At 32.7% G+C, this 72,089-nt stretch overlaps 5 protein-coding genes and 2 long non-coding RNA genes across 7 annotated transcripts; 4 read left to right on the top strand and 3 right to left on the bottom strand.

The window, feature by feature from the left end:
- Positions 1 to 7,587: 7,587 nt before the first annotated feature.
- LOC115716284 (geraniol 8-hydroxylase) lies at positions 7,588 to 9,821 on the top strand. The gene is made up of 2 exons (XM_030645045.2): positions 7,588 to 8,665; positions 8,965 to 9,821. Exons 1-2 carry the CDS (start codon positions 7,697 to 7,699, stop codon positions 9,586 to 9,588), a joined length of 1,593 nt encoding a protein of 530 aa, XP_030500905.2. The 5' UTR covers positions 7,588 to 7,696; the 3' UTR covers positions 9,589 to 9,821.
- An 8,258-nt stretch (positions 9,822 to 18,079) lies between these two features.
- LOC115713661 (uncharacterized) lies at positions 18,080 to 18,690 on the bottom strand. Its single transcript, XR_009687951.1, has 4 exons — positions 18,565 to 18,690; positions 18,357 to 18,463; positions 18,180 to 18,240; positions 18,080 to 18,096 (listed from the first exon to the last, which is right to left on the bottom strand). It is a non-coding gene; the product is annotated as an uncharacterized LOC115713661 (long non-coding RNA).
- Positions 18,691 to 26,569: 7,879 nt separating this feature from the next.
- On the bottom strand, positions 26,570 to 28,625 carry LOC115702307 (uncharacterized). The gene is made up of 2 exons (XR_004008843.2): positions 26,985 to 28,625; positions 26,570 to 26,866 (listed from the first exon to the last, which is right to left on the bottom strand). It is a non-coding gene; the product is annotated as an uncharacterized LOC115702307 (long non-coding RNA).
- An 8,442-nt stretch (positions 28,626 to 37,067) lies between these two features.
- On the top strand, positions 37,068 to 38,453 carry LOC115700094 (protein FAR1-RELATED SEQUENCE 5-like). Its single transcript, XM_061116599.1, has one exon. The coding sequence runs from the start codon at positions 37,068 to 37,070 to the stop codon at positions 38,451 to 38,453; it is 1,386 nt and encodes a 461-aa protein (XP_060972582.1).
- A 25-nt stretch (positions 38,454 to 38,478) lies between these two features.
- LOC115699060 (protein FAR1-RELATED SEQUENCE 9-like) lies at positions 38,479 to 39,335 on the top strand. The gene is made up of 2 exons (XM_061116598.1): positions 38,479 to 38,915; positions 38,999 to 39,335. The coding sequence occupies exons 1-2, from the start codon at positions 38,479 to 38,481 to the stop codon at positions 39,333 to 39,335; spliced, it is 774 nt and encodes a 257-aa protein (XP_060972581.1).
- Positions 39,336 to 42,921: 3,586 nt separating this feature from the next.
- Positions 42,922 to 45,118, top strand: LOC115716285 (flavonoid 3'-monooxygenase CYP75B137). Its single transcript, XM_030645046.2, has 2 exons — positions 42,922 to 44,118; positions 44,201 to 45,118. Exons 1-2 carry the CDS (start codon positions 43,189 to 43,191, stop codon positions 44,825 to 44,827), a joined length of 1,557 nt encoding a protein of 518 aa, XP_030500906.2. The 5' UTR covers positions 42,922 to 43,188; the 3' UTR covers positions 44,828 to 45,118.
- A 2,074-nt stretch (positions 45,119 to 47,192) lies between these two features.
- Positions 47,193 to 47,705, bottom strand: LOC133038439 (uncharacterized). The gene has a single exon (XM_061116597.1). It carries the CDS (start codon positions 47,703 to 47,705, stop codon positions 47,193 to 47,195), a length of 513 nt encoding a protein of 170 aa, XP_060972580.1.
- Between the last annotated feature and the right edge of the window lie 24,384 nt (positions 47,706 to 72,089).

Here is a 72,089-nt window from a genome sequence, read left to right as displayed (position 1 = left end):
AGTCTTCCAATCTATGATTGAGTTACTGCTTGCTGTGTGTGGGCACTCACTCTTTTACTAGGGTCGAAATTGATGAAGGGAAAAGAGAAGAGAGGGTTTCGGCCAGGTATAGAAAGTGGGGAAGGCTCAGTTTTTCTGAAGAGAGAAATTTCTGTCAGAAAGGCTTGTGAAAACTTGTGATTTGACTGAGCCATCACTTTCTATTTATAGGCAACTACTAGGTTTAGGTTAGGAATTATTTGGCATTAAAATAATGAAAAAAAAAATCAATTTGAAACTCCACAATAAGTGGCCGGCCAAGGTGTAGTAGTGGGCCCCACTTGATTTTGCAGTTTTATCAAATTTTATTTCTATTTTCTCAAAAACGCTAATTTTCTAATTCTAACCTTTTAAATGCCAAAACTAATTATTTAATAACTAAAATAGATTATTAAATAATATTGTCATTTAATTTATTTATTAATTAGACATATAAAGTCCATTAATAAATAAATAAACCTAGAAACTCTTTTCTTTACAATTTCACCCCTGCTTAGTGAAAATTCATAAAATTAGACATAGTCTAACTTTAGAATTATAATTGATCAATCACGAATCAATTAATGAGTCTTACAAGCAGAATGTTCTCAAATAGAATGGGGACCATGGATCTATATGTTGAGCTTCCAATAAGTGAACCAAATTTACCAAGTAAATTCCTACTTATTAATTCTTCGTTGAATCCACTCTTAGAACTTAGAATTGCACTCTCAGACTTATATAGAGCATAATGTATGTTCCACGATATCAATATGCTATCTCATTTAACCATTGTTATAATCTTATTATGATTTAAAGATCCTCTATATAGATGATCTACATCGAGATGGGATTTCTTTACCGTTCTCACCCCTCAATGTATTTTGCCCCTTAAAACACTTAGCTACCTGTAAATGGTGTTTAGTGATCTAATGATTAGTCAGTTAAACAAGAGCTCATCCATTTACTTCTATTTGCTAAGCTCGAAGGGAATCATCACTTGACTTCTATACACCAGTAGAAGCTATAGATTTCATATTTATGTTCACCACTCCCACTCAATCATACTATCATGTTCCCAAAATATACGTATCACCCTGACCTAAAAGTAGGCTTAACTAATAATTCAAAGAACATGAATAGCACTCCTGAGTTGAGCCTAAGCATATCAGGATTTAGATTCTTTTAATCTTAAGATCAACTACTGATATTGACTTGGAAAGATATATATAACGGTAAGTTTGTAATATCTTAACTTAGTTACAATATCGGTCCAGTCCAATGTATACTCCATACATTCGAAACTAGTATACTTTACTAATATCCTGGAAAGAACATAACACTTACTCCAAGTGTAAGTACACATCATCGCTGATTATCACATTAGTGTAAATCCAATAACACTGATGAAATAGGGACTTATTCTTTTGAGTCATATGATCACAATCACATTCCACTGTGTTGACGATACTGTAATTGTGAATAAACATATGATCTGGATTTAACTGATTCTGTGTGTAAATATAATAAACATATTTAAACCATTAGCATTTATAATTCATGCAAACATCAATCACTTCAAATTTCTTATATTCATAACTAATCAGATTGTAAAGAGTTTTATTTAGGGCATAAAACCCAACAAAGTCTCCTTATACCCTAGAGGTAGAGTCTTGGAAACATCTCCATGAAGATCACCATGGAGAAATGCATTGTTCACATCAAGTTGTGTAAGAACCAACCATGGATTGCAGCCAAGGCAATGATAAGTTTGATTGTTACCATTTTTGCAACAAGTGCAAATGTATCAAAATAATCTACACCTTTTTGTTGATTGTAACCTTTAGCCACCAACCTAGCCTTGAACCTTTCAATGCTAACATTAGCATTAAGCTTGATCTTGTAAGCCCACTTACAACCAATAACATGTTGATGAGGGGGTAGGCTCACAATGATCCAAGTATTATTCTTTTCAAGGCCTGCAATTTTAGTATCCATTGCATTATCGCACTCAAAAAAATTGAGCAACTCAGTAGCTGGATATGGAGAGTATGAGGGCACGAAATCTAGGTGACAATTTGGTGTAATTGTTAGGCTAAAATTAGTCTAAGTTCCGGGTCATATTTTCGGTTAGTTTTCACTCTTTGTTTCTAGTTTTAGGGCTATATTATGCTTGATTCTTTGGTTTCAGGTCCTCGGGCATTTAAAGAAAGTATGTACAAGAATTGAGGAAAAATGGTGAAAGAATCGAGAAGAAAAACCAAGATTGGTGTCGCTACCTGTTCCAGTCGCGACGGGGAATTTGCCAGTCGCGACGGGAACTGGCAGAAAGTTTTCAAGAAGTCGAAGTATAACTCCCGTCGCGACGGGGGCTTTGCCAGTCGCGACGGGGACCCAGAGACGGGATTTTTGGGCAGTTTCGTAATTTCACGAATTTGAAAGATGAGACTTGGTTTAAATAGAGAGAGTTCGTGAAAATTAGGGTTCATTCAGATTTAGAGCCCTAGAAACAAAGGAGGAGGCTAGAAGAGCAGCTTGTGGCGACCCAGATCAATTGCTTCAACTAGTTCTTTCTCTTCTCTTTAATTTTTCTATGCTATTTTCTGTTTCAATGTTAATTATGGATTTGATTATGGATGTTTTGAACTAAACTCCTATTTAGGGAGAATAATGAATGTTGTTTAAGTTTTTCCTAGTTAATGAATAATTGTCATTCCTCCATCTTGATTGTGAACACTATTCATATTTGTGTTTAATTTTCATGTGCAAGATTGATCACCTTTTACATGTTTTATGATCTCAATTCGAAATCTGAAAAGTGAGAATTGAGAATGCTAAAATTGGATAGTCTAGGTTTTGATGTGAAACGAAAGTATTTACATAGCCTTTGTGACATTTAGATTATTGCTTAATGCTGATTTCATGTTAGTTTAATTAAGAGATTAATTAGAGAGCATGAGATTTAGAACCTAGAAGATCTGAAAAGAGCTAGGTTAATTTATAATCTGTCATTCACTTCAAGAGAAGGATAGCAATTAGACATTAACATTGGTAACTTAACAACATGATTCGTCTCCCTATTCTCTTATCTTGATTAATATTCACTTGCTTCTTTACGCTTCTTGAATTTCATTCTTCTTTTTTCAATCATAAATACTTTTGATTTGCCAAATAGAATTATAAGTATAGTTTAGTAGTAATTAATCCAATTCCCTGTGGTTCGACCTCACTTGCGTGAGTATACTACTTGATTGCGTGCACTTGCGTAGTAATTAATAATTTTCGCAACAGTAATCAAGCACTTGAGACAATGGAAATGCAGTAGTAAAAGATCCATTAGTAGATAAAAAAACAATGATAATCATTGAGATATGCAGGTTTAACAGAAGCTCTATGGGGTCTAGAGGTTGAAGGAGTGTTATCAGATGGGGTAATTGAAATAGGATCAGATGAGGAGGTTGGAATAGGATCAGATGAGGAGATTGGAGTAAAATCAGATGATGACTGAGAAGTAAAATTGGAAAAAAATTGCACCTGTTCATTGGATAATGAATCAGTTTGCACAAATGGGAGTTTTTTTTCATGGAAGCTCACATCTTGAGCAAAAAACTCTATTGGTGTTGAGATCCATTAACTTGTATGCCTTCATTCTAGGAGGATATCCTAGAAAGACACATGGTGCAGCTCTAGGTGAAAACTTGGATCTGTTTTGAGGTAGAGTAGAAGCATAAGCCAAACATCCAAAAGCTTTTAGATGTTGGTATGCTGGTGTTCAGAGTGTAAGATTTCAAAGGGTGTTTTGTGTCCAAGATTAGAGGTAGGCACTCTATTAATGAGATATGCTGCTGTTGCAACACATTTATCCTAATATGTCAAAGGTATATGGGATTGAAAAAGTAATGCACGAGCAACATTTAATAGGTGTTGATGTTTCCTTTCCACAACAGAATTCTGTTGTGGTCTTTAGACACAAGAGTTATAGTGAATGATGCCTAGGGAACTAAACAATTCAGGAAATTTCAGTTCCTTAGCATTATCAGAACGAACACCCCTTGATTTGAACATTAAATTCTGTTTTAACAAGCTGCAAAAAATGAAGAATGACAGTTTGAGCTTCTGATTTATGCTTGATAAAATGAATCCATGTATATCTCGAGTGATCATCAACTATAATTATAAAATACCTATAGCCAGAAACAGTTAGGGTGTTAAATGGTCCCCAAATGTCAATGTGGATCAAATCAAAATTATGACCTGTAATGTGAGGATTGGAGGGCAATGGTAACCTTTTTTGGTTGGCAAAATGGCATATAAAACAATAAAAATGAGAAGAGTCATTAGCATTATGAAATTGCAAACTTTTATTCAATGAATGTGTCACAAGAGGGGTGGCCTAATCGATAGTGCCACATTGTGTCATTAGTGATTTTCGAATCAAAAAGGAAGAAAAAACAAAAGGAACATCAGATGGCATAGGAACTTGTAAGTAGTAAAGGTTTTCTTTTCTTTCACCCATCCCAATCTTCTTCTTGCTCACATTGTCTTGAATAACACAGTAAGTATGATAGAAAAAATACTAAACATCAATTATTGATGTTACTGATAACAAATTGCAATAAAATTTAGGGACATACAACACATTAGAAATTGAAAAATTAGGAGAGATCTAAATTGTACCAAGACAAGACACTTTTGCACAAGAATTTGTAGGTAAATTACAGATTTTATGGATGAATTATGATAAAAAAACAGTGAAGAGTGAAATATCATGGCAAACATGATGAGTGGCACTTGTATCAATGATCCACTTAGATTTAAAATTAAGAAAATGTTTACCAATGAAATGAGAAGCTAAAGGAGGATCACTTTGATTCCCTGTAGTTCAATCAGTAGACTTTTGAGAAAAGATTGCCAAGATGTGTTGATACTGCATAGACACGATTGACCAAGTCTTGATTACCATCAGTATTTTCCCTAGATTTCATTTCCATATTGCTAGTAACATTAGCAGCTTATGGTTTTCCACCATTATTTCCATATGAGTTGCCATTTTGAGTGTTAGGTTTTCCAATAGGTACTGTATTTCTGTTTGGAAATCTTCCATATAGATGATGCCCTAGTGGATGCCCATTCAACCTGTAGCATTTGTCCATTGTGTGACCTAAAATGCCACAGTGACTACATGACATTTTAGGTTTGTGTGGTTGGACATTACCAGCAAAACCACCATCATTGGATCCAGATTTATCATTTTCAGTGTGTGGAATAAACAGACATCTTTGTCATTCTTCCTGAATCACAGTAGAATAAACTTTGTTGATGTTTGGAAGAGGATCTTGCATCAAGATATGGGAACGGGCATTACTGAAGGACTCATTTAGAGAGATGAGAAATTCAAGAACACGATCCTCATCCTGGTATTGTTGAATGATTTTCATAGCCCCACAGCTGCAAATTGGTTGTGGCCGATATTCTTGAATCAAATCTCATAGGGATTTGAGTCGAGTAAAGTAGGTTGTGATATTGTTCGATCCTTGAATAAGTCCCTGTTTGGTTCGAATAGTTTTGAAAACGCGTGGAGCATTCTTTTGATTGAACTGCTCCTCAATATGAGACCATATCGTGGCAACATTATCAATATACATGATGCTCTCTGCAATATCATCGGTGACAACATGAAGAATCCATGGGATGACAATACTGTTGCATCGATTCCAGATGTCAAAGTCTTCATCATCTTCATTAGGTGCAGGGAGCTTTCCATTGACAATTTTTAGCTTGTTCCTAGCTATTAAAGCCACAGTCATAGATTGTCTCCATGAGCTATAATTTTCACATCCTTCCAAGATCTTTGGAACCAGACTAACGCCAGGGGTGATCACTGTTAGACAAGAAGAAGGGATTTCGTGCATCATCAGAGTAGGATTGAGAAGTGTTGTCGAGAACGAAAAATCGATTAGAGTTATCAACAGTGCTCCTAGTTTGAACTCCCTCACCCCGCGCCACTGTAGAGCACACTCAAGGCTCTTATACCATATTAGTGCGGAAAGAGAAAATAGAGAAGAAGAAGATAAGAAGGAATAAACTAATTCTATTATTATTACAATAGAATTAGCTAACTGAATTATAATTAACTAGCTAACTAATCCTAACTGTTTCTAAGCAACTAAGACTCAAGAATACAAAGCTAAGCCTAAGTCTAATAATTATTTATATTTTTTAATTGTTTTACATGATAAACCCATTATTTTTGTTTTATATTTTTAGTAATAAAATTAATTAAATATTAAATTTTCTATCAAATTTTATAATTATACATTAGTAACACAATACGAAAATTTGATACAATTATATCACAAAATTAATTTTTTTTTATAAAAAAAATAACACAAATTTTATGTAAAATTACATCCAACATCACCATGAAGTGTTACCTTACAAATGGTTTACAATTTCTCCAAATAAATATCAAATTAAAATATAGGAAACTCAATATCTAATTGTGCAAAAAAAGTGTGTATAAATCAATCTAATTCATTGACAACCGACTGATTCAATTATAACTGACCGCCAAACATTGAAGATCCAATTGTGATAAAATCGAATTTGATGCTAATTTTGAATATTCAATTGGATCGGATCGGATGTTGGATGGAGTATCCAAAAATTCAATACATCTAACATCCAATTGAGCTAATTAGTATTTTCATTTAGTTTGTATGTGTAATTAGATTTTATTTCGGTATTGCCGTGGTTGCTAAAAACTATTTGGGTGAGGTGGTCTGGGTGCATTCAGCTAGACTGGACTATGCAGATGCTCTTTGTGGAGAGGCGGCAACTGTTTGCTAAGCTCTGGAAACCGCAAAGCTCAACGGTCACAAATTTGTCATCGTGGAGAGTGACTCTAGGGTCGTGATCAACTCTCTCAACTGCGCTTCGTCTTGTTGGGAGATTGAGAATTACTCTAATTGTTGCTTAGAGCTCTCTAAATATTTTAATGGTTGTTTGTTTTCGTGTATTCTCAGAACTTGTAATTTTGTTGCCCATAATGTGGCTAAGTGGGCATTCACCCATAATCGATTTGGTCGGTTACCTATCTCTCAAATTGCGAAAGATTTATTTTGTAATGACCACGAGGTCTAGCTTCTGTTCTTATTAATAGACGTTTATTCATTCAAAAAAAATAAAAATTAACATTAAAATTTTACTCTTTTTTTTGGATTGGAATTCAATACATGATCTAAAATACTAGAAAGATTCGATCTGATCTAAAAAATACTAATTTTAAAATATTAAATTAATCTAAATTAAACCAATAAATAGAACCGATCCAACTTAATATGTAATGAATATTTGATCGATTCGATCACTTAAATTAATTAAATCGAATCGGATAATAAAATTTAACATCTAATATATAATTAGACTGAGGGTAAATAAACATCCTCTGCTACAAATAATAATACCACACATCCGTGTTGTACCCAATTAATGCTCTTTAACCCGAGATTTTTTTTTTTTTTTTTAAATAAAAAATTAAAAGATTCGGCTAATGATACGTTTGAAACAAAATCCTCTAAAGACAAAAATAAACACATATAAATACAATGCCTACCTTTCGCCCATTAATATACCCAAAAAATTCTCGATCTTTCATATTTTGTAACGTGTTGTCACCATGACGCCCACCATCACCAGCACAACCTTGCTAAACTTCTTGAAACATAACGTCGACTTGACGCGCGTGTGCTTCACTCTCTCCGCTGCTGCCGTTGTCTTCCTCCTACTAATTCATCTCAAATTACGGGGTAAACGGGCCTCCCCGCCGTTACCGCCAGGCCCACGTGGGCTGCCCTTATTGGGCAACCTTTTATCTCTGGATCCAGAGCTCCACAGCTACTTCAGAGATTTGGCCCAAACTCACGGCCCAATATTGAAGCTTCAGTTGGGGAACAAGGTTGGTATAGTTATCACCTCACCTTCTTTAGCTCGTGAAGTTTTAAGAGAAAACGACGTCGTTTTCGCTAATCGCGACGTCCCAGTCGCCGGCCGTATAGCCACCTATGGTGGATACGACATCGTTTGGACCCCGTACGGTCCTGAATGGCGTATGCTTAGAAAAGTCTGCGTTCTCAAGATGCTCAGCAATACCACCTTGGACTCCGTCTATGAACTCCGGCGCCGGGAGGTTCGTCAAACTGTTGGCTACTGTTACAGTCGGGTCGGGTCACCCGTTAACGTTGGGGAGCAGATGTTTCTGACCATTCTGAATGTGATTACGAATATGCTTTGGGGTGGGGCTGTGGAGGGAGACGAGAGAGATTCGTTGGGCGCTGAGTTTCGGCAGATTGTTTCTGAGATGACTGATCTTCTGGGTAAGCCTAATTTGTCGGACTTTTATCCGGGTCTTGCTCGGTTTGACCTTCAAGGGGTTGGAAAGCAAATGACTAAGCTGGCTCTTAGATTCGATATGATGTTCGAGAAATTGATTGCTCAACGTTCTTCTTCGTCTTTGAAGATTCGGGACGAGAGAGATAGTAGTGGTGGTGGTCAGAACAGAGATTTCTTGCAGTACTTGTTGGAATTGAAAGAAGAAGTTGATTCTAAAACACCATTGACGATTACCCATGTGAAAGCTTTGCTTATGGTACACACTTTTTTTATCTCTATATAGTACCGCTGTGTTATTGGGATTTGACACTTTATATATCTTCACGTTAAGGTGAAACAGAGGAGCTAAAGCTCAATTTTTGAAGACTTTAATTCACAAATTTAGTAACAAGTTTTTGAACAACTTATTCATGTTAACTGATATTAATGGCCTTGAGAAACTGTAAGAGATTTAAACAAATGAAGTTTTTTTTTTCTTGAATTTATTTTAAGTATAAACAGTACTACGGTTTCATCAACCAATTTTCATGTTTTTGTTTATAAATGTTTAAACAGGATATGGTTGTGGGTGGGAGTGACACATCCTCTAATACAATCGAGTTTGCCATGGCTGAAATCATGAACCAGCCAGAGATTTTAAAGAGAGCCCAACAAGAGTTAGAAGCTGTAATTGGCAAAGACAACATAGTAGAGGAGTCTGACATTCATAAGCTACCTTACTTACAAGCTGTGATGAAAGAAACTCTGAGGCTGCACCCAGTTCTACCATTGTTAGTGCCTCATTGCCCAAGTGAAAGTTGCACTGTGGGAGGCTACACCATTCCAAAAGGCTCTCGGATTTTCATCAATGTTTGGGCCACACAGAGAGACCCTTCCATCTGGGAGAATCCCCTCAAGTTTGATCCAGAGAGATTCTTGAACAACAGTAAATGGGACTTTAGTGGAAGTGACTTTAACTACATCCCATTTGGTTCTGGTAGAAGAATATGTGCAGGGATAGCCATGGCTGAGAGGATGGTGATGTATTCACTAGCTACTCTTTTGCATTCTTTTAACTGGGAATTGCCTCGTGGAGAGAAAATGGATCTTGCAGAGAAGTTTGGAATTGTTCTTAAGAAAAAGATTCCACTAGTTGCCATTCCTACCCCAAGGTTATTGGATCGCTCACTATATGAGTAAACTACTTTAATAGTCAGTTCCTTGAAACACTACTGAGTTCTATATAGTTCTGTCTTTTAAGGTTCAATACTTGTGAACTCGTTAATTCTGAAATTGTAACTTTAATGAGCTCTAAATGCTGTCTGTTTGTGTTTAAAGTACTAGTCATTCGTTTTCTTATTGTTTTAAACTTTGGCTGTGGCTAATTCAATGACGAGAATGAGAATAAATTAGGTGTATGTTGTTTATGTTAATATGATACCATTTAGTTCCTGTGTTGTCTTTTGGCCTGGCTTGACACCTGTGATACTGTTGTAATTGTTTACAAAATCAAAGGCATTCGCTTTTACGATGGAATCTATATATCTCGGACGGCTCACAAACAAAAAGGTACGTATAAACAAAAGTAATTTTTTTTAATATTATACTTAAAATTAATTTTATTTACAAAAATACTTTTAATAAAATTATTTATAAAATTACTGATATCCACGTTAGCAAAAATACCAAAATTTAAAATAATTATTGAAAATGAAAAAGAATTGAAAAATCTAGCTTTCAAAAATTTCAATGTTATGCAAATATTAAAAAAAAAGTAACCTTTTAGTTTCTTTTGATGTAAATAATATATTAATTAGTTACTTTTTATTATAAAAAATATTTCAAGATAATTGTTTTCTCATACCTATTTGGTTGCTTATTTTAATCAGTTGGACTTTAAAAATATGATTTTATTTAATAGTTTTTAGGCTATATTTTGTTATTTTATTATTTAAGATACCTTGAGTCTTCTTTTTAACTATTTTAAACTATATTTTGAATTGTGGGAAACATATATATTTTTTCCAAGATAAAAAATATAAAAGTAGCTTTTTTTTTTTTTTTTCATAAATTATTAACAAAGAAGTAACTAAATTTTAAATTAGAACAAAAGCCAACTAATTTTGAGGGTTATTACAATAAATATTATAATATTTCATATTTAAAAGTTTTCTAGTATCTAAATAAGTAACACCAACACTATTTATACAACATGAAAGCAGGGTCGGTCCTGAGTTGAAATGGGTCATAGATAATTTTTTTTTTTGAATCCTTACTATAAAGATAAATAGTATTTTTAAAAATTATCAAAAAAATATGTATATTTTTTAAAAGATATTGTTTTTATTTGGACCCCTAAAATGAGTAGGCCCTAAACGTGGGCCTAACCCGTCTATACCTAGGGCCGCCCTACATGAAAGAAGAAGTTATGTTTAGGGATTTTTTAGGAATATACTAAATTAGGTAACTTTTTACAAAAATAACGTTATTTTTGAAATGGGAACATAATGACGTGACACGTCATCGTCTTCCCCACGGTAACCTTCAATGGAGCAAAGGTTATTTTTCTTTAATCTTAGCTTTTTTATTTTTATTTTTTAGTTTTTTTTTATATATATATTATGTTGTATGATTTTGAAGATGTTTTTTATACTGTTGTTTTTTTTTTTTTTATTTTTGTTTCATGTTGTTCATTGGTGTTGATTTAGCTTTTTTTGTTTTTCTAAGTAGTTTTATTGTGAGTTTTTTATATATATTTTTGTTTAGTTTTTTTTTATTTGATATGTTGTTGATTTTTTTTTTTTATACTGATTCGTTATATATTTTTTTTTTGATTTAGTTTTCATATTTTTTTTTCTTTTTCAGTATGTTATTTTTCATTCATTTTAGTTTTTTTTTTTTTTTTTTTTTTTCTGTATGTTGCATTTTTGAAAGTCTTTTTTATGTTGTGTTGTTGTTTTTGTTTTTGTTATACAGCCTAAAACGGGATTACAAAGCCCATTATAGAAAGTGTTAAAAATAGAAAATTACCAAAAAAAAGGGCAACTATATATACAGAAACTTAACATAACAAAAACAACGTTATTTTTGAAAATAATTGCCAAAATAAGGTGGCCCATGAAAATTTCCCCTATGTTTACCATATCTTAACTCGTCAAATGAGAAATAACCTCAAATAGCCAAATATATGGGAAATTTACGTGGTTTACTAACTTTTGTCATTTTTTTACAAAAATACTACCAGGCGGTATTTTTTACATTTATACTGTATTTTTTTATAAGTTTCATACTGCAGTATACTGTGTTAAGTTTTTACTGGTATTGTACTGGTGTTTTTTAGTTGTTCCACTGGTGTTTTGAGTTGTTCTGTTTTGTGGTCTACTAGTGTTTTATAAAAATACAGTATTTTTGTAAACTTTTCCGTGTGACAGTATTTTTGTAAAAGTTACCCAAAATTCCAGTATTTTTGTAAATTTCCCAATATAAAAAGAACACTAATTAATTTATAGATTTTAATAATGTAATCAAAATTAGTATAATAATAATTATTATTATTGATAAATATTTAATTATATACCTAATTTTAAAATTATTATCAAATATAATATTAGTCATTTAAATTATACAATGTGCAGTAGTATTGTACTGCATATATAAACAATTCTTTGTATTTTTTTTATTAGTGTTAGTACCAAAGTCAGTTGTCATTTTCTTTTTTAAAAGTTATAATCATTTTAATAATCTTATTGAAATAATTCTAAGCTTATATAAATTTATACTATAGTAATTTTTATATATAAAATTACAAATAATTTTAGTAACTTATGACTATTTGACATATTGAATTTTGTTTAAGTTATTGGTTAATTATTTTTTCATTACAAAATAAATAAGTAAATAAATAAATAAATAAAAAAATAAAAAAATAAAAATTATAAGATTACTTTTGATTCCTAACATTTTATTCGGTAAAAATATCTTATCCTTCCCTTCCCATGTATCAAACTTATAAAGTATAACAAATTATTATAAAGGCTTTTAGCAAAATTAAAGTAGATCATTATTTTAAGTGTAACTCATAAGTAAAATATTTCCAGTTTCTTAATAAGCTATTTTAGAAGTCTATCAAAATTTATTTATAAATTAAGTATACAATTGGAATACAATCTTGTAACCTCTCAATATAAAATAATTAAATACTTTATAGTAATTTATAGTTGTTTGATATATTGAATTTTTGTTTAAAGATTTTAAAAAATGATTAATGGTTAACTAAATAAAAAAGAAACTATTATATTACTTTTGATTTTGGTCATCTTCAATAATAGCTAAAAAATATATACTTTTTGCATATTATAATAATCACCTTAAAAAGTAGATTGAAATAGTATAATTTTTGAGACTAAACGATTATAATTGTAGTAAGAAAAATATTTTAAACTCATCAAAAATATAAAAATGAAAGAGAAATATTTTTTTAATACACTGATACTTCAAACATTTAAATAGACAACGACAAATCTATAAATTATTTAGTATTAAGGTCACTTGGCGTAATTTACTCTAAACAAAATGCGTCTAATGTAAATGTTGATTATACACATAGCTATTTGAAGCATTATTGTGAATAGGCTTTTATCTAAATCAAGAAGCAACGATATAGACTTGAACTAAGCCTACAAATTGGAATCCAAACCTATGCAAAGTGATCGTTAGTTCAAGAAACTCTTCTACTAAATCTAATAAACTCAATGATGACGATTTGGTCCTATTTTGTTACATCTGCAGCACAATGTCTAAAGCTTGGTTTTGGTACAAAACTCAAGATCATCATCACCACCTACAGCCTACAGTGCTAGCGACCTTGAGAAAAAGTTCGCTATTTGAAGATGCTTAGTAACACCATGTTGGACTTGGTTCACTCTATGCCCCTGGATGTTGCAAATAATATCACTTTTAATTTTTTTTACGTAGTGATTAGAATTACTCGTGAATTTAAGATTTATTGTCTAATTGAAGGGTATCCCTTCCCGAACTATGAGCTGCTAAAGTAAGCGAGTCACATGGGACAAAATTGCCCCAAAAAATTTAGGTAATAAATCTATAATGTAATCAAACAATGCATCAGAAGAGCTAGAGTTTCAGCTTGTAATCCTTAAATATTACTTGAGACTTCTCAAAAACAAAACACCAAAAAAAAAAAAATTGCATTAGAATGGCTATCTACGAACAAAATAATACATCAATAAAATACTAAGTTCTAAATCTCTATCACTTGATTCAATCAAATAAAACCAAACCTAATGAAACAAAATTACACAAAATTAAAAACTACCTACCCAAAGGGGTTTTGCTTTGGCTACTTGAGAACCATCAATTGACAAAACTGTCTGAGAAATTTAGACAATATAGTTATAAGAACAGTAGCTAGCAACGCTACACAACTATCATGACAATTCCATAAAATATCTACAAAGCAGAATAAAAATAAAAGATGACTTAGCATCATAATAATGATATTAATAAATAAACCGAAGAAGAAAATTCTCAAAAATTTATATAAAAACATCTCTCCAACATATTTGATTAAAAATAAACTAATAGGCAAAGTCTCCGTAATCATAAACTTTCCCAAAAAAACCCCAAAATAAAATAAAAAACTCTATTCCCAGAATTTAATAATAAAAGTAGATAATGTCAAAAAATTATACTAAAAATAATCCAAATTATAATATATAAAAATAAGAAATAAATAAAAAATTAAATTCTTATATGTTAATAACAGAAGAAATGTTGAGGTAGAAGCCATGAGCACAAGATGAGCCAGTAGTAATAAAATAGTCTACAAAATGGCCTCGCTCTAGTTACGACAATGACAGAAATCCCCACCGTAGCTTCAAAGACATGTTGTGAGGACTAATTCTCTTGGCCATGGCGGTTGGGGTCATCCCCCAAATTTAAATAGACCATACAGAAAGACTAGTCTAAACAATTAGGACCAAAGCCATAGTTATTAGTATACAAAAGCCTTGAAAGGCATCAAAAGTATCTAACCTTTAATAATTATTCATAAATTCTCATGATGCAAAAATGCTTCCAAGTCTATACTATCAAATTGAAAACTACACCTTAAAAATTACAATTAATAAATAAATCAACTTAACAATCTTCAAAAGCTAATAAAAAAACCATTCATATTATAAAAGAAAATAATGTGTTGACCTTGTTTTAGTTAATGATGTAGAATTAATAAAATGATAATATAAGTATTTGAATAATAAAAATAATAAAGAACTGTGAGTATTTAAAAATATAATATTGTAATGATGTAAATAAATTATAGAAAAGCTGATATATGATATATTATAGATATTTGATGTAAAATAGAGAAAGTAAAATTTTAATAATATATTTTAAAAGATAGTAAAGATAAAATGGGAGTGGATTTAGCTACAAGTAGAGAAATATTATTCATTGAGTTATAAATTTTATATTAATTTTTTAAAACCTCTATTTTTACATGTAAAACACTTTTAATATATGTATGTGATATTAGTATTATTTTATTTATTTACATTTTTTAAAATGAATAAAATATATTATGTTGAACGATAAAAAAAAAAAAAAAGAGGAATAAATAAATTTATTATTATTTCATTATTGGTTTTTAAAATAATAATAATAATAATAATAATAATAATAATAATAATAATAATAATAATAAATATCAGTCAAATAGAGAGAAAATAGGATCTCAACTCCCCACTCCCCTATTTTTACTCATCCTTTACGTTACAGGATAAAAAAACATAATAATAATTTTATTGGAAAAAATAGGGTCTATAAATAGGAGAAGTTGAGAACAGAAAAAGGATCGATACTTTGAAAAAAAGAAAATCTGAGAAGGAGAGAAAAGAAACACAGAAAAAAAAAACTACGATATTTTTCTACCAACAATCAAAAAGCTTGGGTAAGTGTTTAGGGAATGATCTCATTCCTATTTCTTTTTTCTTTTGATGTTTATTTTGCTCCTCTCTCGTTCTGATTTTTTTTGTTGTTTCTCTATTCACTTATGGAATGCCCTCATTCCATAAATGAAAATGGATGCCCTCATCCATGGGATGCCCTCATTCCACTAAAAATTTGGATGATTTCATCCATGGAATACTCTTATTCCACTAAAATTAAATTTATGGAATGCTCTCATTCCATTAAATTTATGGATGCCCTCATCCATGGAATGCCCTCATTCCACCAAAAAAATTTGGATGCTCTCATCCATGGAATGCCCTCATTCCACTAAACAAATTGGATATTTTTTATAAAAAATGCTCCCATTCAAAGAAAAAAAAGACACCATCGAAAGTATATATAAAATTTGATATGTCTTGTATCTGAAATGTATAAAGTATAAAATATACTACTCGAATGGTATAAAAAATTGCAGTCAAAATATCATCTTTCTGTTGGATCATCTAAAATTATATATACATATAAATTAGTACGATGATATGTGGGCCGAGTGGTGTGTTAAAGTGATATACGACTACTCGAGAGTGATTGTGAAAACAAGTCTGCTACAATAATAGTATACCAAAAGACATAATTTTTCATCAAAAAAATCTGATTTGATGGTTCGCTATTATATATGTATGAATCAGTAAAAGTAATATGTGTATATATATGTATATATGCCAGTTCAGTTATATATATATATATATATATTATAGGAGAGGTCTGTTGTCACGCATGTGATTTTTGAGTGACTAGTGCTGCACACTTTTAATAGCCATTAGATTGTATTGATTTTGATCTAAAGGCTGATATTACACACTTCATATATTATTTCTATATAATATTATGTTTGATAAATAAAGGGGTATTTGACTTGAAAATGGGAAGTACAACCGGTTGTAACCAGTTGCAAAAATATTGGTTTTCGCGCCCATTTAGTAAAGTGAAGAAACACTTTCAACAAAACATGGCCCATTTAGTAAACTCCAAAATAAAGTGCTTATTCCTCTCATTTTCTCAAATTCGTACAAACTCTCCTTAAACCCTAAATTCTCTCCCTCCAATTGGGTCTCTCACCCAACCCACTTCGTCAGCTTTCCACCCTTTATCGCTAGCAGGTATTTACTCTTATTCTCCTTAAATCATGTCAATTGTCATTTGGGTACTTTGTAATTTTTTCCAAGTCCATTTTTGAGGTACTGGGTTGTTTGTGAGAGATTGTATTATGCAATTGCCGATGAATTTGGTCATCTTCTGAAAGTTGAAGTTCTTGATATTATTTTGAAGCTACAAGAAACATATCTGTATTTGAATATATCTCTGTACTTCAATCGTGTTTTAACTTTGTTTATTGGCTTAATCTTTGTAAAAGCGTTAGAACTAATATTGTTTAGAAACTGTAGTCAAATTTGGCTTTTCATTTCAAATTGTTTTCTGGGAAATTCACGAGTGAATTGGCAGAATAATAAAACAAGCTTTTTATTCTACTAGATTCAACAACATCTTTACGTAATTCGGTCTTGTTTAGTTTGTTTCTTTGCTTAATCTTGGTAGCGACATTAGAACTAAGAATTTTTTAAACTGTAGTCAAATTTGGCTTCTAATGTCAAATGGTTTTCTGAGAAAATTACTTGTGAATTGACCCAAAAATAAAACATAATTTTTATTCTAAAGATAATAATAGAAGAGGTTCTGACTTTGTTCTTTGTTCCAGGTCTTTTTAACAAGTGGCTACCAAGAAATTGGATTCTTGGAAGCTATTTCGTTTTGAATGGCCAAACGTTATTTGATTTTTGAGATTTTCCTTTATTCACATTTAACAATTTGAATGTTGATTTTAGTGTTACAAGTAGTTACAAATATGTTTCTTTTCGTGTCAAATTATTACATTCTAATGAAAGAAATATAGTTCTTTTGTGAGCCATCATTGTTTGGTTCTTTTATATTTGTTCCTTCATTCTCTGAAACAATGTTTTACTGCTAATCAGTATGATTAGAATCCATTCTGACCTTTTATAGTCTCATTTATTCAATTGTATGTTGATCAGAACACTTCCCTTGTTAATTTTACATGACTACACAAATTGCATGTTGATCATTTTTCTTGTTCTTATTAGTTGTTTTTAGGGTTCTTAAACTCCTTTGCTACATCACAGAGGGTATCGCCACCGGAGAAGCTCGCGAAGAAGATGTTGCCTTGTCCTATGTAGAATTCTGGGAATCGTTTGTTACTTGTACAAGTAAGTCAATGTTCTTCTTCTCTCTCTCTCCCTCTCCATTAATATATAGAGGATCAGAACATGGTGTTCTTCCCATTTCTCTCTGTGTGTCTTCCTTTTAATCCTCAACCAGGATCAGAACCAAACTTTCAAAATGCTTTCAGATCAGACTTTAATAAACACACAAACAAACATATCAACCCGAGTTGTGAGTTAGGCGGGTTGAACAACCCATCCAACCAGCCCTGGAAACAAACTCCATTGTTAATTCAATCACGACTTATTAGGAAACAAACCTTTAAGTGAACATTAGAATTAATCCGGGATCTGATACCAACAACACTATGCTCTATAACACTATTAGTTAAGAAACTCCCATGAGATATGATTGAATCAACAATCTGTATAAACAACCAGAAAGAATATTAACAGTTGATTAAATTAAAAGCCAAAAATCGTTAGCTTCTTGGACCCCCTGCAAATAGGAAAGAAAAATTCAATAACTTGGGATATTTCATTATATAATAACACTTATACTCATTGCTATGAAGGTATTACCTCTGAGTTAGCAATGATAACATTCTTTCCAATTCTTGCATTTTTGTCAATGATGCATTCTCTGTGAAATGGACAAAAGATAATGGTTTTAAACATGAAATCCTTGCCCAATGTAACTTGACTAACAAAATCTATTTCTCTTAGTGGTAATAAAAAAACAAGAAGATTTCTTTGTACTTGATTTTTGTGTTTTCTCCTATTCCAATAGGAACTCCTCCCTCAGCAAACAATGAAGCCACTTCAGATTCTGTTTCATAAAAATCTGCTCCAAGCATCACAGTATCCTGCATGTTTTTTTTTTTTTTTTTTTTTCATTATTCAGTTTTTGGTGTTTTTCCCTCCAAACTCCATTGTTAATTCAATCACGACTTATTAGGAAACAAACCTTTAAGTGAACATTAGAATTAATCCAGGATCTGATACCAACAACACTATGCTCTATAACACTATTAGTTAAGAAACTCCCATGAGATATGATTGAATCAACAATCTGTATAAACAATCAGAAAGAATATTAACAGTTGATTAAATTAAAAGCCAAAAATCGTTGATATTTAGTTGATTGATTTAAATGTTTGTTGTAGATGTCATCAGGAAAGCGCAATGTCGATGAAGATGACAAGTCAGTTGCTAAGCGCACAAAGGCCTCCGACAAAGGGAAAAAAGTAGTTACCAATGAGGTAAATTTAACATGTATACGTAAATGTGTGATGTCGCATAATTATTATTTTCGGTTAATTTTTGGTATTCGGAATACAGAGCATCTTCCACACAGAAAATTGATCACTAAACAATAGTATGTTCCATGTAAATAACACCATAAATTGATGTAGATTGAGCTGAAAAGATGTTGAATGGGCTACAAATAATCACTAATGATGACCCTATGAGATTGTCCTATGACTATTAGGTCTGCAATAAATAATGCTCAGAATTCAGTTCTTCATGATCACACCGAACACAATGAAAGTATAATTTAGTCCAATCATACACTTGCAATGAACTAATGTCAACATATACCTACTCAAATTGAATGTTAAAGCCTTCCACAAATATAAAAATTAAAAAATACACAGTAATCATCAAAAGAAATTTTATGTCAAGCATGGCAATCATTTGCCAGGCAATCACTACAAAACATTAAGATACTTATATCTCTATTGATAAAAATAATAAATTGCAATAATTATTGAGTTTAATAAAACACAATGCATAACCCCTTTCCCTTAAGTTTTTTTTTTTTTTTTTTTTTTTTTTTTTTTTTCTGGCTAAGGTATCATCTTTAAGTACAAACCCCTAAAGAGTTTATTTTTATTTGTTCTGAAAAAGTTTATGAGATATATTCTGTATTTTGAACAATAAATTGAAATCCATAGCTACACAATCACTTTCATCATCAACAACAAAAATTATAGAATATATATAGCTCAATTCTATGGACCCACTAAGGATCTTGTATGTTCATAAGCCTTTTCTAACCTAACTTCTCTTTTTATTGGGTCCTCACTTACTGCTAATTCCCTCAATCATAGTCTTTCGTTCACTAATATGGCCTTTATACCAACCTTAACAATCCTCAGATGAATGTCAGTCATTAAAGTTAGCACTGCAATGTATCTATGGTCACAAATTAATTGAACCTTTATGCATATCAATAGTGCTTGTGAGAATTCTGATATGCATTACTAATTAAGTGCACACATTTGATATGATCATAACAAAATAATTCATTGTTGTGCTCGAAAGAAATCCCGCATAGATTTTCATTGCCCACCTTCTGAATTATAATCTTTCTTTACTAAAGAGAATCTACTCTTGAGTCCTTATGAAAAGGAAACATCCCTTCATTATTGAAACTTAAATTCACATACAAATACACCAACAAAACACATAAGAGTGTCCCTATCCTTCAATCCAATGACTAAAACATTCTTTAACCTTTTCATCTTAATATCTCATCTTACTAATTCAATTTTGAACCCTTGATAAACTTTCTCAGCCAACAAATTTCAAAGATATTAAACTACATGTTACATATTGTAGACAACAAATCTAGTTTATTAGCATGTCCTAAATCATTTGTAGGCAAGAAATCTTATCAAATCATATCACTGAGTCCAGCACAATGAAACCGTAATACAAGAATAGATGTTCTGTATGTTGTGAGTAGTTTTGTCCTGTAAAAGTTGACATGATCTTCTAATATAGACAAATTCTTTAGCTTTGTCGGTTACTAAGAAAGGTTCAGAAGTATCTCCTTCTTGAAGACATATACTCCCATGGAAGCAATATATGGCTTCTTTTCAGCCTCTTCCTTTGAAAGTCCCAAAACTGTTGTATCTACTTCCTAAAGAATTTACTGAATTTAGCATTAGCAGTTAAGTACTTAAATTCATACATAAATTCAAATTTTATTTTGGCATCATAATTCTGAGTATTACCATTCTCTTCAGCTCTTCTCCTTTAGGCTTTTCACTATTGATGCCTAATATCAAATGTTGCCTTGAAAAATTCAAGACAATCCATATTAGGTACCCTCTTGTTTGTAGCCATAAACTCTTCTAGTCTTCTTTAGTGTAATTCATGGGCTTGATATACTTGATATAATTATTATTAGGTACCCTCGCATAATTATTATTATTGTATTGTATTGCTAGATATACTTGATCTATGTGTAAAAGGTATAAATAATTTGATCTTTTACATTATTGCAGGAACAAAGTATAAACAACTCACTTGAACGTGCACTGCAACGTCTACTAGAAAAAAAAAGCATCAATAATTGCAGGGAAGATCACTGCAAAAGAAAAGATTAAGGAGCCAATAGTAGAGAGTGACAATGACGAAGATCGTTGTAGGGTCCAATGTAGATGCAGTCCAGAACGATTAAGAGAAATTGTGATCGGTTTGAACGAAGCACAAAAGAAAGTTATTTCAGATATAGGCTTCGGGTCCCTCCTTAATCCTGAAATTCCGTCAGTGCGTAGTTCTCTCATATGGTACTTGTACAACCATATGGATCTTGAAAAATTTAAACTAGTCCAACATGGGGTAATTTGAAATATTCTACACCCGCCTATGTTCAGGAAGACATATGGCCATACAGAAGACACTTCCATTCCATTATCCAACCAGGGAGGAACCTCATCCTCTACATGCTGCAACTGCATCTTAAGAGATGAAATGAAGGACAGGGATAAAAAGTTAGACACTACTTGTCAAGAACTACTAAGATTATTTGACTCTTTCAAAGCCGACATCTCTAAGGACATCGGAAAGGGCTTCGTCACTATGAAGCAATGTATCATTGACGAGGTTAAGGAATCTTTTATTCCAGAGCTTCGTGAAGCTATATTACCTGAGGTGAGAAAATCTGTGACAGCCGAGTTGCATCAAACAGTGATGAAAGAGTTGAGGCAGTCCGTGTTAATGGAGTTGAGGCAATCTTTACTAAAAGAACTGATGGAAGTTATTGATAAGGACGGGGAGAGAAATGATGAGGAGGCCGACAAAGAAATGATGGAAGTTAGTGATAAGGACGGGGAGAGAGATGATGAGGAGGCCGACAAAGAAACTAGCTCGATGAGCACTTCAAATGAGGATCAGTTTGAAAATGAAAACACGAGAAATTTGGAGTTTGACAACCCGCCTACCAACAATCAATATGAGGTTGGCCCTGTGGATTTGACAATGGTAGAAGACATCAGTCATGAAGGTGAATGCACCTCGGCCATCAAAGTTCTCCTTGCTTCAAACGCGTATCAAAAGACCGAAAAAAGATTCCACTCAAGCAAGGAATTGTATGTGGACACTTTCCACTTGAAGGAGCCAGCAAGCGAGATTGAATTTAAGCTGGCAATGTTCGTTTTCGGAAAAAATTTTGATAAAGGGTAAGTCTTTAATTAGTAGATTGGTAGTTCAGTAAGACTGTGTATTAGTATTACCATATATTGTACCTAATTCCATTGTCTCATTGGCAGGTACCCTTTTGTGAAATTTCAAAAACTTGAACTTTTTCGGCAACAACTACTGTGCTTGAAGCCTGGAATGGAAATAACTGATTCAGTAAATGTCTTCATTAATATTTATCTGTTCTAAGCATTATTAGAAGAAAAAAAAATACTACGAAGAGATTATGCTTAGTGGCATGTTGATTTGTGCGGTGTTATTAGTTGCTACGCACACTTATTGACGCTGAAAGAACGTGAAGCAGCCCCAGATGGAGTACCGAAATATTGGTTTATGCCTTGTCGGGTCTCTGTAAGTCTCATTAGTATTAATATGAGCACGTGTATTTATATTTTCTATTCAAACTGTGTGATTTGTTTTATAAACTTTATTTTATTTATTACATAAATATTTTTCAAGTTTTATTCCCAAATATTGGATTGGTTTCAGCTATTGAAGCATGGAAAGAAGTTCAAAATTTCTAGAAATTAAATCCCATAATTTTTACCCTAGTTCCAAGTTTTAATAGAACTCTAGTATGAAACTAAGCTAAGGGGGTTTTGTGTTGTTGATCATTTATGTTTATACAATTCTACATTAGTTTTTATTTATACCCTTTACTTATTTATGTCTAAAACACTTAAGGAATGCTTTTTTCCTGTCATTTGTTTTATATACCAAAGTGTTTTATTATTTCTTTACCAAAATATGTTATCTTTTGATATAGAATAAAACAAAAGAAATCTGCTTCTTCTCGGAGTTTTCACTACTCTGCATTCTAAGCTCTTGAATATTCCATTACTTGATATCTGCATAACAATAATAATGGTTATGATTTTTGTTTAAATAGCATGAAAATCTTGGGTTCTCATGCTCTGTTAGCACTTGGGCAAGACAACAAAATTGGAGGGATCTATTTTACGGCAAGTTGGCAAAAACTGAACATGTAATGACCCTTCAGATTTTTTTAATCATTTAGTTAATTATAATGATGTTATGGTAATAATAAATTTCTGTCCCTTTCATATGCAGATGTGTGTCCCGGTCATATGCAAAACTAAAACTCCCCACTGGTTCATGTGTGACATAGACATGTTGGCGAGTAAGGCATTCATTTGGGACAGCCTGAAAACACCACGCGGGAAGGATCTGAAAGATTTCCGTGTACGAGCTGCTTCTGAAATGGTACTTACTTTCGATTGTTTCATTTCACATTCTAGGTTCCAAGTTTTTTTTAGATGAAAACTAGAATCCAAGTTGAATAACGAAATTATTAAGTAATTTAAAGATCTTCATCTCTTATACCTTGCAGTTAAGAACACTTGATGATCTTCTCCAAGTGGATATGGCTCTGGAATTAGGAGAGAAATTTAACTTTGCATCACTTCCCCTAGATTACGCAAGACGAGTGCCGCAGCAAGATAATGGGGTAGATTGTGGAGTATATGTAATGAAATTCATGGAACATTTCTTCAATAGAGGCAATGTTGCTGAAATTGATGTTGAGGTATTTTTTCAAGTACAACTGATTGAAATTAGACTTAAATTGAAAATTTTATATAGTGGATAAGCAATAATTAACTAATATTTGTTTTGTCTTCCAACTTTCAGCATGTAACCAGTCAAGACAGGTTTAATATCATGATGAATCTAATTCAGCATCCAAAAAATGAGTGTAGGGCTACTGTTTTGGCAGATGTTGCTGAGATGTATTCAGTTAACAATGTCTTAGATGTTCCCCCATCTACTCCTGTACATACTGACAAGGAATTGGTTATCAAGTCTCCTGAGAAATCCCCTGTTGATCCAAGGTTTAAAAGTAAGAAGTCGCGAGCGAAAAACATGGTGCCTTCGTCGTCAACTAAGTCCAGGAAGAGAATGTCCGGCGGCGTTAATCTGACTATGAGAGACTTGGTCGGAGACAATGAGTAGCATTTGAGTACTTTTTAATTGGAAGAATACTTGGTTATTTTGTCTGTAGATGTTTATTATGGAACTATTTGCATTAGATGTTTATGCCTTGATATGCCTTTTTGAATATGCATTGTTAAGCAATTATATAATTTGTATATGTAACTACCTTGTGGGTCTTGTATATGCAAGACATTAACCAAATGTAACCAAATATTGTGTTACAATATATGATATGCATGTTTAGTTATGATCTTAGATATTATCTTTATGAGTTAGAAATAATTTTTCTTATTGAAATAAATATTTATTGTGTGATTGTTACCTGAACTTAAGATGTTTATTATGGAACTATTTGCATTAGATGTTTATGCCTTGATATGCCTTTTAGAATATGCATTGTTAAGCAATTATATAATTTGTATATGTAACTACCTTGTGGGTCTTGTATATGCAAGACATTAACCAAATGTAACCAAATATTGTGTTACAATATATGATATGCATGTTTAGTTATGATCTTAGATATTATCTTTATGAGTTAGAAATAATTTTACTTATTGAAATAAATATTTATTGTGTGATTCTTACCTCAACTTAAGATGTTTATTATGGAACTATTTGCATTAGATGTTTATGCCTTGATATGCCTTTTAGAATATGCATTGTTAAGCAATTATATAATTTGTATATGTAACTACCTTGTGGGTCTTGTATATGCAAGACTTTAACCAATTGTAACCAAATATTGTGTTACAATATATGATATGCATGTTTAGTTATGATCTTAAATATTATCTGTATAAGTTAGAAATAATTTTTCTTATTTAAATAAATATTTAGGGTTTAGTTCTTACCTCAACTTAAGATTTTTTACACAATACAACTTGCTATTTTGCAACAATACAAAAATTGTTTGCTTGTAATAATTTAATTTTATTCACATTTTCAAAAACTATATTATAAATATGCATAGTAAAAAAGTTTATATTAATTAAAAAGAAAAAGTTTAACTCATTGTATTTTCAACTCTTCATGATAAATATTACTAAAAAAGATAAAATAAACTTTTACAAGAAAACTAAAACCAACTTTGTTTAATATTTTGAAATAACAGCCATTAAGAAAAAAAGCCAAGTAGATATAAAGAAATCACAACTAAATAACTATCAAATTTAAGTTCTTTTTTTCTTCCCCTTCGAACATACTTCATCAAGTCGCATCTCCAAACGCTTTGTGTATTGGCTCACAGCTTCACGTTTGAGGGTGATAAACTTAACATCCAGTGCAGCAAGTTCCATGTCCCAAGCCTTCTCTTTTAGTAACCATTCTTCATTAATTTTGCAACATTTGGTTTCGGTATCCATAGCTCTTCTTTCCAGCTCAATGATTTTTTTCCTCAAAGTATCCATCTCTTCTTTAACTTCTCGGAGCTCACTTGATTTTCTCAACAGTTCTAAATCATTGTCAAAATACTTAACCTCAAGACCATTGAGACACTTTAGGGCATCTTCAGGAAGTCGGGAATGAACTTTGGGTGTATATACCTCTCTAAGAATAATATCATCAATACTATTATTTTGTTTAAGCATGGGATTGAAAGTATCATTAGAGGATGAAGCTTCACTCACCATTTTTTTTTGTGTGTTGAAGGAGTTCTATTCAAGCTAGTGGATGAAGAGAAATGTGGCTTTCTTAAAGTAATATACACCTATTTATATTAATCTCTTTCAAACTTTTTTACCATTAGATAAGACTATTATACATTAGTCATTGTCTTGGTATCAAAACCCAAAGTAAAGCAATTAACTCTTACATGCACGTCACTTTGCTTTTATTGTGTTTAAAGTAAAACAAAATGATATATAGTACATAAAGTTGTAGGTTATATTTGCTAAAATTAGGATATAGTACCATTGATAAGACTACACACTAATTATTGTGTTGCTCAATGATAAACTTAACCAGGGTACACCAAATAGTAATAACTCATAGACCCCCTAGCTCATAACTCATATATTATATCAGATTTGTAGTTTATTTCATTTTTTTTTTGTTAAGTAATATTATATCAGATAATGTAATATTTGCTAAGATATAGACTATATTTGTCTAATAATATCTATATTACTTATTCATAATATATATTCACTCACTGACGTGAGTATATTAATTATGTATAAAAAGTATGTGATGCATGACCCAATGTTTACTTTGCATGACAAATTTTTAGTTTATTTTTTATTTATATTTTAATGTCATTCAAAGGCTATTCAATTCTTGCATGCATCACTTTGTTCTTATTGTGTTTAAAGTAAAGCAAAAAATTATATAGTACATAAAGTTGTAGGTTATATTAACTAAAATGAGAATATATAGTACTCTTGATAAGACCACACACTAGTGATCCATTAGGTGAAACATACTAAACTAATATAATAATAATTATAATAAATATAATAATAATAAGGATAATAATAATAATAATTTATGACATTTTTTTTTGTAACCAACAACATAACACATTAATATTATAATAAGAATCCATGATATTAATTATACATTACAACATATTAACTCAAACTACTGATTACATAAGTTTAATAAGAAAAACACTCATATCATGGATTAGTTATACATTTTCAATACAACAATAATTTTATTAGTTCAACACAAATTAGGAATAACACAAATTTCTTAAGTAACTTGATCTCTTTACTTTGGTCCTCAATTTTTCTTTCCAACCTCTGCAATACTACATTAGCTCCAACCAGAACATCTGGATCCACCCACTCGAAAAAATGACATACCTTACAAGAATCTCGATCCTAAAATAAAAAATTTAGAAAAACAAAAACATGATGATAACCCATAGCTAAAACTTGTCAAGAAAATCTATTTTATATATATATTTTTTTTAAAAAAATAAGTGTAAGGAAAACTTACATAGTTTCCACACCCCCAAAATCTTCTACCAGGGTTCTCTTCACTCCTTGAAGTTCGGCACACCGAATCTGTGCCACAATGGCACTTTGGACGAGTATTGATAGAAGTCACAAGAGAGGAAGACATAGTTAACTTAAAGAGTTTTTATATGCAAGTGCAATATAATAGTAAGTGGTATTCTAAGCATTCTCTATTTAGGGGTATTTATATAAGACATATCACTATACCAAATGTGTTTTAAAAATATATTATTATATAAGTGTCCTTTTGACATTATGTGGTATATTATTTTATACAGTTAACTAGATGCTTTTTAATTTTTTTATTATTATTTGTAAGGTTTTTTTTAAAGGCAAATAAATATTAAGAAATAGTTGTTAATGTATATTAAAATAGATGACAACTCAAAATACATTAGACATAGAAATACGAAAATAATACATTCAAAACATGAATATGGTAGTAACTACTTAAATCAAACATTGTTCACACTACATAATTTAACATCAGTAACACCTCATCATAGTAAATTAGAGTTGACTAGGGACCTGCTGTTTTTTCAGATCCACTGTCACCACCAATCATCATTTCAAGGTTTCTTTTGTATTGAGTACATGCTTCGTGCTTCATATGTGCCAAGGCCCTTTTTAGTCTACCAACGTCATTCGCATCCCTGGAAGATATTTGTCGATGGATTTTTAAATCATGCTGTAGATCTGAGATTTTTGTTTTGTAATAAGAAACTTGTGATACCAAAAGCTTTTTCTGTTCATCGGCTAGCAATATTTTTTGCTCGGCATCCCATAGCCTCTTCTCAATGTGATTAAGATAGCGTAAAGGAGATGGAGGTAGTGACAAATGGTGCACGAATCCAGAATCGCTATTTTCATGAGAAGATTTATTAAGTGAACCTGTAGAGGGTATTGCTTCATGATTTTCCATTCGCAATAAGTATGCAAGTTATAGTGAACTAGTAGAGGGTATTGAAAAAATAAGGATTGAGTTAAAGTTAGGAGGTGAGATAAGTTTGGTAAATGGTAATCTTTGTTTATTGAGTAGTGAGATATATATATATATATATATGGAGATGGATGATTATTATATACCTAACTCTTTTGTCTTTTTTTGTTTTGTCTTTATTTATTTATTTATTTTGCTTATTTGATTATTAATAAGGATGTAGTACCATTGATAAGACTACACACTTGTCATTGTGTTGCTCAATGACATATGTTAGACTAAATATTAATATCTACGGGTGTACATTGATTAGTTTGGTCGGGATATAGTATATTTTTACCAACCCAATATAAATGTCGGGTTGCAAATATCTAATTGAAACCCGCCCAACGGAAAAAAAATAAAAAAGTGTAACCCGCCCAATGATTTTTTTCAGTTTGGTCGGGTTAACTCGTTTGAACCAATATTAATTTTTTAATTTTTTATTGTTGTTAGTTTTGGATTTTCAAATAAATAATTTTAAAAAATAAATGTATAGCATATGTCTTTCAAAGTTACTCGTTGCTTGCAAATCATCACTAGTAGTGAATCAATCATCATTGAAAGTCTGTTTCCATAATGACTGGGGGCGTTTTAGGAAGGCATGTACAATCCGTTATGCATTCCTCAATCATCCCGGCGTGACTACTAGTGGATTCACTATAGTTGACTAGAACCGATCTTGGTCAAAGTTACTCGTTGCTTGCAAATCATCAATAGTAGTGAATCAATCATCATTGAAAGTCTGTTTCCATAATGACTGGGGGCGTTTTAGGAAGGCATGTACAATCCGTTATGCATTCCTCAATCATCCCGGCGCGACTACTAGTGGATTCACTATAGTTGACTAGAACCGATCTTGGTCAAAGTTACTCGTTGCTTGCAAATCATCACTATCAGGTATCAATCATCATTGAAAGTCTGTTTCCATAATGACTGCTGGCGTTTTAGGAAGGCATGTACAATCCGTTATGCATTCCTCGATCATCCCAAATAAGTGACTACTAAAGTGGATTCACTATAGTTGACTAGAACCGATCTTGGTCAAAGTTACTCGTTGCTTGCAAATCATCACTATCAGGTATCAATCATCATTGAAAGTCCGTTTCCATAATGACTGCTGGCGTTTTAGGAAGGCATGTACAATCCGTTATGCATTCCTCGATCGTCCCAGCGTGACTACTAGTGGATTCACTATAGTTGACTAGAACCGATCTTGGTCAAAGTTACTCGTTGCTTGCAAATCATCACTATCAGGTATCAATCATCATTGAAAGTCCGTTTCCATAATGACTGCTGGCGTTTTAGGAAGGCATGTACAATCCGTTATGCATTCCTCAATCATCCCGGCGTGACTACTAGTGGATTCACTATAGTTGACTAGAACCGATCTTGGTCAAAGTTACTCGTTGCTTGCAAATCATCACTAGTAGTGAATCAATCATCATTGAAAGTCTGTTTCCATAATGACTGGGGGCGTTTTAGGAAGGCATGTAGAATCCGTTATGCATTCCTCAATCATCCCGGCGTGACTACTAGTGGATTCACTATAGTTGACTAGAACCGATCTTGGTCAAAGTTACTCGTTGCTTGCAAATCATCACTATTTGGTATCAATCGTCATTGAATCCATTTCAATAATGACTAGGGGCGTTTTAGGAAGGCACATGCAATCCGTTATTAAACCCGGATCATCCCAGCAAGACTATTAGTGGATTCACTATATTTAACTGGAAACGATCTTGGTTGCAAATCATCACTATTAGGTATCAATCATCATTGAAAGTCCGTTTTCATAATGACTGCTGGCGTTTTAGGAAGGCATGTACGATCTGTTATGCATTCCCTGATCATCCCAGCGTGACTACTAGTGGATTCACTATAGTTGACAAGAACCGATCTTGGTCAAAGTTACTCGTTGCTTGCAAATCATCACTATCAGGTATCAATCATCATTGAAAGTCCGTTTCCATAATGACTGGGGGCATTTTAGGAAGGCATGTACAATCCGTTATGCATTCCTCGATCATCCCAGCGTGACTACTAGTGGATTCACTATAGTTGACTAGAACCGATCTTGGTCAAAGTTACTCGTTGCTTGCAAATCATCACTAGTAGTGAATCAATCGTCATTGAAAGTCTGTCTCCATAATGACTGGGGGCGTTTTAGGAAGGCATGTACAATCCGTTATGCATTCCTCAATCATCCCGGCGTGACTACTAGTGGATTCACTATAGTTGACTAGAACCGATCTTGGTCAAAGTTACTCGTTGCTTGCAAATCATCACTAGTAGTGAATCAATCATCATTGAAAGTCTGTTTCCATAATGACTGGGGGCGTTTTAGGAAGGCATGTACAATCCGTTATGCATTCCTCAATCATCCCGGCGTGACTACTAGTGGATTCACTATAGTTGACTAGAACCGATCTTGGTCAAAGTTACTCGTTGCTTGCAAATCATCACTAGTAGTGAATCAATCGTCATTGAAAGTCTGTCTCCATAATGACTGGGGGCGTTTTAGGAAGGCATGTAGAATCCGTTATGCATTCCTCAATCATCCCGGTGTGACTACTAGTGGATTCACTATAGTTGACTAGAACCGATCTTGGTCAAAGTTACTCGTTGCTTGCAAATCATCACTATTTGGTATCAATCGTCATTGAATCCATTTCCATAATGACTAGGGGCGTTTTAGGAAGGCACATGCAATCCGTTATTAAACCCGGATCATCCCAGCAAGACTATTAGTGGATTCACTATAGTTAACTGGAAACGATCTTGGTTGCAAATCATCACTATTAGGTATCAATCATCATTGAAAGTCCGTTTTCATAATGACTGCTGGCGTTTTAGGAAGGCATGTACGATCTGTTATGCATTCCCTGATCATCCCAGCGTGACTACTAGTGGATTCACTATAGTTGACTAGAACCGATCTTGGTCAAAGTTACTCGTTGCTTGCAAATCATCACTATCAGGTATCAATCATCATTGAAAGTCCGTTTCCATAATGACTGGGGGCATTTTAGGAAGGCATGTACAATCCGTTATGCATTCCTCGATCATCCCAGCGTGACTACTAGTGGATTCACTATAGTTGACTAGAACCGATCTTGGTCAAAGTTACTCGTTGCTTGCAAATCATCACTATCAGGTATCAATCATCATTGGAAGTCCGTTTCCATAATGACTGCTGGCGTTTTAGGAAGGCATGTACGATCTGTTATGCATTCCCCGATCATCCCAGCGTGACTACTAGTGGATTCACTATAGTTGACTAGAACCGATCTTGGTCAAAGTTACTCGTTGCTTGCAAATCATCACTATCAGGTATCAATCATCATTGAAAGTCCGTTTTCATAACGTTTCATAACGACTGCTGGCGTTTTAGGAAGGCATGTACGATCTGTTATGCATTCCCCGATCATCCCAGCGTGACTACTAGTGGATTCACTATAGTTGACTAGAACCGATCTTGGTCAAAGTTACTCGTTGCTTGCAAATCATCACTATCAGGTATCAATCGTCATTGAAAGTCCGTTTCCATAATAATTGGGGGCATTTTAGGAAGGCACGTGCGATCCGTTGTTAAACCCCGATCATCCCAACAAGACTATTAGTGGATTCACTATAGTTAACTAGAAACGACAAAAAAGGACTTTAGGAATCTTTTACCTGACTCGCAATTTTCTATAAATTAAACTTTTATACATAAAATTTATACTTGTTTATTTATATCCTTACATATTTTTATTTCTATTCCTATAAATTTTATAATTTTCATATTATACCACGTAATAATTTTACTTATTTCTCTATATTTTTTTTTTCAGCATATTTTCAAATAATTTTATTTTATCACTATAAAAATATATATGTTTCACTAATATTCTTTCAATTAAAAAAAAATATCCCCCACTAAAAATTGTGGCTTGCTCATTTCTAAAACAGTAATCACCTTTGTCATTTTCATAAATTTAAGACAAATCAAATTATTAAATTATTAATATTACTAATCAAAGCACTAAATTTACTTATTGGTTACAAATTAGTCATTGAATATATATATATGTATACTTTGAAATTTCTTGTTGTGATAGTATATAATTTCTAAAAAAATTATTGTAAAAGTAATTTTTTTTTTTTTTTATCAAGTCTTATTGTGTTTGAGGCGTTGAGGGTTTTGTCATGTATTGCTTTGCATTTATTTATTTTCTTTTTCTTTTTTTTAGAAATCTCTTTGCATGCATTTACATTATTCATATTAATGATTATTATTTCTTATAAATGGTTTGAAGTACACCCATGGTATTTGGTGTAGCTTGGTAAACTTTCCAATTTTATGATAGTCACCATTATTTTTTTTATTTTGTAATATATTTTCATTTCCTTCAAACCAAGAAATCAATTTTTGCATGCATATTATTGTTTATTTGTGTATAAAGTAAAAAAAGAGATATATAATACATAAAGTTGTAGGATATATTTGCTAAAATGAGAATATGGTACCATTGGATAAGACTAAACACTTATCATTGTTTGCTCAATGACAAGTCTTTTTCCAATGCTCAAAGTTTGACCAATACATTGATATATTTATAATAACATTGTCTCCAACTAAGAGCCAACGTCCTCTTTTTTTTTTTATTTATATTTTAATTTTCTTATTGTGTTTAAAGTAATATTATATCAGATAATTTAATATTTTCTAAGATGTATACTATATTTATTTAATAATATCTATATTACTTATTCATAGTATATATTCACTCCCTCACGTCAGTATATTACTTATGTATTAAAAGTATGTGATGCATGTTCAAAAAAAAAAAAACAAGTATGTGATGCATGACTCAATGTTTGCTATGTATGACAAATTTATTAGAGGAGATAGAGGGATGCCCATGTTAAGAATTTAATTCTTTGTCCAAGACCCAAGGGTTTACCAAAACAATAAATTATATAAAGTGATTTTGTTTCTGCAAAGAATATGACCGGTTTTATTTTATTTTTTATTTATATTTTAATGTCATTTAAAGGCTATTCAATTCATGCATGTCACTTTGTTCTTATTGTGTTCAAAGTAAAGCAAAAAGTTATATAGTACATAAAGTTATAGGTTATATTAGCTAAAATGAGAATATATAGTACTCTTGATAAGACCACACATTGTTTCAAAAAAAAAAAAAAATAAGACCACGTACACACTAATGATCCATTAGGTGAAACGTACTAACCTAATAATAATAATAATAATAATAATAATAATAATAATAATAATAATAATAATAATAATAATAATAATTTATGACATTTTTTTTAACCAACAACATAACACATTAATATTATAATAGGGATCCATGATATTAATTATACATTAAAACATATTAACTCAAACTACTGATTACATAAGTTTAATAAAAAAATACTAATATCATGGATTAGTTATACATTTTAAATAGTACAATAATTTTATCAGTTCAACACAAATTAGGAATAACACAAATTTCTTAAGTAACTTGAGTCCATTTTTATATATATTATTTATTGTATTTTAATTTTTTTATTGTGTTTAAAGTAAAGCAAAGTACCTACTAATATGTAGTACTATTGATGAAGACTACACATTTATTGTTGTGATAAGACTACACATTTGTTCTCTTCAATGACAAACTTAAAATTAATAATATTAATTTTGTTTCTTCATTTGTTTTGTCTTTTATTACTTTTCATTTGTTTTGTCTTTTATTACTTTGCATGGTTTAAAGTACACGCATGGTTTTATTATTGTTTTTGTAAGCTTTCTTATTTTGTGTTAGTGATAAATACAAGGTTTGGTCCAGAGGTAACCTATACAATAACTATATAATATGACCTATTTTTTCTTTGCTAGATCACCATTATTATATTATAATTTATTTGTATTTTAATCACTTCATGCATGTAATTTTATTTTTCTTCCTTTTAAAATTAGGCAAAGGAAGAATAGTACATAAAGTTGTAGGTTGAATTTGCTAAATAAAGATATAAAACTATTGGGTATTAAGGGTTTTTCTTGAAATCACAATGGGTCTTCCATTGTCTATACAATTGTTTTGCTCGACAATTGAGAGTGACATTGTGTGTGTGTATATAAATATAGATATTTATCATTTGTAATTGCCTCACCACTAAATCAAATTTATAAGCCCATAACTACAGTATTTGTTTTATCACCAAAAAATGACTAAGACCAAATCCATTTCCAAAAACCTATTCCCTACCACTAACTCTTGTTACGGCTCAGCTAAGAATTACAGCCCGGACGCCCACGTATGTCCAATGAACTTAGGGACTCCTTCATCAATTTGCAAGAAATCTCCTCCATCTTCCTCTCGGTCAAGGAGATACCGGTCTCAGGCGACAGAACCTTGCTCCAATTGTGTCATGTTGCAGAGCACTCTTAACTCAGTGAATGCTTCAAAAAACAAATGTACTGACCTGTTAGATGAGGCTCGAAAGAGGATTATCGAGCTTGCTTCGACCATGTACCAACAAAACAAGCTCCAGGGTCAAGGAAGTGACCAAGTGAAGACGGTGGAAGCATTTTTGGAAGTTGCCAATGACTACCTCAGAGGTGAAGCGAGAGTCCCTGAGGTGATTCATCTCGATTGAGGTCTTGGGAACTCGCCTTTTGTGCACCATTCACTGGCCCCATCCTCTCCAAACCTATGAATGGTCTTACATTTCTCCAAATTATGTTATGATATTTTGTTGTGTTTTCTTATTATGGTATGCTTTATATTATTTTTCTAAGAGTATGTTGTGTTGTAGTTTGTGTTCACGTGTTTATTAGTAACTTTAGTTAGTATTGAGTCATGTCCTCCACAGTACTCTTAAAAGCATGCATGCATGCATGGTGTTAAAGGGTATTCTCTATCCCTAGTATCATGTAATCTCTTTTTTTTTATTAATATTATTAATGATGATCTTATATATATATCTAAGTGCAATTTAAAACTTTAGAGATTAATCTATCAATTATGTTGAAGAAATGTACTGTGCTCTTTCTTTTTTAAATCACTATGCTTTTGAACTACTGTATTATTATCTTTTCTTCAATATACTTTTTTTATTTTTTTTTAAAAAAAGTAATATTACACATCAGATCATTTAATTTGGAGACTATATAGACTATAGCCTATCCAGTAATATCTATATTACTTATTCATGGTGTATATTCACTCTCTAACGTGAGTATATTACTTTTGCATGAAAAATATGTGAGATTACACTATATACATTCATGGATATGGAAAATGACATTATTTCTGATTCGAAAGGGAAAAGGGAAAATGACATTATTATTATTATTATTATTATTATTATTATTATTATTATTATTATTATTATGGAAGGGAATTAATACAATGACGTACGGGACTAAATCATCTTTATCTGGAGATTTCTTATGTGGTAATAAAATCTGGGCGATCATAAAAAATATATGCTCTCCAAATGAAAAAAGAGAAGAAAATTAAACATTAATTATTCTTGTGATTAATTGTGTTGTTTCCAAAAAAAAAAAAAAACCTATAATACTAAAAAAAAATTGACAACATCACAAGATTAAAAATTTACATTATTTATCTAATTACCATAACAATATTTATTTATCTAAAATCTTTATGACTAATAAGATATGATACTATGTTTGAGTTCACTAAAGACTATTACAAAACTATGTTTGATTTATGGTAAACATAGATGTTGCTTTAAAAGAAAACAATAAATCTTGATATTGGGCCTAGATACATAGTTAGATTATGGCCCAAAATAGGCCAACCAATTAACTACAGCCTATATATTAAATTAAATTCTTGTGTTAGTTTCATAAATAACTACACCAACCACACCACCTACAAGTGTACAAATATGAGGACCTCACAATGGCAAAATTAAACAACTAAAAGTAAGTACTTATAAAAAGTTATTGATCTCACTCTCATTCAACTTCTTTCTATAGTGTCATTTGGTAGAGTTTTGGTGGATGAATCAATCTCACTCTCACTCACTTGGATAGTCTTGTAAGTCTCCTATTACAATTATAAAGGTATGTCTTATTAACACAATATCTTATTTTGACAGCATGTGTTTATCTTTTACTTACCATATAAATAGAGTCTAATATTGAGTCATGGATTCAAAGCATGTTCATTCTATGGTTATTACATATGATACAATAACATAGATAAGTATATATTATCCAAGAGACAATCTTCATAACAAAAGAAGTGTTAAACTAAAAGAAGTGATTGTGTTGTTTCTAAAAAAAAAAAAACTATAATACTAAAAAAAATGATAACATCACAAGATTAAAAGATTGCATTATTTATCTAATTTATGAAAATAGATAGAATATTTACTGATGAATATTTAATTACCGTCACAATAGTTGAACGTGTTAACTAATATAAAATTTATTTTTCATAAAATCTTTATGACCAATAAGATGTGATACTATGTTTGAGTTCACTAGAGACTATTACAAAACCATGTTTCATTTATGTAAACATAGATGTTGCTGTAAAAGAGAACAATAAATCTTGGTATTGGGCCTTGATATTGGGCCTTGAAAACAATAAATCTTTTACTTACCACATAAATGGAGTCCAACTATATTGAGTCATGGATTCAAAGCATGTTCATTCTATGGTTATTACATAATATATATTTTTATAAATGTAGGATTTTTTTTAGGTAAGAGCATTACTTTTGTTTTTTTTTTTGTACATATGAGAGTATTTTTTTAATATTTCAATTGGTTAATTAATGAAAGTGCATGAAATTACAATAGAACGTATATGAAAATAGTATGTTTTTTTTAGGTAAATTTGTTCTTCACTGTTTGCAATACCATTGACTATGAGAGTTAGTACAACAATAAAGATTACTGTTAGTAGTCAAAACAGAAAAGCTTAAATTTTGTGTCAAATATTTAGGGAAAGTCATCAACTTCATTAACTTTAATATGTAGGTTAATGTGTTTTCATCATACACTTGAATGACTAATATTCATTTTATTGAATTATTAGGAAAAGTATGACGGACGTAGATATTGCCTCCAACTCTCACTGGCAAGAAATTTTGGACACACTTCAACTATTTAAATCAGTTGCAGAAATAGATACTCATGATATTGAAGGGAAAGAGATGGTAAGTCTAAAAATGTGGGAGGCATTCTATTATACTTATGCAAGATGGAAAGGTTTCAGTCCTAGAATTGACGATACAAAATCCAGGAAAAGTGATGGAGAAATATACATTCGACGATGGGTTTGTAACAAAGAAGGTTTTCGGAACGAGAAATTTTTGAACATGCCAGACAGGAAGAAGCGACCAAAAGAAATAACACGTTGTGGGTGTCAAGCTGCGTTACGAATCCTTCGGTTACAAAAAACAAATCTTTGGCGGTGTCAAGAATTTGTACCATTTCATAATCATGATTTGGTAATACCATCACAAATGCAATTCACTCGGGCAAACCGCGAGGTTCCTGAAGCAGTAGCTGCACAAGTAATTAGCATGAATAGATGTGGTATCAAAACTTCTTCCGTTGTAGCACATATTGCCCTACAATCTGGAGGGTATGACAATCTTCCTTTCCAACTAAGAGATGTGTACAACAAAGTGGCTAGTTTAAGAAAGCAAGAGAACATATCAAGTGATGCAGAAGGTACATTGGGTTTCTTAGACGGCTTATCATCAATGGATCCTGAATTTTACGTCGAGTACAAGATTGATGACGAAAATCGATTAGCATTCCTTTTTTGGGCTGATGGTATGAGTAGAAGAGACTACATGTTATTCGGGGAAGCTATTGCTTTTGATACAACATACCGCACCAATAAGTATAATAAGCCATTGACTGTAGTTGTTGGCGTCAATCACCATTTTGAAACTTGTGTGTTCGGTTGCGCAGTTTTACTTGATGAGACGGAAGACGCTTATATTTGGTTCTTGAGGGTATTCCTTGATTGCATGGGCAACAAAAAACCAAAAGTAGTCCTCACTGATAATGATGAAAGGATGGGATTCGCAATCAGACATTTGTTACGAGACTCTACCCATCGACTTTGTGCATGGCATCTAGGGAACAATGCCACAAAGAATATTAAGATTCCAGATTTCAACAAAGGCTTCTTTGACTTAATATACAACTACTACACAGTGGAAGAGTTTGAAGAAAAATGGGCCGCTTTGTTGGCACAGTTCGGCCTTGAAGAAAATTCTTGGTGTCGTACTAAATACAACACACGTGGTCAATGGGCAGAGACGTTCTTAAGAGGGGTTTTCTATGGAGGCATGCGAACAACCCAAAGATGTGAGTCTATGAACAATGTACTCAAGAGATTCTTACTTGCTAATTACGAGTTTACGAGAGTTTGTTTCACAAATTACCCATGCTATTGGCACAATGCGCCATAATGAAGCCGCTAAAGATTTCAAAAGCATGCATACCGTCCCTCATATTCCCGCTGGTAAGACAGATTTCTTGCAAACATATTACAAACAGGCCGCCGCAATTTTCACCAGAAACATATATTATAAAGTAAAAGAACAGATTGAGGAAGAGCAACCCTATTCAATTTCTCATCGGGAAGATCAAGGGGATTCATACCTCTTCTCTTTAGCTAGATTCCAATACGGTACGATAAGACACCGAGTCTTATATAACAAAGAGAAGAATGAGTTAAATTGTTCGTGTTTGTTGTTTGAGTCCGATGGTATTCCATGCAAGCATATATGGTGTGTAATGAAAAGTCTTGACATTCGAGTTATACCAGAATCCTTAATATTAACTCGTTGGCGAAAGGATGTCAAGACTTCTTCCTCTACACAAGTTGGTGAACACTCATCCGAGCATCAAAAGATGACCCAATTGTCAAGGTAAATTAAAATTAAATTAGCAAATAAAATTCTTTTATTCTTATTCTATTAGTGTTTTAATTATGATTCATATGATTGTTCAGGTTTGGAGCGCTCAATGCTTATTCAAACTCAATGAATTTCTTTGCATCACACTCAGAAGCAACATTCCAAATGGCAAAGATGGAGTTGGAAAAACTTAATACCATCTTTAGGGCGTCTTACGAGGAGGGACATAATAGCCAAAACTCGCAACCAACCACAACATATCGTGATAATCCAAACATAATCCAAGATCCTGTAAGAGTGAGGACGAAGGGCATGGCCTCAACGAATTCTAGAAAAGGAACAAATGATGGAGTACAAGGAGGTAGGCAATGCACACTTTGTGGATGTCGAGATCATAATAAACGAACTTGTATGAGAAGGACATGGGTCTAAAACTCATACAAGACCATGATCATCTTCCACCCATGCATGTTGAATACATTCCACAGTAAAAAAGACTAGTCCCCATTCTTAAGCCTTCAATGAAACATCTAATTCTTATTTTATATTGTTATTGTCATTTAATTATGTGAGACCATTAGTTGTTATTTCACCAACTTATATGTAAGACTACTTCAATTCAACATATATGGCATGGTATTGTGGCTTTATTATAGGGAATAGTTTGAGATAGCTAGATTACTTATGCATAAAACCTATTGTTAAATTACACGTGTTTATCATACCCATTTAATTATGAATGAAGTATAAAATTGAATAAATCATACCATTAACGTTATAGTTTAGTTTATGACATATATTTTCCATATATATTTTAGCAATAGTTTTATTAGTTTTAGTTATATTTAAAATAAATAATTTTAGAGAAACTAAAGAAAATATTATAACTAAGTATAATTTAAAAAATAAAAAATTTATTAAGTTTAATTATTTTAAATTTTTAATTAATATGCCAATTAATATTATTCTTTTTTCAAAAAAAAGAAATCACCCAGTTTAATTACCATATTACTTGTACTCCTAAAGAAAATTCTGATAAACTAATTTTTTCATACATGGTCTATATTTACCCAGTAACATCTATATTATTTAGGTGTGGTTGATATTCACTCAAAAACGTAATAGATTACTTATGCATGAAAACTTAATGTGAAATTACACTTATATCCCTACCTAGCACATATAAAATATTTGTGTCAACTCAACAGGTTAGTATAACCGGCTATATTAGGTTAATATTGTCTTTTATCTATTATTTATTGGCTTAAAATAATAGTTGTCAGAAAAAGAAAAAAATTAAAGGAACACATGTCACTTTTTTAGATTGTACTATGTTTGTTGATATAATATATATATATTATTTTTGTGAGTCACTAGTCACGCATTTGATACAATGCGTGATCACATCCAAAGCCTATATTATATATATGTATAAATACTAAAAGTTTTCTGTTAAATATATATATCTATACATATATATTACACTTCATGGCTCTCACGTGGTCAAAGAAAACAAAAGGTTTTCTTAAAATTAAAAATATGCCATATCATCCTAATAGTTACAAAAAAGGGAAGAGACGAAAGATATGTAAAAATAATACATACAAGGCACATACATGTACATGTATAAAAAATCTGATTCAAGATGTATATACAGTTTGTATGAACAAATGGGAAGATTGTAATCACTCACCTAAATTGCGGTATATTACCACAACAACCGAGAAGTCTTCGGAAAAAGAAAGAGAAAACAGAATGCTGCCAAAAGTCCAACCCTTGAGTATACTCAAAGAAAACTGATCAACATGAAGTAAAAAAAATATAATATTATTGAGGAATCCAATTTTTTTTTAAGGATGCTTCAGTGGGCAGCAGTAAAGTTTATATGGAGATATATATCTAAGCAATAGATCATATCTCAAATTTAAAAATTACGATTTTTAAATTTAAATGGCAGGTGTAAAAAAAAGATAATTAATTTAATTATTTATTTTTCTAATTTTGGAAATTATATTAAATTAATTAAAATATCAGCCAAATAATCTTTTTATTTATAAAATATAATAAAAAGATCTCAAATCTCAAATTCATCACAAAAAGTGGTAAAATTCTAAAGCCATACAAAATGGCACAAAATTCCAAATGAGCTCACTAAAATTAATCTTGGAATATTAAAGAGGTCATTCACCTCACCAAATTTCAAAGAGGTCTTAACCTCATAAAAATCTCAAAAATGGTAATTTTACTTAAAAATTAAAAAGTGCACTAAAATTCAAAGCCATAGCAAATTAAATGGCATTCCAAAAGAGAGGTCATTCACTTCATAAAAAAATTAAACTTGGAACTACGTTTGACTTGATTCCTATAAAAGGATACGTAGGCAACTTAGTGGCTAAGACTAAGTGCAGTCGCCTCGCCAATACCGCAAAAATGGTATAAAAATACAAATCCTAAAATTCCCTTAAAGGTCATCCACCTAGGAATTTTTCCAAATTTTCAAAATAGCAAAGGATTCCTGAAAATGGTCATCTACCGGAACCCTTGTATCCAAATGCTAAAATACCGCCTTCTGAACTACAAGTGGCTTGATCCTTCACAAAGAAGGTATGTAGGCAGCTCAGCTAATTAAATGGACTGAGTTCAGCTGCAATTCCAAATTTACCCCAAATTTCCCAAATTTATTTTAATTATTTAATGTCATTGTAATTGGAATCAAAGGGTATTTCCTTTAAATAAAAGGATTGTAATTAAGAGATTATTTTTATAATCTTGGATGTGTCGAACTTAAATTAATAAATTCTTATGCTATAATTTTGGCATAGGTGAAATTGTGTTTTTTCGCATTTATTTTTAATATTCTAAATGTAAAATTTTTGCTTAACATATTATAATAAATAACTTGTAAATGGTATAGAAAAGATACATAGAAGATTTGATGTAATGTAAAGATATGAAGTAAAATAAAAAAAGTAAGGTTTTAGTGAAGTATTTTGAATGATAGACTAGTAAGGCTAATGTAGCTGCTCTATCTATTGGAACATTTTAGAATAAAAATACCAAAAATAATGTAGAAGAGAAATAAAATAAAAGGTAAATAGCGGCATATGTACCTAAAGTTTTGAGTTTGTAAGCGGCATAAACCCAATGATTTTTTTTAGTGACATAAGTATTTAATGTTTGTAAAATTATAATTTTCTCTATTTTCGTCAGTATAGACTCCGTTTTAAATTTATTAAAAAAAGATTTGGAAGTAACTGATACTACATATTTTTCGTCTAGACCAAATAATCTAAAATTTTGGTCTTATATGTGTCCTGTTTAAGACAATAACAGAGTCTGTACTGATGAAACTGGAAGAAAATTACAGTTTTATAAACATTGGGTACTTATGCCACTAAAAAAATCATTGGGTTTATGCTATTTACAAACCTAAAACTTTGGGTACTTATGCCACTATTTATCCTAAAATAAAATATTATATTTGTAAATGATATGAAGATTTTTGACACCTTTAACAAATTTTAGAGTTAGAGATGCTCTTAATGATGTTGGTATATATTATTAAAAAGAAAATTGCTAAAAGATACCACTTTATCTAATTGTGGACCGCCATTTATAAAACATAATAGACACTATTAGTACCCAATAAAAATACTCTATTAAAAATTAAAATATGTTGTCGAGTTCCAACAAAAGTAGGCACAGTCGTGTAGAAGGGACACAATTGAAAGACTAAGAGCCTTTTTGGTTGTGTTTTCAGTTTTTAGTTTTTAAAGTGCGAATAAAAAATCGTTTTTTGTCATTTTAAAAATTTAATGGTGCTTAGCACAAATTTTTTAAAATTATTTTTAAATTTTTTCTTACTAAAAAATTAATATTTTAACACCATATCATGACATGAATTCATCCGAGTTTGGGTTCGGGTTCGGGTATGGTTCCGAGTTTAGGATCTGAGTATACGAGCAAAAATATAAAATATAATATGTTCGACAAAAAAAAATATTTTTGAAAATTAAAAATAATATTTTAATGTTTTCTATTTTCTAATTTTTTAAAACTCAATTATTAAAAAACTGTTTTTAAAAAATTTGGCAAAATAATTTTTAGGTTACTAAGCAAATGAGTTGTCTTGATCTTAGTCCCGTCGTCCTACTATATTGATATTCCCCAAAACTCTACATTTATCATACTCTCCAACATCAAAAAGATTAGACCATATTTTATCAACATTTTTCTGTCAAAATCTTAACTATATACCTCTCATCTCCGAATACCCAAACACACCATGATAACCACTTTGACAGAAACTTCCAACTTGACAAGCCTCTTCCTCACTCTTTCAGCAATAATCATCACACTCCTAATTTGGTACATAAAATTATCCAAGAAACTCAACCAGTACTCATCACCATTGCCACCCGGTCCACGAGGTTTCCCAGTAGTGGGCAGCCTTCTAACCCTCAAACCAGATCTCCACTCCTATTTCAAAAGCCTCGCACACACCTATGGTCCAATCCTAAAGCTCCGCCTAGGCAGCAAGCTCAAGATCATCATCACCTCACCTACCTTGGCCCACCAAGTGCTCAAAGAAAATGACATTGTTTTCGCCAACCGGGACGTCCTCAGCATAACCCGAAGTTCTGTCTACGGCATCACCAACATTGTGTGGACACCGTATGGCCCTGAATGGCGGATGTTGAGAAAAGTCTGCGTCTTAAAGATGCTAAGCAATGCCTCGTTGGACTCCGTTTGCTCCGTTCGCCGCCGTGTGGTTCGACAAGGCGTGAACCAGCTGTATAATCGGGTTGTTCTTGATCAGTCGCCTGTTGAAGTGGGGGAGCATGTTTTCTTTACCATACTTAACTTGATAATGAACATGCTTTGGGGTGGTACGGTTGATGTTGAGGAAGGGGCCAGTGTGGGAGCCGAGATTAGGGAGATTATCAATGGAATTTCTGAGCTTATGTCCAAACCCAATGTCTCTGACTTCTTTCCAGTTCTGGCCTGGTTTGATTTGCAGGGGATATCTAAGAAGAATCGTCAGTTGATTCAAAGTTTTGATAGGATTGTTAATAGAATGATTAGTACAAGGATGAAGATTGAGGAAAATGGTGGGAATGGAAACAATGATTTCTTGCAGTTTCTGTTGAGATTGAAAGATGAAGAAGATTCCAAAACTCCCTTAACTTTAACACATGTCAAATCTCTACTCTTGGTACACTATTTTCCACATTTTGTAAATGTCAATGTTATGTAATTTAGATTATATTGATAACTTTCTCTACTTTATTGATCAGGATATGGTAGCTGGGGGAACTGATACATCAACCAATACAATTGAGTTTGCCATGGCAGAGATCATAAACGCACCAGACGTAATGAAGAAAGCCCAGAAAGAGTTAGAAGACGTAATTGGAAAAGACAACATAGTTGAGGAATCCCACATTTCCAAATTACCATACTTACAAGCTGTGATGAAAGAAACACTACGCTTACACCCATCTTTGCCACTTTTAGCGCCACATTCCCCAAGTGAAACATGTGTTGTGGGAGGATACACTGTTCCCAAAGGATGTGGCGTTATCATCAATGTATGGGCTATTCATAGAGATCCTTTTAACTGGGAAGATCCATTGAAGTTTGATCCTGAGAGATTCTTAAAGGACAGTCCTAAGTGGGACTTCACTGGGAGTGACTTCAAGTATTTCCCATTTGGATCTGGTAGAAGAAATTGTGCAGGAATAGCTATGGCAGAGAGGATGGTTATGTATTCTTTGGCTACCCTCTTGCATTCTTTTGATTGGAAAATTCCTCATGGTCAACAATTGGATCTTTCTGAGAAATTTGGTCTTGTCATGAAGATGAAGATACCTCTCGTTGCTATTCCTACACCAAGATTATCTGATCCTTCCCTTTATGAGTAGACCTATCTCTCTCATATATGTTATGTGTGCATTTCTTCAATGTGCAACTACTACACAATTGCTTTTTACGAGTATTGTTTGTTTTTTTCCTATGTATTAGAGAACCTTCAATAGAGTTATTGAAAAAAATATGGTGTATTGCCATATTTTAACTACAACTCTAATGGTCTACTAAAATTTGTCTTAAATTTGACATATTGTAACACTCTACTAATTTGAACGTATTATCGTGATTTTGTATTAACTACGTAGTTCGTTGCTAATTAACATATTTATTGAAAATTGTGATTATTTAAAACTTTATTTAAATACTCCTTAAAATTAAAAGAATGTAACTTATATATAATTAGGATTCCGTATTTTAAACTTCTACAAAATATTTGATACAAAAATTATTGCCTAACGACAATACAAAATATAGCTTGCTTTCTCAGAGATCGCATGCTCTAGGTCTAACTGTCCCGACATGTACAATCTTCATTCGCTCGCACTCACTGCTGCTCAGCCTTAGCTTTATCATTACATACACATGCAAACAATATTTGTGAGTCCACAGACTTAGTAAGAAAAGAATAATCATAAACATAAATATATATATATATACAGACCGTAACCAGGCGCCCATATACCTAATCACAATCAGATAACTGGGTTAGGAACGTTCTCGACAAAGTATGACTAACCACGAATCCACCCTGTACTCAGTACTCTAGTTGTCCTGATGTGGTAGCATTTAATTCATACTATCTGGAGGCCTAGCATGTGGCATATCTGTACAACTCTATGTACACTTCACTGATACCCTGATATGCTAATTTGATGGCCACTGATTTGCCTAACATATATTTATTGGTACCTCGTTGCAACTCTATGTACACCTTGCTGATATCCTGATATGTTATTCTCATGGCAACTAACATGTACGCTAAACATGTATACATATATGCAATCATTATACTAATCTTACCTCGTTTCCGAACTCAGGTGTGCCTATCAACCTGAGTGGAACTGCTACTCGACGATTTACAGGCCCCTAAGTCATAATATTCGTAAAACTAGTGAGTGACATGCTAAATCCCTTTTTAGGGACTTAAAATCAAAACTAAAAGTTTTCTTATCGATGGATAACATGGCAATACCTAAATATCATAAAAACGAGAAAATCTAGGGTGCCCTAAAATGCCCCAACCGAAAAACTGGTTCTGTGGGGTCTGTTAGGGGAGGAATCAGTAGACAGGTTCCTACAGGTCCAAACTGAACTGGCCGACCGGTTCATTGTAGGAACCACAAAAAACCCTCTAAATAACTCAAATCATCCTTAAACTAAACCAAAACTTCTAGACCACCTAATTAGGCCACAAAAAACATAAATCAAGCAATAACATCAAGCAATACACCCAGAAACTAAAAACACCATTAAAGAGAAAAGTTTGACCTCTTAAGCTCAAACCTTGATCAAACCTCACAACCAGCCTCTAACTCAACTTAATCTAGCGCAAATAACCTCAAAATCACCTCTAAAAATAGGAACAATAACAATTTAAACTTATAGAACCCTAACTCCATAAATCATGCTTAGAACTTAGTTTTGAACTTAAGAAAACAAAGAGAAGGGGGCTTTGATGTTTACCTTGGATTGAATTACTATGATCTTGCTAGAATACCCTGAATTGAGCTGAAGAAACCTTAACTTGCTGTTGGTTTCTTGATAGGTCGAGAGAGAGGGTTGAAGAAAGAGAGAGTGTGTTTTGTGTTTTATTTCTAATTTTGTTAAATGAAATAAATTAATATTTATCTTATATCAAACCTATAGAAGAAATCAGATTAATCTAACTTAATCCATTCCACTAAAGGACAAAAGAAACTATATGGCGAAAGACCATTTTACCCTTACTTACACCAACAAGCATCCTTGCCACCTAGGGGTATTTCAGTCAAACCTAATACCTCGAACATTTTCAATATTCCCAATGTATATCTAATTTGCCTCGCTATTACTAAATACTAAATCATAGGAAAATGTGACTCTATCGGCCAAACGTCGCGTTCCACTGTTACCGGGCATAAAATACGAAAAACATATAATTTCATATATCACATAAATAACACACTTAGAATTCAAATATATCTCCATAAATTCATAAATCATAACTAAAAGTCTAATTCCAAATTAAACCCTAATTATCTGCTAATTCTCATATTAAAATGTAGCGTTCTTTACAATTATCCATCTCTTAAAAGGATTTTGTCCTCGAAATCTAACCTAAATAACTCTAGATATTGAGCCCTCATGTCTTACTCCAACTCCGAGGTGGCTTCCTCCACCTTACTGTTTCTCCAAAGTACTTTGACCGAGGCTATGGCCTTATTTTGAGAACTTTATCTTTTCTATTAAAAATTTGAACTGGTTTTCTTCGTGTGATAAAACTGGGTGAAGTTCTAAGTTTTCATAACTCAGCACATGAATAGGATCCAAAACGTATTTCCGTAACATAGGGACATGAAATACGTTATGGACTGCTAAAAGTGCTCGAGGCATGGCTATACGATAAGCTACCAATCCAACCTTTTCGAGAATCTCGAGTTGCCCTGTAAACCTAAGGCATAACTTGCCCTTTTTCCCAAAACATTTAATCCCCTTCATTGGAGACACTCGTAGGAATACATGATCTCCTACTTGAAATTCTACATTTCTATGCTTCAAATCTGCATAACTCTTTTGCCTACTCTGAGAGGCAAGTATTCTGGCCTTGATCTTTTCTATAGCCTCATTGGTCCATTGCATTGATTCTAGACCTAAATATTTTCTTTCTCTAGTTTTATCCCAGTGAATTGGAGATCTGCACTTCCTACTATACAACATCTCATAGGGAGCCATTCCTATAGTACTCTGATAGCTGTTGTTGTATGAAAATTCTATCAGTGGTAGGTACTTGCTCCAGGAGCCTTCAAAGTCCATCATGTAGGCTCGCAACATATCCTTAAGTATTTGTATTACCCTCTCGGACTGTCCATCAGTCTAAGGATGGAAAGTTATTCTAAACTTCAGCTTGGTACCCATGGCTCGCTGGAGCCTTTGTCGAAATTTCAAGGTAAACTTCGGATCCCTATCCGATATAATGGACTTCAGAGCCACATGTAACCTCACTATTTCCTTAACATATAGGTCTGCATATTGATCCACTATAAAGGTTATTTTCACTGTTCGAAAATGTGTGGACTTAGTAAATCGATCCACCACAACCCAAATAGAATCGTACATCCCCGCAGTTCTAGGTAACCCAAGTACGAAATCCATGGTGACATCTTCCCACTTCCATTTAGGAAGAGTGAGAGGCTGCAACAACCCTGCAGGTCTCTAGTGTTCAGCCTTAATCTGTTGACAAGTCAAGCATCGAGATACAAATTTTACCACATCTTTCTTCATCCTGCACCACTAGTAAAAGGGTTTTAAATCTTGATACATTTTGGTAGTGCCAGGATGCAATGAATAAGGAGTGGTTTGACCTTCCTCGAGAATCTCATTTCTAAGTTCTACACTGCTTGGAACACAAAGTCTGGTTTTATACAACAACATCCCACTACCTGACACTACAAAATCCTTTAACTTGACCAGCTAAAACCTCCTCTTGGATCTTTATCATTTTTTGCTTAGTTAACTGAGCAGCTTTAATTCTGTATAACAAATTAGATTGTAATGTTAAATTATTAAGTTTTCCTACAACAAACTCAATGCCTAATCTGACCATATGATTTGCTAGCTGAGGTAAAATCTTGATCATACTATTTACTTGCCCGACACCCTTTCTACTCAGGGCATCTGCCACCACATTAGCTTTTCCGGGATGGTAAAGGATTTCACAATCATAGTCCTTGACCAATTCCAACAACTCTTGTGATTGGTGTAAATTTCACACTTTTCTCCGTAGAGATAATGCCGCCAAATCTTCAAAGAAAAAACTACCACTACAAGTTCTAAATCGTGAGTTGGGTATCACTGCTCATATTTCTTTAACTGGTGGGAGGGGTAAGCGATAACGTGATCAGCTTGCATCAAAATGCATCCCAAACCCTGTCTAGATGCATCACAGTAAACCAGGAACTTCTCTTTATTAGATGGTAGGGCCAATACCAGAGTTGTGATCAATCATTGCTTCAGTTCTTGAAAGCTTGCTTCACACTTGTCTATCCACAAAAACTGTTGATTCTTTTTTGTTAGATCTGTTAAGGGCATTGGGATCTTAGAAAATCCCTCAATTAATCAATGATAGTAACCAGCCAAACCTAAAAAACTTCTGACTTCTGTGACTGTCTTTGGTCTTGGCCAATCCTTGATGAATTCAATCTTTCCTGAATCAACCCAAAAAGTTGTTGGAGCGTTGGTTAGTCCAAAAGACATAACCAAAAATTGATAGTGCCCATAACTAGTGTAGAAAGCAGTCTTTGGAATGTCCTCCTCTAAGATTCTCAACTGATGATAGCCCGATCAGAGATCAATCTTAGAGAAGACTGTTTTTCCTGAAGCTGATCGAACAAGTCGTAGATTGTAGGTAAAGAATACTTATTCTTTATAGTCAGTTTATTTAGTTTTTGATAGTCAATACACATGCGTAGGGATCCGTCTTTCTTCTTAACAAACAACACGGGAGCTCCCTAGGGTGACACACTAGGTCGTGAAAACCCTAGCATCCCCTGAAGCCAAATCTTCAATTCTTTATGTTCTGCTAGAGTCATTCTATATGGTGCTTTAGAAACTGGTTTTGCTCTAGGTACTAAATTAATTACGAAATCTATTTCTCGCTACGGTGGTAAGCCCAAAAGTTCATCGGGGAATACATCTAAAAAATTCCTGAACCACTTTGATGTCTTTTAGCCAAATTGAATCAAGCCGTGTGGTATCCAATACCACTGCCAAAAAACCTAGACACCCATCTTGTAACAAATCTCCAGCTTTCAATACCGAGATTATTGGAATTTGGGATCCCTAAATTGATCCCATAAATACAAATGATTACTCGCCCTCGGGTTGGAAGATCACCATCTTTCGTTAATAGTCAATACTAGTAGAATACTTGGACAACTCCTTATTCTTAATTCTGATCGACATAGACCTAACCCACCTTTTGGAGATAACTAACTCTCCGCCAGGAAGTAGGGTGCCAAACCCTTTATTATTACTATCAAATTGTCTACCCAATTTATCAAAAATTTTAGCCGCCACCAATGAATGAATGACATCAGAATCGAACCATACAGAGAAATAAGAGTTGTTGACCAAGAGGTTACATGTAACAATTGAGGGACTAGCTTCTACGTCTTCTTGGGTAAGAGCAAACACCCTTGCTAGAGCGGGCTTTACTGCTGTCTTATGCTCTTCTTTCTTGAGTTGCGGGCAATCCCTCTTGTAGTGTCCAAGGAAATCACATTGAAAACATCCAAACCCTTTACACTCACCTAGGTGATCCTTCTTACAATTGGGACATTTCGGGTAAGTGTATCGAGTTTCAGTACCAGCCTGACAGTTACCACGACCTTGGTTCCCTTGGAACCTCTTGTTCTGACTTGGGCCACCAGATGTAGATGGTGCCTTTCTTTTTTTATCAGTGGTCGAGTCATTACCACCCCTACCATAACCAGAGGTAGGAGGAGCAGTAGCTCCACCAACAATCTGTGTCCCTTCGGACTCCTGGATGCACTCAACTGTGCCCTCAACTCGTAGTGCTTTTCCCACCATATCATCATAGGTGGTGTTATCATCCGTTGTAATCATTAGGTCGGGATCCCGTATTTTAAACTTTTACAGCTGAGTTACAAAATATTTGATACAAAAGTTGTCGCCTAGTGAAAATACAAAATACAACCTGTTGTCCCAAAGATCATACGCTTCAGGCCTAACCACCCCGACATGTACAATCTTCAATTGCTCGCACTCACTGCTGCTCAGCCTTAGCTATGCCCTTACCTATACATGCAAATAATAACTATGAGTCGACAGATGTAGTAAGAAAAGTATAATCATAAAACATATACATATATCCAGACTGTAACCAGGCACCCATACACTTAATCACGATCTGATAATGGGGTCAGGAATGTTCTCAACAAAGTATGACTAACTACAAATCCAGCCTATACTCAGTACTTTAGTCGTACTAATGAGGTAGCAGTTAATTCATACTCTCTGGAGGCCTAGCATATGGCATCTCTATGCAACTCTATGTGCACTTCAGCGATACCTTATATGCTAATCTAATGGCTATTGATTTGCCTAAGATATATTTATTGGTACCTCGGTGAAACTCTATGTACACCTCACTGATACCCTGATATGTTATTCTGACGACAACTAATATGTATGCTAAATATGTATACATCTATGCAATCATTATACTAATTTACCTCATTTAAAAATTTAGGTGTGTCGGTTAACCTGAGTAGAACTGCTGCTCAACGATTTACAGGCTCCTAAGTCACAATATTTATAAAACTAGTGAGTGACACGCTAAATTACTTTTTAAAATCAAAACTAAATGTTTTTCTATCGATGGATAACATAGAAATACCCTAAATATCATAAAAATAGGAAAATCTAGGGTGCTCTAAAATACCCCAACCGGTTAATCAGTTCCCAACCGAAAAACCAGTTCTGTGTAGACTAGCTCCTCTAGGTCCAAACTGAACCAGTCAACTGGTTCTGTGCAAGAACCACAAAAAACCCTGTAAACAACTCAAATCATCCCCAAACTAAACCAAAACTTCAGACTGCCTAATTAGGCTACAACAAGCATAAATCAAGCAATACACCCATAAACTAATAAAAACACCATTAAAGAGCAAAATTTGAGCTCTTAAGCTCAAACCTTGATCAAACCTCATAACCAGCCTCTAACTTAACTTAATCTAGCATATAACCTCAAAATCACCTCTGAAAATAGGAACAACAACAATTTAAACTTACAGTATCCTAACTCCACAAATTATGCATAGAACCTAGCTTTGAACTTATGAAAACAAAGAGAAGGGAGCTTTGATATTTACCTTGGATCGAATTACTATGATCTTGCTAGAATACCCTGAATTGAGCTGAAAAAACCCTAACTTGCTGCTGGTATCTTGAGAGATCTAGAGAGAGAGAGTTGAAGAAAGAGAGAGAGAGTGTTTTCTGTTTTATTTCTAATTTTGGTTAAATGAAATAATTAATATTTATCTAATCTCAAACCTATAGAAGAAATCAGATTAATCTAACTTAATCCATTCAACTAAAGGATAAAATAAACTATATGGTAAAAGACCATTTTGCCCTTGTTTGCACCAAAAAGCATCCTTGCTACCAAGGGGTATTTCGGTCAAACCTAATACCTCAAACATTCCCGACATTCTAAATGTCTATCTAATTTGCCTTGCTATTACTAAAATACTAAATCATAAGAAAATGTGACGCTATCGGCCAAACATTGCGTTCCACTGTTACCGGGGTTAAAATACGAAAAACATGAAATTTTATATGTAAAAATAACACAGTTAGAATTTAAATATATCTCCATAAATTCATAAATCATAACTAAAAGTCTAAGTCTATATCAAACCCTAATTATCTACTAATTCTCATATTAAAATTAAACGTTCTTTACACATATACTAAAAGTTGTATTAAATTTGACCCAAAATATAGTATTGTGCCAAATTTAGTTCACAATAAATATTACTTTTTTTTATTTACGATAATATCACTAATTATTATAATTAATTTGTTAATTTTTGTAGTCTAAATTAGAGTAGAAAACCAGAAACATTTTTTATAAAAATAATTTAAGGTAAAACTAACATATTTAAATAAATTAAAGGAACGTTTTTTGTAATATGTATTTTGTATTTAATTTACAATAATAGTATTATTAATATTACTAACGTGCCATACCAGCTAAATCTAACGTATCTAATGTGACCTCAAGTTCATTTAATAAATCTTGAATTTTCAATTTTTGTTGTGTAAGGATTACCTCCAAAATTTATTTGTATACATCTTAGTAATTAATTAGTTATTTTTATGTTATATTATGGTAACTTATTATTTAAAATATATTTGGATAAACTAAAAAAATTTATTTTTAAAACATATGAGTGTCAATATAATATAAGTAGCTACTATTTTTATATACCAATTATCTTACATATGTTTTTTTTATTCTTTTAAAATACATTTATTTTCCTTTTTGACATTTCCAAACTACTTAAAAAACAAATTAGTTATCAATTTATCATATGGTATAATATAATTCAATTAACTAAATTCTAAAATAAATGTTAACTAAGATTAAAATATAGAACAGTAACTAATCACTATATGATTGGTATCATGATTAACAAAATAGTTTCTTAAATTTTAGAAATAGCAAACAAACATATGTTTCCCACATCTTGGAATGTTCACATTGAAGAGTAGATCATAATGATATGTTTTAAGCTAGATCAAGGACTCATGGGCAGAGCAAATCGACTAGAACCCACGCACGGTAAGGGAAAACATGAGATAGTGAAGGTACATGTTGCCACTATCAAGGTGATCAAGAAAGCGTAAGTAATTCTCAGAGTTATCAATCTGAGAGTTATTCTGCAACTAGGTCAATTAGCAATTATGACCAGAGAAATGAAAGGTGATGCGACCATGATCTATGCAAACATTTTAATTATAGACAACCCGCGACTTGCATGAGCACTTGAATCGTAACGTTTCGGATCTCCAAGATCGATTGAATCAGAACGCAGGTTGCCAGCAACAAGTCAAGCAACAACCCATGAATCCGATTCAATTAAGAGTAATACATCTAGAAGACAAGTTCAGGTGATACTAAGATGGAGAATATGGGAAATTATTAGGATATGATTCCGTTGAAGAGACAAAGTCTTTTCATCCCGATTTATTAAATTATCGATTCCCTTAAGGATTCAAGAACCTGCATGTCACCCAATATGACAAGACAACCGATTTTGTAGCACACCTGAACAATTTTAACACAATAATGTGACCAAGCAACGTTTCTAACAACTTGTGTTGCATTTTATTTCCAACATCACTGACATGAGCGGAGAGACATTGGTTTGTTAAATTCACTAACCATTCAATTACCTCTTGGGAACAACTATCCAAAGATTTTAAGAAATAATTTCAGGCTGCGAGGGACAGGAGGCTAGAGACGTCCTCGCTAACTAACATCAAGTAACAGCTGAGAGAATCTCTAAAAGCTTAGAAGAGTTGATTTAGTACGGCAGCAACCAAAGTGAGAAATTTAAATCATAGTATTCAGTTGAACGATTGATTTATAAACCATGGGAGGAGAACTATGGCATGATCTTTAGGGTTGCCCTGTCAAAAACATTAATGAATTTAATCAAAAAGTGTTAATCTTTGTGTGAAAGGAAGAGACGCAAAATGAGATGAAAATGCTTAAATTAGGCTCGGGAGATAAACCAAACACTAGTACTGGAACAATGACTATTGTAACAACAAAAGTAGGATATTTGAACCATAATAGGTCAAACAGAAAGAGGAAAGATGAGTCGAAAGATTCGTCAATGGACAAGAAAAAGTAGAAGAAGTATGAGAGGTATGTTCTAATATACTCGATATATAAGGAACTAAACAAAACTCGTGAGAATATTTATCTGACAAATGAAAATCAGGTCGCGTTTTTAAGACCCAAACCTATGAGACATGGTAGGAATAAGCAAGATCCTAACAAATATTGTCATTTCCATCGAGACATAGGACATACCACTGAGGAATGTCGCCAATTAAAAGATGAAATTGAAGGACTCATTTCCCATGAGTATCTCAGGCAATATGTAAGAAATTGAGGGAATGAACAAAATCTACCCAGAAGCCAGAATAACAACCAAGAAGTATAACCTTCCACAGTTGAGTGTGAGAACATCTGGGTTATTTTTGGAGGGTCGCATCTCGCAGGAAACAGTAATAGCGCCTAGAAGAGATATATAAACCTAGTCAAAAATCAAGAATCAATCTTTGCACAAGAACCCCTAAAGCGAGCAAAGCCTAAGAAACCACCTATTATTTTCACTGATGAAGACGCCTTACATGTTCGGTTCCCACATTCAGACCCCCTAGTTATTACAATTTTGCTCACAAATAAGAGAATAAAGAGAGTCCTCATTGATAACGAGAGTTCTATTAATATTCTTTCTAAAGAAAAATTGAATAGTATGGGTCTAGAATAGGCCAATTTAAGATCATGCATGGTGAACTTGTGTAGATTCACGGGCGATAGTGTTGCAAGCCTAGGCACTATTGAACTCCCAATGACTATGGGAGAGCTGCCACTATCATCAACCTAAACGCAAGAGTTTTTTAGTAGTTGATAAGTCTTCAGTATAGAACATACTCATAGGTTGCCCTACATTAACAAGATTGAGGGAAGTAAGCTTGATTAATCACCTGTCTTTGAAATTCCCAAGTCATTATGAAGTAAGGATAGTGAGAGGCGATCAACTATTGGCTAGTAAGTGCTATAACGTTGAGTTACAGAATCAAAGGTCGAACCACCAATTGATGGTTATTTTGACAAAAGAAAGTGAGGAAAATGAGATGGGTGAATTGGATCCTTGCATCCACGATGAATACAAAAAAATTAAGCCAATCGAAGAGTTGGAGGAGGTGAATTTAGACCCAAATGATCCAACCAAATGTGTTAACATATGAAAAGATTTGGGGGAAGAACTAAAACAACAATTAATTACATTTTTATAGGCAAACCAAGATAAGTTTACTTAGAGCCATTCAGATATGGGCAGGATTAACCCAAATGTAATATGCCTCCATCTCAATATTGATTCCTCCTACCCCTTGAAGTGTCAGAACCGATGTCCTTTAGACCTTGACTGACAAAATACTTTAAAAGGAGAGGTTAACAAGTTGTTTACCAACAACTTTATAAGAGAAGTATTCTATCCCTCGTGGATTTTAATCTTATTCTTGTTTCAAAACCAAATGGGACATGGAGAACCTACATAGACTTCTATGACTTAAACAAACCTGCATAGACTTCTCTAGCTGTTTTCCATTACCATAGATTAACCAGTTGGTTGATGCGACAGCTGGGCACGAGCTGATGACCTTTATGGATGCATACTCTAGATAAAAGAAGATTTAAATACATATTCCAGATCAAGAATATACAAGTTTCATTACAAACATGGGGCTGTATTGTTTCAAGGTCATGTCATCCAGACTAAAAAATCCAAGAGCAACATATCAATGACTTGTGAATGGTATGTTTGAAAACTAGATAGGTCATAATATTGAAGTGTATGTGGATAACATATTGGTAAAATCTGTTAAAAGCGAGGACCATGTAGAAGACCTTGTAGAATGTTTTGCAATATTAAGAAAATATAATATGAAGCTTAATAAACAAAAATGTTCGTTTGGGGGTGTCCTTAGGAAAATTCGTTAGTTTTATTGTGAATGCAAGATGAATTGAGGAAAGCCACGAGAAAATAAAGACAGTGCTCAAAATGCATTCTCCAAGTAAACCAAAGGAGGTTTAATCCCTAATTGGAAGAATGGAAACACTAAGTAGATTCATTTTGAGATCAATTGATAAATGTCTCCCATTCATTAATATTTTTTGAGGCAACAAAAAATTCGAATGGAATGAGGAGTGCAAGTAGGCCTATCAAGAAATTAAGAAACATCTTTCTACGCCACCAGTATTGGTCTAACCAATAACTGGAGAGGTGTTGTACATCTACTTATCCATCTCAAAAAATGCCATTAGTGCTGCATTAGTGCAAGAGGAGGGAAAAAACTAGCAACCAATTTATTATATAAGCAAAAGGTTACTTGGGGCATAACTGAGGTACTATCCACTCTGAAAGTCGCACTTAGCTTGGTGCATCCATCCAAAAAGTTACAACCTTATTTTCAAGCGCACCCGAGCAAGGTTTTGACACACCAACCTCTATGAGAAGTATTATCAAAACTTAATGCATTAGGAAGATTGATAAAATGGTTGCTCAAGTTGGGGCAGTTTGAAATCACTTACCATCCACGGGTCACTATCAAGGGCCAGGCTTTGGCTGACTTCTTTGTGGAAGGAGAAAGCTCAAGAGAAGACTGTAGAACAGGAATAGATCATGATGTGTGGAAACTATTTATGGATGGGGCTTCAAATGAGAATGTCTTGGGGCATGTGTAATAATGGTGTCACCTAAAAACTTTAAGTTTCACTATGCCTTGAGATTTCAATTTGATGCCTCAAACAACGAGGTAGAAGACGATGCTTTATTGGTAGGATTATGGATCACGAAAACATTAAAAGTCAAGTCAGTCCAATATTTTAGAGATTTGTAGCTGGTTGTAAATAGTATTAGTCAACACCAAGAAAAAGGCACAAGGATTGCCAAGTGTCTAGAGAAATTTTGAAAAAACTTAGAAAATTTTGATTACTTTAAAATTGAACAAGTCCCAAGAGAACCAAACTCTAATGCCGATGCCTTAGCAAAATTGACATCACAATTTAACTTAGACAAATTGAATCTAGTTGTCGTAGAGGTATTAAGCGAGCTAAGTATCTGTAAAACTGAAAAGCAAGATGTAGAAATGATAGATGTCAGTCCCACATGGATGAATCTAATTGTTAAGTAGTTTCTAAACAGAGAACTTCTAGCAGACAAAACTGAGGCACGTAAGCTCTTATATATAGTCCCAAGATACACACTGGTTGATGGAAAATTCTATAGAAGAGGATATTCCAATCCTTTGTTGTGGTGTGTACTTCCCGCAAAAGCCTTTGGTATTATTAGAGAAATTCAAGAGGGCTTTTGCAGAGATCATGCAAGATGGCAAAGTTGGTCCAAAAAGATAGTCTGACAGAGTTATTACTGGCCAACCATAAATAAAGACACCCATGAGTTTGTAAAAAAGTGTGATAAGTGTCAAATCTTCTCGCATATATCAAGAATACCTCCTAATGAACTACGAATGATGACCCCACCTTACCCATTTGTAATATGGGGGATTGAGCTAATTAGAGCTTTACCAATAGGGCGAGGTGGTGCAAAATAAGTTGTAATCGCAGTTGACTTCTTCACCAAGGGGACTAAAGTCAAACTTTTGGTGTCAATCACTTGTAAACAAGTTCTTAACTTTGTGATTAAGAACATCATTTGCAGGTTTGGGACTCCCATAAAAAAGTGTTTGAAAAAAAAAACTCAATTTAATGGAGATTTATTTATTGAGTTCTACGAAAGAAATAAAATTATTAAGAGCTTCTCGTTAGTATCTAGGCCACAGGCTAATGGTCAAGTTGAGGCTATCAATACTACACTTTATCTGGATATCAAGGTGTTGAGATTATTTAAAATGTACTTTTAGTTTTATATTAGTGCAAGTGGGAGTTTATTGCATTTTGTGCCCTAAATAAAACTCATTTCAATTAATCAAATTTACTAATTAATAAAAGATCAGAAATTATTTTACGTTGCATGGTTCACATGATTTATTTTATGATTATATGCTTAATGTATAAATTCTATTAAGTTCAAATCATATATATATATTCATGATTATAGTGTCGTCAACATAGTGGAATATAATCATGATTATATGTTCAAAAGTATAAGTCCCATGATTTGTCAGTATACTGGATTTAGAATGACATGATAATCACAGATAAGGTATACTTACACCTTGGATAAGTGCTATGTCTTTTTCAGAGCATTGACAAAGTATGCCAGTATCAGATGTATAAAGTATACATTGAATTGGACTGGTATTGAACTTAGATAAGGTATCATAAACTTACCATTATATCTTTCGAAGTCAATATCACTGGTTGATCTTAGGTCTATAGATCTTAATCCTGAGATGGTTAGGTTTGATCTCAATTGTATTATTTAAGTTCTTAAAGTTGTTCGTTAAAGTCTGGATGGCTAAACACTTACATATTGGGAACATGATAGTGTAGTTGAGTGGGAGCGCTAATCATAGTCATGGAATCTATAGCTTCTATAAGTATTTTGAAGTGAAACGATAATTTTCTTCGAGCTTAGCTTAATAGAGATAAATGATTGAGGCCTCATTTCAGTAATTATATTAGTTTACTGAAATATCATTTATAGGTAGCTAAGTGTTTTAAGGATAAAATACATTGAAGGGTAGAACGGTAAATTTGTTCCTATTTGATGTAGATCATCTATAGAGGATCTTTGACTATTTGGATTGTAACAATGGATAATTCATAACGTATCTATATCTTGGTACATATAGAGCGTTCTATATAATTAAGAGTTCAATTTCGAATCTATAGTGGTGCAAGGAGGAATTAATAAGTTAGAGAATTTACTTGGTAAACTCTAGATCTACTTATTGTAAGCTTGATTATATAGGCCCATGACCCCCACACTAGTTGAGATAATACTGCTTGCAGACTCAATTAATTGGTTTAAATTAATCAATTATAATTCTAAAACTAGACTATGTCTTATTTATGAATTTTCACTAAGCACGGGCTTAATTGTGAAGAAAAGAGGTTTTGGGGTTTATTTGTTAATTAAGAGACTTTGTTAAGTCTAATTAATAAATAAAATAAATGAAAATTTTATTTAATAATTAACTATAATTATTAAATAAATAGTTTTGACATTTATAGGATTGAAATTAGAAAATATGGCATTATTAAAAGAAGAATAAGTGGTTGAAATAAAGTAGCAAAATTGTAACTAGTGAGGCCCATTAGTGTGGTCGGCCACTTATTGAATTTTTGCCCATTATTTTATTCTTTTTTAATCCATATGATTAAATCCTAAACCCTAGTTGAAATAATATAAAAGGAACATGATGCTCTCATTCTCATCCAACTCACTTTCAACTAAACTAAACCTAGTTTTCACTCTCTGACAGCTAGTAGATGAGAGACTCCTTTCCATAGTGATTTTGCACCTTATTCATTGTTCTTCACCAATTTGAGCCATAGTGATAGAGTACCATGCCCACACACAGCAAGTCAAGTACTCAATCATAGTGTGGAAGACGGTGTTAACCAACCCGAAGAGGAGAAGGAGATTCAAGCTCAGATCTTATTATTACTCTGCAACAAAAAGGAACAAGGGTTAGAAATCTGAGAAGAAAGAGTCATTATTATTCCGCTACCATCAATGTAAGGTTTTCTAAACTCTTATGTGTTTAATTTAATCATATTAGAGAATTCATATTTAGGGTGTTAATGAAACATACATGTTAGTAAATCTAGATCTTATCTTAATAAAATAAATTCCAACACCGATAACAATACTCAGTTGGATGGAGATTTATTTACTGAGTTCTGTGAAAGGAATAAAATTATCAAAAGCTTCTCGTCAGTGTTAAGATCACAGGTCAATGGATAAGTCGAGACTGTTAATAAAACCTTAAAAGACACTATAAAAAAGAAGTTGGATGCAGCTAAAGGTAGATGGGTTCACGAGCTACCATAGGTGCTCTAGGCCCATAGAAAGACAAAAAAATAGCGACGGGACATATTGCATTCTCATTAACATTTGACTCGAAAGTAATGTTCCCAGTGGAAGTGAACATTGCAACACAAGCATGAATTCTACGATCAAGAACAAAACTAAGAACTTCTCAATATGTCCTTGGATCTACTCAAGAAAAAAAAAGTGCACTAAGTCACAAGTCACAAATACTACTTATCAACAATCCATATCACAAGATATTTTAATAAAAGATTTCAAAAATGACTATTCAAAGTTCGTGATTTGGTCTTAAGATGTGTGTTTTAAAATATACAAGACCCAGTAGCAGGAGTATTCAACCCGAACTGGGAAGGCTTGTATATCATTGAACTTGTCATTGGAACATGATTTTATAAGTTAGCGTGGCTTAATGGCTTGCTAATAAAAAACTATTAGAACACTGAACACCTAAGGCCATATTACCAGTAGTTTATTCTGTTGTATTAAGTTTATCTTTGTAAAAAAGTTCATTATTTTAATAAAGTTGTATATTTCAAGTAATCATAAAGTCTTAGTTTCTTTAAAATTACTTGAAGGGCATATAAATATACAATAACTAGGTTTTACCTAGAGGTATAGGTTAATAAAACTAGGCTTTCTATGACTTAGAAAATAAATAAATAAAAAAAATTACAAAAGAAAGGTGTTTGATTATGAGCTGGTCCGGAACAGCATAAAGTCGAATACTTTGGAAACTTTCTTAAAGCTAATTGCGATCTGATAAATGTAATCAACATAAAGCTAATTGCGATTGGAACAAATAACGACTCGCATAATATAGCATGTACTATAAACGAGATACCCAAATGTATCTTGATAAATAGTACACAAGCTAAAGTGTGAATAGATGACTAACTATTCATATGAGCAGTCAAGGAATGTTTCAAGCAGTTTTAAATACTGCTCAAAATATTTAAAGTGTGCTCTTTAATTTTTTTTTTTTCCTGATATGGCAAAATACTAACTGCTCGTGTATAACTAAAGTAGGAGAGTAATAACTGCTCATATGTAAGCAATCAAAAAGTGTTCAAAAATATTTAATTATGTAAGGACATTTAAGTTCGCAATACACCCTAAATTGAGAAAAGTTTTTTGATTACTTGTGAGCAAAAATACAATATTCAAAACATTCATAACTCAAACAAAATAGGTTAAAATGGCATAAAGAAATGTAATTATACAAATATTGGCCATCCAACAAAGTAAATAAAAATTAAATTACATAATAAATGCCACAATCAGCAAAACATTATCTCGGCCAAATGGCCATTTTCAAAAGTTAAAAAAGTAATAACTAAGTTTACATGGTTGGAGACTGTGAGGGACCTTATTCTTCTGCTTCTTTGACCTCACCTTGTACAACTTCGTCAATTTCATCCTTCATGGTCTGCTCAAAGTAAGCTCGCATCTCGTCAGCTGCAGCACCCAAGAAGCTTAGATCCTTCTTGGGAGTTACTATCCGGGCCTTGTAGATAGAGTGCTTGGCCATTAAGTTAACCCTTTCTTTGGCATCCAACTTAACCTCTTCAAGCTTCTTGTTGGCTTCTGTAAGGCTCTCCTAGGCCAGTCGAGTAGCTTTGCAAAGCTCCTCATTCTTGGTCTTCAAGGCTTCATTCTCAGCTTTTAATATCTTCTTGGATTTCTCTAGGGTCTCGACATTTTCCTTTAGCCGAGAGATCTCCAATTGGGCATCATTTCATTACTTAGCTAAGATCTCGTGTTGGTCGTTAGACTTACAAAGCTTTGTGCTAAGTTGACTGATACTTTGAAAGCCCCTTTACTGAGCCATGAAGGATAAGAAGGAACCTTGTATAGAAAGAGGTCAAAATAGAAGATCAAAAGGTAAGAAAAAATATAAATATAGTTTCTTATGATTTTTGAACTAACCAACTGCATAAGATCTACACTGCTCGTCATAAGGCTTTGGTAATCACCTTTGTTGATAAAATCCCAATCTTCATGTTGGAAATTTCTAAAAGGGCACCAACTTTCTGTAGCATACATTAAGCATGCTTGGGAATCCTTAACACCTGCATTTGTTGGTAGGGGGCATGAAGGCTCCAACAGAGCCATCTCTGGTTGAGACCAAAAGAGTTTAACCTAATGAAGAGACCCTAAAGGTTGTCCACCAATTCTCTCAGTTGCTGGTACGATAGAAGTTGTTGGTGCGACTTTCTCAGGTCCAATGGATATGCCGACCTAGGCAGACTTCCTATTGGCAGTCTTCTTGGTTTTCTTTGAAACTTTTGGTTTTGACTCAGAAGTGACTTCCACAGGAGTTTTTCTTTTATTAACACACTTGGCGGGGCCAAATGGACTGCATATGAGATCTTCTAAACTATTCATGTTTGTGAGATGGAAAACAAGATGTTAAATTCTGAGTAAAATAGCAATACAAAGGTGGTGAGGTTAAAGCTCCCACTTGGAACATTACCATAAGTATCTGTTAGGTTATTTTTAGTATTAATTTTAGATTAAGTTTAGTATATTTTTAATTCAATTTTACTTATGTTTGGACCAATTCTACGCTTGTTATATTTTATTTTTGAAGATTTAAAACAGAAGAAAACTAGAAAAATATCAACAGAAAAAGATGAAAAACAAGATAAAAGATCGCATAAAATATCATTGTGGAAAATTAGTATCCTCCCTAGATGAAAAGATTACACACGTTGAAAATGAGGGCATGGAGAACACGGGTTGCGACCCAGAAATGGGCATGTCACGGCTCGCATCTTGAAACACAGGGTTCTAAGTGTGAAGTTCGCACACGGGCCGCGACCTAACAAGGACGGCGTCGCGGCCCGCCCCTATGCTGAAGCAAAAATTATTTCTCAATGCGGGCTTGGTGGCTTCCTAATTCAAAGCTTAATAGGATTTTCAACATGTACATTTTCCTATCTTTTTAGTCCCTCAATGGCTATATAAAAAGTGAACTTCAGTTGACTTCGAGAAGCGATTCGGGAGGAAATAAACAGCAGAATACGGAGTATGAATTTCAAAGATCAACTGCAATACTGGAGGCATTCTTCAGAGAGTTTTCAGCATTCTTTTCTTCTCTATTTTCTTCTCTTTTCTTAAGTTAATATGTGAGATTTTGCTTCCATAAACATGAGTAGCTTAACACTTAATTAGGATTTAGATGGATATTGTTGACATTGTTTTATGGTTCTAATGTGATTTTATTTTCCCTCAATTTCTGTGTATTCTATTTTATTCGCACTTAATTACTTTTAATTGCCTGATCACCAATTAATTGTCTATGATTTTGATGCGAGATCTGAGAAGTGAGTGTCAATTATGCTATAGTGAAATAGAACTGAATTTTGATATAGGACGAGAGTACCTGTATAGTTTAGATAGCTTATAAAGTTTTTGTGCTTAATGTCTGTTGCATGTTTAATTTATCACGAGTATAGAAAATTTGCATGTAATTGAGATTTATATATCTGGGAAGACTATAAATTACCTTAGTAAACTTGTTATTGCATAGAAATTGGTAACAAGAAGATAATCATATTAGGCCATAATCAATCGATACAATTGAAATCGAAGCCCTAACTTTAATCATTTTTAATTTCTATTCTGAATTATTTGCTTCACTGTATTTTTAGTGTTCTTAAATTTACTTTTCTCTAAACTTTGAATCCACCAAATAGAAGTAAGAATTTAATTTTAAAGTACTTAACTACAATCCTCGTGGGATCGATCTCACTCTTTTGAGTAATACTTGTTAAAAAGATACGTATACTTGCGTGTTGAAAATACCACAACAATATCAGACAAGGAGAACTGCTATAATAATTACTAAAATCCCTAGAACCAGTGATCACATAAAGGTGGAAAGGGTTAAGTGGAGACAGATCCCAATCTGAACTAGCAGCCCTATGAAAGTTAGTTCCATACTGTACAATGTTCCCATAGTAGGAGCTATTACAACTTAATTGGACATGGTGTTTATGATACCAACTATTGAACCTATGTGCAATTAAGTCGACGTAGTTCCTGATAAAGAAATTATATTGGCTATCCTTAAACTGAACTAAAGCTTTTCAATTAGCCCTAAAGACGGTAGGAGACCATATATAAATATAAGAATTATTACCTCAGAGAGCCCCATCTTCAGCTTCTAGAGTGGTTATGTTTTTAGAATAATGGATGCGAGCGACGTAGTCACGATCCTCTTCATTCTCAAGCACAAACACTTGTTGCTAATTTGAAACCTTGGGGTATTTAAAATCATTGGTACATTGGTCCTTTCAAAGAAGAGCGCATGCCTTTTAAATTATTATTGTGCAATAAAAAGTTACCAACTCACAAACCATAAGGAAGGTTAAGCAAAACCTCATGCCTCTCTTTGATTTCTACAGTTGGGATGGGTCTCCTAATGATTGTTGAAAGTATAATAGAAGACCAAAATAAGTTGAGTATAAAAGGAAGATAATAACTCAAAACCAAGAATTTGAGAGAAATTTGTACTTACGTATGATTTTGAATCTGGTAATGTTGATTGGGCATAAGCTAGTGGTTCAAAAGAAGTTATCTTTGAATTCATTCTTGTTGGGCAGCCTCACAATGACCCTGCAATCATTTGTATGGGTCCCTAGATAGTAAAAATCTCTTACTCCATGCTTCCTCGCATGAAAGGCATTGAAAAAATAGAAATATAAAATTTTTAGGGGTGTAGGAGACTCCCATTTTAAAATGTGGTAAAGGGATTTTAAACTGGTGAGAATCCTGTAAGAGTTTGGGGCAAGTTGAAGGGAGCGATCCCAGGGTAATTGTAGAACTCTTTGACATAATCCTTGACAGGGAAATCTGCTCCAGCCCTTATGTGCTCAACGCCGAAAGCCCTAATCTTGGAAGGATCGCTAGTGTTGTTGCCTTCGTCTTTAAATACGCATTCAGGTGAGAAATAGCTAAATTCCCTCTGGGCAACTAAGAGGATGAACAATCCCTTCTCCTTCATTATATCAAACGACCTTAAGACATCCTTGACGTAAGGGCCAATGGATCTCACCTTAGATTCAATCAATTCGGCCTTGAAAGTGGCCAAAGGATTCTATGGAGTCTTAGATTTGTAAGCTTTATGAGCCAAAAGATCAAATTCTAAGTCACTTGGTGAAAAAGCAATAATGACTGGTGGTAAAAATATTAGCTTTGCTAAGGGAATATTAACTAACCAAGACGATTCAAGCCAAGTTGCTCTTCACAAGTAACGACGTTTACCCTCAATGACTTCTCATAGAAATTGCCTATAGTGGTTAGAAGTTTCTTCTTGGTTAGACCTAATGAGGTGGTTCCTAATTTTGCATCATTAAGTTGAAGTAAAGTTTGAGGCTTTTAGGTTTGAAGTTTATATATTAAGGCTTGAAATTGAGGACATTCCGATTCCGACGATTCTGGGAGCATGAATTTTGGGTTAAATTGGGACATGATCATAGAGAATAATGCCCCAATTCCTGGAAACATAGAGCACAAATAAAACCCAGAACCTGCGAATCACGTAACTTTAAGTTTTCTAAGCCTTAGATTACCCAAAAATTCATGTAAAGCTTACTCAAATAAATTACAAATGCGAAACAATGCACAAAATCAAGATTGAAAAGTTATAAAATTCAGAAAAAGAGAAGGTCACTTACTTGTTTTATGAAAAATTCTTGTTTTTGAAGAAATTTGCGATGGAAACTCAAAGTTCAAAGAGACTAGGTCTTGATGATTTTGAAGTCAAGGGGTGCAATCGAATGAAATTCTAGAAAGAAGGTGAGAGACAATGAGGGTATCTAAGTTCAGAGAAGAAGGTGGTCAAGAATTTTTCGAGTTTTAAGGATTTGTGGGAAGTAATGGAAAAAGAGAAGGAATACTTGAAATTAATACCCAAAAGACGATAACCGTTCGATCACGAAAAGAGTAGATCAAACATATGAGAACTAATGGGAAAGGAATGGTCATAGCATTAAATGGTGAAATGATTTGCTTCGAAGTTTTGAATTGCCAAAATAAAAGCATGAACATTATAAATCGAGAAAATACGATGGTACCCTTGAGGCATTTTAAAAGTATTTTTTACTTTAAAAAGTACTTTTTAGGGGCAATCGTTATACCTATATTTCGAGCAATAATAAAAAGTTGACACGTGCATCAAAGTTACGATACGAACCAGCTCAAATTACACATTATTAAATGTACTTAAATGACTTGCCTTAGGAAATACAGTTAATAGAAATACTAAAACATGCTACCATATAGAACATAGTGAGACGTGAGAAATAACTATTGACTGATGAGACCAGTGAGGTAAACAGGTCCATCTCAGGATAAATAGAATACATAATGGAACTATTTGGAATAGGTAGATAATGAGTTTGCAGCTTATTGACCTTCATACTCTTGAGTATCCTCAGAGATTAAAGACAACAACTTCAACATTCACTCACCTCACTCTTAACGCGTTGAAGTAACCTTCTCGCTTATACCTTACTCAACAGTTAAGGAAGGCTGTGAGATGCACCATAACTCAACACTTAAACATTTTCCCACAAAGATGTTCAAGAAAGATTTTATTTGAATGACAAGAACAACTAAGCACAGTCAGCATATAGATAAAGACAAAGATCGGTTAGGCTATTATTTATAATTATCTCATGTGTACAAAATTGAAACGTAGGAAATGTCCACGTTTCATGAACAGTTACGAAACGATCATATCCCAAGAAAATAACTATTACCCTAGACTCCTACAAATAGGGACACAATCCAAGGAATAAAGGACAACCCAACCTTTAGAAAAATAGATAATATTGTGATTATGTTATTTATTCATTCCTCAAAAATAGTATTATTGAATCCTGTATACAAACTCTCAAATTTAAATAAGATGGACTTGTGGACTATGAAGATTTAATTTCAAAACCACATAAAAATATTGTCATTTATTGTCGTTCTTATTATTAATTATTATATAATTAAGTCTGAAGTTTATAGTAAAGGCTAATTATTTAGTTAACAAAAATCTACGTTAACAATTTGATATATTTGAATCAAAAATAGATTTTTTTTAATTATATAGTAAAATTAAATTTAGCATATAAATTCTATTTTTTTATTATTATTTGTTGAATTAAAATCAAATTTTTAATATCATGGTGCCATAGGTAATTTCTGACACACAAAGTACTTTTATATCGGGTCGATTGATTTTAGATAATATCATGGTGTCATTTGACATTATGCACTATTTGAAGCATAAGGTTTCTGGGAAAGAGGGGTAATGGCATTAAAACTTTATATGAGTAAAGCATATGATAGAGTGGAGTAGAATTATCTTAGGTTTATGCTTTAAAAACTTGATTTTTTTACAACATTGGGTCCAACCAGGGGCGGACCCACATTGTAGCGAGGAGGGGCAGTCGCCCCCCTGAAAAAAAAAATCGAGAAAAAAATGTATATGTATTTTAATTAGTTACAACATATATTTGTATTAAAAGATGATAGTTATAGACATAATAGTAACCTTGGTATAATGGTTAAGGTAGTTGGTAAATAGGTTAGAGGGTAAAGGTTCAAATCCCACTAACTACACTTTATATTTTCTTTTTAAATTTATTTACGCCCCCCCTCACTTTAAATTCTGGGTCCGCCACTGGGTGCAACTAGTTTCAAGTTATTTTTCCACAGTGAGGTATGAGGTTGTTCATGGTGGTTAGAGGATGGAGTTCATTATTCCTTTTTGAGGGATTAGGCAAGGAGACCCTTTGTCTCCTTATTTGTTTTTGATTTGTGTTGAAGGCTTTTCGGCATTACTTCGTCAGTATGAGCGGAATCAATTAATAAAGGGGTGTTGTGTGGCTAGGGGTGCTTCGCCATTTTTTATATGTTGTTTGCCAATGATAGCTATCTTTTCATCTAAGCTAACACGGGAGGGGCTTAAAGAGTGATAGAGATTCTACATTGTTTTGAGAAAATGTTAGGACAAAAGATTAATTTGGCAAAATCTACTACTTTTTTTAGTAGGAATGTGAGTGGAGCTATTCGAGAGGCTATTTGAACTATTTTGAATATAAACGACGCTGATGAGAATAGTATGTACACGGGTCTCCCAAGTACAATCGGTCGAAACAAGTCTATTGTATTAAGCTTTTTAAAAGAGAAGATGAGGAAGCATATACAAAGTTGGAGTGGTATACTCTTGTCACTTGCTAGTAAGAAGGTCCTGGATCGTAATGTGGCTAAAAGTCTTGCAACTTTTTCTATGAGCATTTTCCTTTTGCCTGTTGGAACGTGTCATGATTTGGAACAACTAATGGCTAAATTTTGGTGGAATTCATCTACGAATTCTCGTCAAGGAATTTTGTGGATGAGTTGGGAGAGGATGGCACGTAGGCAGAACTTGGTAATAATCCAAGTTATATTTGAAGAAGTCTTATTGCGGTAAAGGATTTGATTCGTAAGGGGGCATGGAAGGGAATAAGTAATGGAGAGGAGAGTCTTTTATTTGATACTGCGTGGCTTCTGAATGGGTCAATTTCGAGTCAAGGTAGTTTGGATTCTCATTTGGTTGATGAAAAAGGTTATTAGTCTTTTTGTGGTGGGTGAGAAAGCTTGGAATGTTGATATTGTCAAAGATTTATTTGATGAGGAAGTGGCGGTCAATATTCTTGGTATTCCTCTTTCTGATTCGGTTACCGAGAAAAACTGGTATTGGGGGTTTGAATCTTCTAGCGAGTATACAATTAAGAGTGTGTTTAAATTATTATAGGTAAACAGTGAGGGTAGTGTGGACGCGGAGGTGGTGGTGTTTTAAAAGAAGTTTTGGCAATTAAAGCTTCTTCAAAGGCGAAAAATTGTGTATGGAGGGTGGTTAGTGGGTGTCTTCCTACGATAGTTCAGTTGGAGACTAAACATGTGGATGTCTCTTTATTGTGTTCGATTTGTCACGGGGCCAGTGAATTAATTTTTCACTGTTTAGTTGCTTGTGATTTTGCACAGAATTGTTGGGGGTAGCAGGTTTAGCTATGATTCCAGTTGATGCAGGGTCGTTTTGGGACTAGTTTCTTCATTTGTTCTCATGACTGGGTGAGGAAAAAATTGTTCAGGCAGTGATGTTGGTTTAGGAAATTTAGTTCCCATGAAATCAACTCTTGTGGAAGGATAGGAAAGGTCGGGTGGAGTTTGTTGTTAATTTGGCTCGTATCACTCTTGATCAGTGGGGAAAAGCTCAAGAAAGAAGTTTTTATTTCCTGTGTTTGATACTTGGTATCTTTCGGATGGGGTTGAGCTTCGGTCAAAATCAGGTTATGAGAAACTCAAGATGAATATTAATGCTGCATTGTTTGACGAGGAGGGAGGGCATTGTTTTGGTGGGGTTACTTAGGATCACAAGGGTTGAGTCGTGTCTGGGATGACGGGACGCCAGATTGGGCAAGTTCTTCTAGAGATTGTTGAAGCCATGGCTCTAAAGGAAGTGTTATCCTGGTTGAAGCGCGATTTTTCGAGTGTTAGTATTATCGAATCTGATTGTCTGGTGTTGATACAAGCTGTTAGAAATTTGGAGGTTTTGTCATCCACTCTTGGTGGTGTCATTGAGGATTGTAAATAACTTTTATCATCTTTTAAGAATATTTTTTTACGTTTTGTCAAACGGTCTGCTAATTAGGTTGCTTATCTTATTACTAGAACATCTTGTTTATATGTTGATCGTATTTTTTAAGAGTATAATCTCCATTTTGATATTGCTAATATTATTGAGGTCAAGTTGGTCTAACTAAATAAAAATTATACTTAAAAAAAATTAAATTTTTTTAAATTGATATTTAATTATACTTTTTTTTTTTCAAAGTTCCTATCATAGTGTTCATAAAATATATATTTCCTTGAATTGAGCGGTTGAACTGTCAATGGAGTACATTATCCATCGTTGCCTAGCAGAACGCCATGTTTGAACTTGAATGATTTCATTATAAAAGAATAAAAAAGATTCTATTATAGACAGCCAAAGCATTACACACGATACATAAAAGTCTAATTGGCCATCTTAGTAAGCATCGTTACCAAATGCTTACTAATGTAGCAAAAATTCAAAAATAGAAAAGAAAAATTATAACAAAGTCCAAACAGGGCAACTGCAGTGCAATTAATAATTATTTGTCCTGAATTTCAAGATAATTTTGTTTGCTTATGGATTTTCTTTCTTCTCTAATAATATAATTAATTAGTACCACTGTTCCCTATAGTTATATTTACATTTAGTTGCTGTACAGAGAAAAGTATACTAGTGTTGAAAGTTGATCAGAACTAATAAAAATTAAAATAATTAGTATTTTTGTCATCTAAACTTCTAATATTATCTAATTTTTTTTCTTAAAATATACACTTTGTTAAAAATTTCCTTTAAAATTATATCCCTTAGGTTAAGTTTCGTTTTTTACAGTTAAAAATTAGTATTTTTACCCTCTAAATTTTGACCAATACAAATTTTACCACATTTTAATAAAAAAAAATAATTTAACTTTAGTAAAAAACCTAACAAATATCAACTTTAGTTTAAAAAAACTTAAATTATTCGTAAAAAAATATTTTCAAACTTTATTTTATTTACAAATAAGTATTTTAAAAAAAACAAACTAAAATTATTGAAAATTCATTAAATAATTTCGACAAACTAAGATTTAGAATTTTTTGAAAAAAAAAATTTATTTATATTTATAAACTCATCTTTTAAAAAATAAAGAAAAATAATTAAAAATTCAATAAAGTTATTAAATTATTTTGAAAAAATAAAAAGTAAATTAAAAAAAAATTATGTTTACTTAAACAAATTAAAATTTTTGGAGAAAAAAAAATGTCTCAAATTTGTTTCCGTAAAATTTATTTTTTACAAAAATTGAATTTTAATATATTTTTATATCTAAATGGAATCTTAATAAAATATAAATATTTTTTTTTAAATCGCTCAATTAGTTTTAAAATTTTATTTTACTTTTAATTTTCTTAATTTTTCAAAATAATTATTTTTAAAATTTAAATTAATTTTTTAAGATTTACAAAAAAAAATATTAAATCTTTCGCATTTTTATTTTGAGAAGGTACAATTTGATAGTTGTAAAAGCTGAGAGTGCAAAGTTATTAATTAAAAAGATACGTCAATATTTAAACAAAATAAAAGAACGGAACCTAATAACAGAAGATTAAATTTCTATAAATGTAAAATTTTAGTTGGAGATTTTTAGCAAGCCGTATATTTTAAGGGGCAGAATCAATATTATCAAAAGTTGTAGAAGTAAAATTGCTAGTTATTCTAAAATTTAAATGGTTAATAAAGGATAGAATTAATGTTATGTTTATAAAGTATTAAACAAAAATAAAGGTTAATACTTAGTTTTGAGTATTTTTTTTTTTACATTCTTAAGTTAATATTGAAATATAAGTGTATAATTGAATATTTAAGTAAAAAAAATATATCCAACCCAATTAGTAATTGGATTGGATTGGATTTTAATGTCCAATTGCATTTGATGGGATGCTGATTTTCTAAATTCAATTACTGATTGGATTGGATCGTATGAGAAAAAAAAAAGTTAGATTGGATCGGATGCCCACCACTAAATAATAATATAATTTATGTGTTGTGATATCTCTTTTATCATTTTTTATAGACACCGTAAAGTGCTAAAAGAAGGCATATTATATTCGTATTAGGGACTCCTTATAATCAAACAGAAGAGGAGTCTAA

The sequence above is a fragment of the Cannabis sativa genome, chromosome 5, assembly GCF_029168945.1.
Source record: "Cannabis sativa cultivar Pink pepper isolate KNU-18-1 chromosome 5, ASM2916894v1, whole genome shotgun sequence".
Taxonomy (NCBI): Eukaryota; Viridiplantae; Streptophyta; class Magnoliopsida; order Rosales; family Cannabaceae; genus Cannabis; species Cannabis sativa.
The sequence above is the reverse complement of the archived record's forward strand: the minus strand, read 5'-3'. Positions and strand labels throughout refer to the sequence as shown.

What these genes read in the sequence shown, in the direction of transcription:
- LOC115716284 (XM_030645045.2), top strand. Translation starts at nt 7,697, where the DNA reads ATGACGCCCACCATCACCAGCACAACCTTGCTAAACTTCTTGAAACAT. An exon ending in ATGTGAAAGCTTTGCTTATG is followed by an intron (nt 8,666 to 8,964) that starts GTACACACTTTT and finishes ATGTTTAAACAG; the next exon opens with GATATGGTTGTGGGTGGGAG.
- LOC115700094 (XM_061116599.1), top strand. Translation starts at nt 37,068, where the DNA reads ATGACGGACGTAGATATTGCCTCCAACTCTCACTGGCAAGAAATTTTG.
- LOC115699060 (XM_061116598.1), top strand. Translation starts at nt 38,479, where the DNA reads ATGCATACCGTCCCTCATATTCCCGCTGGTAAGACAGATTTCTTGCAA. An exon ending in AAGATGACCCAATTGTCAAG is followed by an intron (nt 38,916 to 38,998) that starts GTAAATTAAAAT and finishes ATGATTGTTCAG; the next exon opens with GTTTGGAGCGCTCAATGCTT.
- LOC115716285 (XM_030645046.2), top strand. Translation starts at nt 43,189, where the DNA reads ATGATAACCACTTTGACAGAAACTTCCAACTTGACAAGCCTCTTCCTC. An exon ending in ATGTCAAATCTCTACTCTTG is followed by an intron (nt 44,119 to 44,200) that starts GTACACTATTTT and finishes TTTATTGATCAG; the next exon opens with GATATGGTAGCTGGGGGAAC.
- LOC133038439 (XM_061116597.1), bottom strand. Translation starts at nt 47,705, where the DNA reads ATGGCTCCCTATGAGATGTTGTATAGTAGGAAGTGCAGATCTCCAATT.